The sequence below is a fragment of the Dendrobates tinctorius genome, unplaced genomic scaffold (assembly GCF_039654945.1).
Source record: "Dendrobates tinctorius isolate UK_male_01 unplaced genomic scaffold, ASM3965494v1 ptg000145l, whole genome shotgun sequence".
NCBI classification, from domain to species: Eukaryota; Metazoa; Chordata; class Amphibia; order Anura; family Dendrobatidae; genus Dendrobates; species Dendrobates tinctorius.
Genome location: NW_027361812.1, coordinates 4,472,812 through 4,544,900, shown reverse-complemented (window position 1 = coordinate 4,544,900; position 72,089 = coordinate 4,472,812).

Sequence of the window (72,089 nt, the reverse complement as noted above, 5' to 3'; positions counted from 1 at the left end):
CCCAATATACACTATGATGTCCACCTCAGCCCCCAATATACAGTATGATGTCCAGGGCAGCCCTCTATACAATGATGTCATCCACATATTCTATATAGTATGATGTTCCCACAGCTCAGGTATTATATCTCCCACAGCTCCCAGTATAATGTTCCCTACAGTCTCCGATATAATACGATGTCCCCCACAGCCTCTCTTGTGACAGTCAGTCCCTTATGTCCCCCCATAGCCAGCCACATCTTATGTCCCCCTTGTCCCCCATAGCCAGCCCCTTGTATGTCCCCCATAGCCAGCCTCTCTTATTTCCCCACATATCCAGCCCCTCTTATGTTCCACATAGCCAGACTCCCTTATATCCCCCATAGCCATCAACTTTTATGTCCCAAATATGTCCCCCATAGCCAGCACCACATACTGTATGTCCCACATAGCCAGCTCCACACATGTCCCCATTGGCCAGACCCTCATATGTCCCCTATAGCCAGCCAGATGTCCACCAATAGCCAGCCCCACAAATGTCCCCCAATAGCCAGCTCCATACATGTCCCCCACAAGCAGCTCCTCATATGTCCTCCATAGCCTGCCCCTCTTAAGTCCCACATTCAATAGCAAAATATAAAAAACCTCTTATACTCACCAAATCCCGGCTCCCTGTACACCGTCTCCTCTCGTTTCCTGTTCATTGTGCCATTCAACATCTGATGACAGCTCCTCTGCTCCTGTCCAAGGCAATGCAAACAGCAATTGTATTCGCATCTAGGGGTGAGAGAGACAGCCGGGGCACTGCTCACCTCTGTGCCTTCTCCCCGTGAGTCACTGTGCTGAATGTCTGCGACTGTAGTCTCTGTGCTGAAAGTCTGCGTCTGTAGCAAGATGCAGGGTTGCCTCAGACATTAAATCATGACACTTTTTTTTTCCCTAAGTGCAGCCCCCTCGGGAAGTAGGAGGCAGCACCCTAGTCGGGTCGCTACCCATTCTATCCCTTGTCCAGGTCCTGAACTAATGTCAGCCAACCTCCGCTAATATCGATGGGTTTGGTTGACAGGCTAATATTTATTTATTTTACTCATTTATATAGCGCTATTAATTCCACAGCGCTTTACAGAAATTATTGGCACTGTCCCCGATGGGGCTCACAATCTAAATTCCCCATCAGTAGTGGAAAGAAACTGGAGTACCTGAAGGAAACGCACGCAAACACGGGGAGAACATACAAACTCCTTGTAGATGTTGTCCTTGGTGGGATTTGAACCCAGAACCCCAGCGCTGCAATGCTAATTGACCTTACGTATCAATTATGGCAATACTGTAGAATCACATTGTACCCTACAGTGATCACTTCCATTAAAAAAACAAAAAGATTGAGCTTGACTTGAGTTGGTAAATATGCAGAACATAAATGCATGTTCACATTGGCCACAAAACATATAAAACCTACCAGAGAAAAAGTGAGCAAAAACCCTGCTGTAACGAAGTAAATAAAAAGCAAAAAGTGCATTTAAATAACACAGTTTTTAGTAATCCTTTTTTTAAATAAAATAATAGCATAAAAGCCATCCCACCATGACAATATAACTCTAATTGGGACAGTCCTACACTGTCTAATATTAAAAACCTTACCATGTGTCAATGTTGATGTCAGTGTGTGAATAAGGGCAGACAAAAGGACTGGGCCCAACTAGTGAAAAAACAGTCTGGGGAAGCCTTATATACAATTTCCAGCTCAGGAGAGGGAGGCAACACCCTGGCTGGCACAGAATGCAATAATACAAAGAAAAAAAACACAAAGATTGAGCTTGACTTGAGATGGTGTAAGGTGGTGAGATAGAATTACTGCCTTGCTCCCCTCCCTCCCATTGTTCTAAAATGTGGTATTAGTTATTATGTCCTTTATCAGTATTGGGTGGTACTGCTGCATAGCAGAATGTATTACCAAAAAAATGTCCACAGGACCAGGGAAGAAATATCAAAAGTGCAATCATATAATCCCTTTAAAAATATGAAACTTTAATAAATTGAGGTAAAAAACACCCCTCTAGCGCAATAACACAATTAACAAACTATACAATAATAACCTGCGATAGCCCTACACTAGCCTGCTATTCCCTTCCTGACAGTGGAGGTTGGCACCCTAAAGGATACAATTTGGCGCCCCCACTCCGCGGCGGCTGTCCCAGACTCGCCCTGACCCTTATAAACTACAGGTGGGAAAACAATAAGCAAATAAAAGAGATGAAAGATAGTGCTTAATATAATGCACAGGCTATTAATGTACAATATATAAAAGTCAGGCTATTACATGTAAAGATAAAGAAATCTCTTGTATAACGGATAGATAGTAGCAAGTCTTGTCTTTTTGGGTATTAATAGACCACAGAAAATATAGATTCCATAAGCTACCAGTAGATAGTGGCAATCTTGTCTTTTTGGGTATTAATAGACTACAGAAAACATAGATTCCATATGCATTATCAAATAAAGCCAAAAAAAAAAACCTCTCTGCAGTAAAATCAGACAAGCACAGACAAGAGGTAAAAAATAGCGTGGTTCAATAAAGGAAGATCAGAATTATATCCATATTGGTTCCCATAGAAGGCAATGGTTGATACCTATTGCCAAAAAAAAAAAAATTATAGAAACAGCTGGGGGTTAACCCAAAATTAGCTTCCAGCCTTGATGCGTTTTTTACCTCAATTTATTAAAGTTTCATATTTCAGAATGTATTACTACCCACATTTATGATACTGCCATATTTGTATGTGTTACCATTCCTTGTATACCTTTGTAAATGATGTTGCATTTAAGCACGTGTTATCATTGTATGTCCTGTGATGTAATGTCGCGTATTGTATTTGTGTTCATTAGGTAGGGAAAGTCTGTTGCACTCTTCAGACAATAGAGGGGTCATTATAGTGTTTGCAGTTCTTTATAACTAAAGGTAACTGAAGTATTTGCAGGAACCACTAGATGGGGGCATACTAGTGTGCACTGTTGGTGTAGTTTATAGTAAGGTTTTTTGGGGTTAATGTAGGAGGGGCTGCCGGGTGGAAAGCTGCAAGTCTTAGGGAAGTTTAATGAGACGGGGCCAGGGTGCCCGAAGAGTCCACATGGGCTATAGGCCTGGACGGCTCAGAAGCCACGCAATGTAAAATAGCTGCATCCCATGTTATCCACGACCACTGGGAATCATTGCAGTGGGTCAGTACAGGAGAAGAAAGATGTGGCGACTCATAGCCTGGGCTGATGCCTTTAGGGAGGGAGTCGGTTGTTGTGAGGAATTGAAGAAAGTAGGAGCTTCGACGAGAATGGTACAGACGGACCGGATGCTTTTCTAGAGGCAAACAAACTGGGTGGCTGATGATTTTGAGTGTGGGGCGAAACAGGCAGAAGGAATTGTCATTGTCATGTCCCATGATTTAGAATCATACAGACAGTACTGCATTTAATTATATATTTGTTTCTATTGCTGTGTATAGATCTGTCCCTTTTAGAGGCTGTCTCCTCCCCCTCGCATGTGACTCTCATTTATGTAACCCCTCCCTTCTTCTCCATCTTTGAGTCTTTCTCCATCTTGGACACACACATTTATACTGCTCTGTACAAGGAAAGTGTCTTTTTACCTACTGTAACTGTGCATTATGCAAGGATTCAGCTGAGAATAAACTTTCTACTGGACTCCTCAAACGTGCTCTTTTTCAATCGAGTTTAAGCTACCTGTGGACATCACTAAACGTGAGTAATGGTAAACAGACGCCATGGGATGGCAGTCTGAGCGCCCAACACTTACAGTGTGGCCATGAGGCAGAATAGTCATCATGGCAAGGTTAGGCCAGGAAGGATCTGGGGAGCAGTCTAAGATGGTCCGGTCCAGATGTGTGCCGCACAGAAGCGTCAGCGAAGTAGGGAAGGATGAGGAAACAAGTGAATTTCCGCAAAACTGGAAGTGACGGTGCACCGCAAAAAAACCTTCCATTTGTTTTTGTGACCCCATTGATTTTCAGTGGGTGCTTTGACCATATGCTGTGAAAAAGATCAATAGGCTTGATCTTTTTTCACGGCCGCAAATACGGCCCTCACAGCCATACGGCACATGGTGCACTGTGGAATTTTTGCGGGCCAATTTTGCGGATCCCATAGAAATCTATGGGGCCGCAAAAACGGCCAGCAAAAGCACAGTATGTGTAAAAGAAGCCTTAGGGAGAGAGCAGGGTGCTCTACCTTCTAATACATAAAGATCAGCAACATGAACTGCATGGCAAAGTCTGCACTGCAAGTCATTTAGAGAAATGATCATTGGGCAAACCCTTGATGATAATAATATGCTGTGAAAGAGAAGGACTTTATAAGAAATAGTTGAATGTTTCTTCACTGAATGTGAAAACTCTTACTGCATTTTGTGTACCACAAGGTTACAGCTAAGGAGGGTGAAGAGCAAGAACCAATCTTCTGAGCAAAAAAACTTGTACAACTTTTAAGAATCAGACAGATGATGACAACTCAAGGACTTAAATTTGCAAGTTCTTTTTCAATACTTTGAAGCAAAAATCTCTAAAAGACTAAACACCACAAAACTAAACTGCTTACAATCCATCATTGTACATACCTGTCAATTTGTTGTTCTAGAACGGGTAAAATGTATAACTTTTAGAGAATTAAAGGTCCCTGAGATATGCATGATTGAGCATACAGACATGTGCATAGTGGTGAGAAGAGTAGCAGATATGGAGCAGGAGATAGATTCTCGGGGTGTACGTGCCTTCTCTACTTTTATTTTTTTTCTCACTATTAAGTTCAAAAAATATAGAGGGAAAACCCATTTAACTATTGCACATGTGCAAAACTAAGCTTAGAGGGGTTGTCCAGGATTTAAAAAGTTTTCTTAAAGCAAAAAAAAAGTAAACAATATTAACCTGTTAATTCACCCACTGTTCCAGCACCATCACTGCTTGTCTTAGTTTTTTTTTTTTGGTGCAGCGTTCAACAGATGCTGTACATCCATATGTTCAATCCAACCATTTATTAATCTCAGAAGTCTTGTGCTGCTGAGGCCAGTGAAAGAGAGTCACAGTCATATGGACATATGACACTTGATTGCTGCAGTATAGTATACAGAAAGTGACCACTGAAGATGCAGAGTAATTAACAGGTGATTATATTACTTCTTTTTGATATTACCTTATTTTCTACTGTTAGGGAATAAAATCCTGAGCAATCCTTTTAGTAAGAAAGTGTTAATAGCAGAATATATCGGATCTTTTGACATTCAAATTTATTAACATTTCAAAAAATTAATTTTCACGAAATGCAAATCATATAACTAAAAACCCTCTAATTAGATGTAAAATATATGTTCCTCTTGTAGTTTATCGAACCCAATTTGCATTCTGCAATGCAAACACAGCCTTTTTAATGTCAAAGTGACTTTAACCTATCTGGTAGGAGAAAACAGATGGTAAGTTGTGGTTACCAGCGGCCTGTGTAACAACACACAGCAGTTTTAGACTTTGTAGGATACTTATTTTGTATAAAAGGTCCAAATACGATCCTTTTTGTGGGAAAATGTTTGTCTTGCTGTTGCTTATACACATGTAGTACAAATGAAAAAGCTGTGGCATTTTCACACACTTGGATGCAAAAATTATCCATGTTTGGGGAGTATCAAGAGCTTATCACCTTGCTAAATGAAAATACAATAGTTTTTCCACAAACTGTCAAAAAATTATCCCATTAATTAGGAGACGAAAACAAGTGGATTACTTTAAATGTGAAGAATAGAGTTGAGCGAAACGGGTCGAAAAATTTCAAAAGTCGCCGACTTTAGGCAAAGTCGGGTTTCATGAAACGAAACCCGACCCTAGGATGAGGTCGGCCATGAGGTCGGCGACTTACGCGCCAAAGTCGCGTTTCAAAAGTTTGTTTTGCGCTCTTTTTCAGCCAATCAGGATCCACGGACACTGTGGGCAACGTGATGACATAGGCAGGGGTCACCACCATCTTTCAGAAGGGCATGCAAGTGATTGGCTTGCTTTGGTGGGCGTCACATGGGTTATAAAAGGGCGTGCACGCCGACCGCCATCTTACTTCTGCCGATCTTAGCATAGGGAGAGGTTGCTGCTGCTGATTCTGTAGGGAGAGCGTTAGGCAGGGAAGAAGAAAAAAAAACTGCTTCTGCTGCTAGCGATTTTGCCTGTACAACACACCAGTCACTGTGTGTGCAGTGGAAGGGGAGGCTATATTGTGGTGGATCAGCGGTGTTGGTTGTTAGGCTGACTTCTAAGACTTCCTGACAGCTGCATTGCTGTTTACCCACTGCTCTGCAAACTGCTTTTTTAAAAGCAATCCCAATTTTTTTTTTGTCCTGCTGAGGTACTGAGCGTGCATTTTTTCACACCATACAGCGGTGTACGCTCCTCACACAGTACCGTGTAACGGCAGTTATCACAGCCACAGTGAAGCTATCTGTGTGTCACTCTGTGAGAATAAGTCAAGGACATGTTCCGTTCTTACAGACCTGCACCTACTAGTTTTGTCTAGCTTTCAAACAGTTAAATATATTTGCTGTTTGATCACATTCAAAACTATAGAGAGACAGCGTGTGTCAGTCCGTATACTTAAAAAACACGGAGCTTGACAATTTTACGTACACCGGACAGCCGTGTACGTGCACGCTCCTCTCAGTACCGTGTAACGGCTGTTATCACGGCCACAGTGAAGCTATCTGTGTGTCAGTGTGGAAGGATAAATGGAGGACTTGTTCCGTTCTTACAGACCTACACTCTAGGGAGATTCCTATTCTGCCCAATTCTACATACACCTTGTAGTTTGTGATACACTAGCCAATTTCTGCCTGTGACATAGCGCTCTGATATTCAGTGGGCCTCACACAATCCAAAAGTGTCCAGTGTCCACTAGTGTGTGCAGAAATTCAAAATCTCCCTTATCCTGTAGTCACTTTTTTCACACCTGTGCCATCGAGCCTGTGACATAGCGCTCTGATATTCAGTGGGCCTCACACAATCCATAAGTGTCCAGTGTCCACAAGTGTGTGCAGAAATTCAAAATCTCTGTGATCCTGTAGTCACTTTTTTCACACCTGTGCCATCAAGCCTGTGACATAGCGCTCTGATATTCAGTGGGCCTCACACAATCCAAAAGTGTCCAGTGTCCACTAGTGTGTGCAAAAATTCAAAACCTCCCTTATCCTGTAGTCACTTTTTTCACACCTGTGCCATCGAGCCTGTGACATAGCGCTCTGATATTCAGTGGGCCTCACACAATCCATAAGTGTCCAGTGTCCACAAGTGTGTGCAGAAATTCAAAATCTCTGTGATCCTGTAGTCACTTTTTTCACACCTGTGCCATCGAGCCTGTGACATAGCGCTCTGATATTCAGTGGGCCTCACACAATCCAAAAGTGTCCAGTGTCCACTAGTGTGTGCAGAAATTCAAAATCTCCCTTATCCTGTAGTCACTTTTTTCTCACCTGTGCCATCGAGCCTGTGACATAGCGCTCTGATATTCAGTGGGCCTCACACAATCCAAAAGTGTCCAGTGTCCACTAGTGTGTGCAGAAATTCAAAATCTCCCTTATCCTGTAGTCACTTTTTCACACCTGTGCCATCGAGCCTGTGACATAGCGCTCTGATATTCAGTGGGCCTCACACAATCCAAAAGTGTCCAGTGTCCACTAGTGTGTGCAGAAATTCAAAATCTCCCTTATCCTGTAGTCACTTTTTTCACACCTGTGCCATTGAGCCTGTGACATAGCGCTCTGATATTCAGTGGGCCTCACACAATCCAAAAGTGTCCAGTGTCCACTAGTGTGTGCAGAAATTCAAAATCTCCCTTATCCTGTAGTCACTTTTTTCACACCTGTGCCATCGAGCCTGTGACATAGCGCTCTGATATTCAGTGGGCCTCACACAATCCAAAAGTGTCCAGTGTCCACTAGTGTGTGCAGAAATTCAAAATCTCCCCTGTCCTATAGACACCTTGTACCTTGTTTTACATTACTATATAGTTTGTTGGATTTTGTCTACATTTCTACAAAAAATGAGGAAAATGAGGAAGGCTGGTGGAAGAGGCTGTAGAATTGGGCGGGGGTTGGCAGCTGGTAATGATGGTGTTGGTGGTGGATCTGATGGTAGTGGCAAAAGCAAAATAGGACCGAATGCAGGAGGTGTTGAGCCTGCGTCATCGTCTGGCTCCATAAGGCTTCGAAGGCTTAGTTTTCTATGAGTTGGCAAACCGCTTTTAAAGCCAGAGCATCAGGAAAAAGTTTTGTCTTACATTGCTGACTCAGCCTCCAGCTCTATCGCCTCCTCTTCTGAAGTTGTAAAAAGTAAAAGCACTGAGTCGTCATTGGAGGCTCATGTTCATGAACCACACCTTTCCTTGTGTCCTTCACCCCAACCAAGATTGAAGGATGACGCAGGCCATACTACTGATTACTCCATGGAGCTGTTTTCAAATACCATGCCTGGATTATCAAGTGAAATGGTGAATTACCCATGCCAAGATGAATCTGACATGGAGTGCACTGTTGCACAGCCGCTGATAGATGATTCTGCTGGTACATTCACTCAGAGCACTACATTGTCCTCGCAGTGTACAGAGCCAGATTCTGACCCTGATGAGACTCAGGTGCCCCTTCCCGCACACTATACCACCATACATGGTGACACAGAGGAAGGTGCACATGACATTGAAGAGGAGGTGATGGATGACCCAGTTGTTGACCCAGATTGGCATCCATTGGGGGAAGAGGGTGCTGCTTCCAATAGCTCAGATGAGGAGCATCCACAGCAGACATCGACATCGCAACAGCTGTTATCTGGCAGGCCCGGAGCACTCCAAAGACAGGTTCCAAAAATCAAAAGAGTTGCTGGACAGCTTGTCCAGAGGGTCAAAACATCACAGCGTGCTAGGCCGCAAAATGTCTGCCAAAGTAGGAAGAGTGCAGTGTGGCACTTTTTTGAACAAAATCCTCATGTTCAGGCCAAGGTTATCTGTAAGAAGTGTCCCCTGACGAAGGACGAGCATCCGAAACGCGCGTCGGGGCAGACGCGCGGACCCCCCAGGACTCTCTATACCACTGTCACACTTTGGTAAGATGCCACCTTATCGACCCCCTGGCATTATCCTGCCCGTTTTGGGTTAAGATGGTTATACATATCGCAATAGCGATATTGTAATGTAATATATTCAGGACTGGTACATTAGCCAGAGTTCACTTTTTGCCGATGGTGGTATGATAAAGATGACGGCGGCACTTATATTCTTGTTATAGTTTCCCTTGGATGGCAGATATTTGATCTTTATAGTATAGTGATTTATTTGCGCACTGGGATGTTATGATATGCCTGCAGGGTTTATTAGACCAGCTATTAATGCGGTTTACAATAAGTATCAGGAATTTAGGTGCCTAGATAAGTATTGTATATGTATATATTCATATTCTATCTGACTTGTAATACTAAATCATGAGTTCTTGGGTAGGGTCTGCCACGTTTTCCATGCTACGTGGTTATTCTATGTGTATTACCACACTGTTTTTGTCTTGTTCTGCATACCTGTCTAATAAAGATACTCTATTTTTATACTGGATCTGTGGTCGTATATTAGTGGTTCTTTTTCCACCCCCTCTTTTTTCATAGTGCTTTTACGATGGATCTTTATTGGGGTCCCTTTCAACTAATGGTTACATACAGGTTGAGCACCTAATATGCATATAATGTGTTATTTCAGCCTGTTTGTGTTTATGAGTATTTCTTTTGTTTTAAAGAAGGAAGAGTGCAGTGTGGCACTTTTTTGAACAAAATCCTCATTATCAGGCCAAGGTTATCTGTAAGAAGTCCTCAAAGATCTTTAGCCGAGGGAAAAATCTGAAAAATTTGAATACCAGTTGCATGCTTAGACATTTAACCAGCATGCACTTGCAAGCGTGGACACAACACCAAACCTCAAGTGCCACATGTGCAACTGATCACAAAGAAGGTAGTCAGCAACGCTACATTGTTTCCCCCACTGTAAGCACACCGGTTAGCACAGCAGCAAATGTTGAGGTGTCGTTGCAAGGCCACAGCAGTCAGGGAATCCCACTGTTATATCAACGAAATACTGAATCTAGGCCATCAGAAAGAACACCAACTCCATCACCATCATCAACCCTCTCTCAGTCCGCCCTGTCCACCGCTACTTCCACCATATGCAGCTCTCAAGTCCAGCTCACCCTCCCAGACACTATGAGTAGGTCAAGAAAGTCTCTCATCCGCGTACACTGGGTTTGAACGCCCACATTGCCAAACTAATCTCGTTTGAGATGATGCCCTATCGGTTGGTGGAAAGCGCAGATTTCCACGAACTCATGGCCTATGCAGTACCACGCTATGACCTACCCAGTCACCACTTCTTCTCTCGCAAACCCATCCCAGCCCTCCACCATCATGTAAAAGACCGCATTGTCCATGCACTCAAGCAGTCAGTGAGTGGAAAGGTGCACCTCACAACTGATGCATGGTCCAGTCGGCATGGCCAGGGCCGTTACGTGTCCATCACTGCACACTGGGTTAATGTGGTGGATGCAGGGTCCACAGGGGACAGCGGTGGTAGGACAGTGCTGCCTAGCCCACGGTATAGGAAACAGTTGGCTGTAGGCGTTCGACCCTCCTCCTCCTCCAGAAGCGAAAGCTCGTCCACAGAGCGCAGTCGTACGAGCACTCCATCTGCAGCTGCCACTGTTGCAAACGAGGTGTCCCCCTATCGAGCAGATGATGTGTCCCCCCCTGTGTTGCAGATGATGTGTTTGGGCGACAGACACACCGCCGAGGTGCTGGCCGAGTACTTGAAGCGACAAACTGAGTCATGGCTGGGCAGTGTACATCTTGAGGCAGGCAAGGTAGTTAGTGATAACGGCCGTAATTTTGTGGCAGCCATAGCCCTTTCAAAACTCAGCCACATACCTTGCTTGGCTCACACCTTGAACCTGGTGGTGCAGTGCTTCCTCAAAAATTATCCGGAGTTAACAGCCCTGCTCCAGAAGGTGCGAAGACTGTGCGCGCACATCCGCCGGTAGCCTGTACACTCCGTTCGTATGCAGAAGCTGCAGCGATTGCTCCACCTTCCCAACCACCGCCTCATTATCGACATTGCAACAAGGTGGAACTCCACCCTGCACATGGTGGAGCGGCTGTGCGAGCAGAGGCAGGCCATAATGCATTTGTGGGAGGATACACGGCCAGGCACTTTGAGAGCAGACATAGAGTTGACAGGTGTGCAGTGGTCGAAGCTGAAAGACCTCTGTAAAGTCCTTCAGTGTTTTGAGGAATGCACACGGCTGGTAAGCGCAGACGACGCCATCCTAAGCATGAGCATCCCACTTATGCGTCTGCTCATGCAAACTTTGACGCACCTTAAGGAGCAGGCGTCTGCAGCCAATGTTGATGAGGAGGAAGAGGAGGAGGGAATCCTTGATGACATTCAGCCATTGTCTGCTCAGGGACCTCTCCTGGACGAGGTGGAGGAAGAAGGGGAGGAGGAGGATGATGATGGGGATGATTACTTAGGGGAGGAGGATGCATCTCGTGGGGCAAGTGAAAATGTTGGCGTGGCAAGGTCTGGTACAGGGTTTGTGCGTGACTGGAGGGATGTGGATTTGCCAGAAAGTGCTCCTCCACCCAGCACTCGCAGCGCATCATTGACACCGGGAACATTGGCCCACATGTCAGATTATGCCTTGCAGATCCTAAAAAGGGACCCCCGCATTGCCAAAATGATGAACAATGACGACTACTGGTTGGCCAACATCCTGGATCCACGCTATAAAGGCAAATTACAAAACATCATTCCACAGGAGAACCTTGACCTAATATTGGCTAATAAACAAGCAACTCTGGTAAATCGGTTGCTTGAGGCATTCCCAGCACACAGCAGCGGTGATGGTTCTCATACGAGCCATACGGGCCGGGGGCAGCTTGGCAGAGGTGTTCATGGTGCACACAGCAGAAGTGGCGTTGGAGACAGGGGTTTCATGACAATGTTGTGGACTGATTTTTCAAGTACCGCTCACATAACTGGTAATACTGCATCGATGGAAAGTGACAGGAGACCGCAGTTGTCAACTATGGTTACAAACTACTTTTCCTCCCATATCGATGTTCTCCCACACAGGTCATTCCCCTTTGACTATTGGGCCGCTAAACTGGACACCTGGCCTGAATTGGCACAATATGCCTTACAGGAGCTCGCTTGCCCAGCTGCAAGTGTGCTATTGGAAAGAGTCTTCAGTGCAGCTGGATCAATCCTGACAGAAAAAAGGACCCGTCTGTCAACCCAAAATGTGGATGATCTAACCTTCATTAAAATGAACCATGCATGGGTTTCCAAGGATTTTGTCCCACCTTCCCCTGATGACACATAGGGTGACAGAAAAATGGCTTGCTTTGGTCCACCTCTTCCTGGGACTTGACCTATTTCGCCTTTTGCATCAGCTGAATGTCCAACATCAACATATGCCACTTTCTAAAACTCCCTAACTGTGCTGCCTCCCCCCCCATGGCCAGGTTCACCACCTAGCGCACACCACCGTGCGAGTGCCGTTGCCCTGGACAGGTGGGTAGGCCGACTCTTGGGCACGGGCACTGGCACAGGGTCCCTCATAGTGCAATCAAGTGTCTCTGACGGTGGTGCACACCCGCCGTCAGACACACCGCCGTACTATGAGGGGCCCAGTGCCAGTACCGACGCCCACGAGTGGGCCCCCCTTGCTTGGGCAGGGCCCCAGCATTTGCAATCTTTACCTCTCCCTGCTCCTCCGCTGTGTAGTCTGGGCCGTCAAATCCATACTGGGCCTGACACCGTCTGAGCCTGCCTCCTGATGTATAGATATATATTTAAAATGTGTACGCTATCCATACATGTTATCCGGGGATACGGTACCCTTTCTCACCTTTGTGCAATCACGTGCAATCCATACTGGGCCTAACACCGTCTGAGCCTGCCTCCTGATGTATAGACATATATTTTGAATGTGTACGCTATCCATACATGTTATCCGGGGATACGGTACCCTTTCTCACCTTTGTGCAATCACGTGCAACCCATACTGGGCCTAACACCATCTGAGCCTGCCTCCTGATGTATAGACATATATTTTGAATGTGTACGCTATCCATACATGTTATCCGGGGATACGGTACCCTTTCTCACCTTTGTGCAATCACGTGCAAGCCATACTGAGCCTAACACCGTCTGAGCCTGCCTCCTGATTTATAGACATATATTTTGAATGTGTACGCTATCCATTCATGTTATCCGGGGATACGGTACCCTTTCTCACCTTTGTGCAATCACATGCAAGCCATACTGGGCCTAACACCGTCTGAGCCTGCCTCCTGATGTATAGACATATATTTTGAATGTGTACGCTATCCATGCATGTTATCCGGGGATACGGTACCCTTTCTCACCTTTGTGCAATCACATGCAAGCCATACTGGGCCTAACACCATCTGAGCCTGCCTCCTGATGTACTGACATATATTTTGAATGTGTACGCTATCCATACATGTTATCCGGGGATACGGTACCCTTTCTCACCTTTGTGCAATCACGTGTAATCCATACTGGGCGTGAGAACGGCTGGCGAGCTGTTAAGCAAGCTACAGCACCTGTGGTTTGCACACGTAAGTTTTTCATTTTTTCAGGAATGACGGTTAGGCCTAATTCCGGAACTGCGGTTGACCTGCACTTACTGGGAAATCATCGTTCGCGGGTAATAATTGTAATCAGTGATCCCCATCACTAACATTGTTCAGCGAGTTATCTGCACCTGTAAGCGACAAACGTTGGCCTTTTCAGTGTAGCGCACATGCAGCCACGGACATGTAAGGGCATGACACACCAGTTATTGGCCAATCTCATGTGCCAGAGCCTCACGTGTCCCTCTAGTAAGCCGGACTCGGACCGCGGGGCATGACGGAGTCTCGTTCGTTAACGGAATTAAGCTTGCAATGTGTGCATCTTTTCTGTAGCTGGCATGGTTGAGGTTTCCCAGGTGGAGTCGAATTTAACCGTAGGCTCCACTCCTGGTGGTGCCCTTCTGGACATTCCTTTAAGGTTCAGCTTTGCAACCATACTGCCCACGTAAAACAAACACTTTGCCTTCATGAACGCTGTTTGGAGGGTCATGACTCGTGGGAATAACGCCACCCAATCAGTTAACCTGCTAGAGAGATCGTTCGTTGCTCCCAAGCATGACATCACACTCCCTAGGAAGAAGGTAATGCCACTGTGGCGACCGTACTCCTGGGGGCGACACAAGTGCACTGATGCCCAGCCACTGCTCGATGAATCTGCTGGTACATTGACCCAGACCACTACATTCCCCTCGCACGCTACACGGCCTGAATCTGACCCTGATGAAACTCAGGTTACCCTTCCCATATACAGTTCCATCTTACACGGTGACAAAGAGGAAGCTGCAGATGAAAGTGCAGGTTCGGCCCACCCGCCATCAGACACACCACCGTACTATCAGGGGCCCTGTGCCAGTGCCGTCGCCAACGAGTGGGCCCCCCTGCTTGCTCAGGATCACAGCACTTGCAAGGTTGAAATACTGTGCAGTGAGATGGAAGATGGGGACGACGAGGAGTCCAGACTAGTACAGGGATTCCCTAGCGAGGAGACTTATTTGATTGTTTTCAATGTTGGGACAGCAATTTTTGGGGAGCACTATACTCTGGAGAATGATAGATGGGGCCCACCATACACTGGAACATTCCAAAGGTGGACATCAGACACTGGAGCAGCATTTACAGGGCCCATTATACACTAGAGCATTAGAAATGGGGCCCATTATGTTTGGAGCATTATTTGGGCCCATAAGACAGTGGAGCTTCATCCATGGGGACCAACATACACTGTAGCATTATGTGGAGCTCATCATATACTGTTTCAAGCATTATATGGGACCAATGATTCTGTATGGAGAAATAGATGGGCCTCGTCATGAGATGTAAAAAGTGAAGTATTTTTCATTGTACTATACTGCTATTTCTCTGCCGTATCGGAGCATGATGAGTTGTGGTATGTGTTAAAGGGGCGCTCTTTCGCCCAGGGCACATGAAAACCTGGAGCCAGCCCTACCCCCCCACAACTTTAGCCAAATAACCCCCATTTTTCAGTGCGTAACTTGTATTATGAAGTTAATTAAGGTTGACAAGCTTAAGTAAGAAGAATTGATGCTTTTGGCATTCAAATGAGCACTGTAGGTGTGTTTCCTGTCCTCCTCTCACTGCCGACTTTTATTCCCCATTGACTTACATTGTGTTTCGTGTTTCGGGACGACCCCGACTTTTCCCTATAATCGGCCGATCTTGCTCGACCCGACTTTTGGAAAAGTCGGGTTTCACGAAACGAAACTCGACCCTAAAAAACCAAAAGTCGCTCAACTCTAGTGAAGAAGATATTATTTCTCTGTTAGGATTAAAAAAGTATTCTTTTTTGGAGTCTACAACTGGTTTGCCAATAATAAAATGAAAAGGCAATTACAAAGGCTTTTTCACAACCTGTTCAAAAATTATCCCCCTTTTTCTTGAGATAAAACAGGTGTACTATTTTCAAAGTAAAGAAGCTATTTCTAGTTGTTGTCAAGCCTTTTCAAAAACAACTCCTATTATGGGAGCCAATTCCAGTTTGTGCATCCTCACTGCTGGAAGCCTCTCCCCACTCACTGAAATGAAGCGTCAGTGGCACTCCTTTCAGGGGCTGGGCTAGTCCCTACATGATGTACACTGTGTAATGTGATGGCTCAGATCAGTAGTACTGAGTCGAACCAGAGCAGAGTGCAAGACTACCTGCAGAGACCAAAAACACAACCATAGCCATCAGGATATTTTTGCTCGTTCTCCTCAGAGCAAGGAACCCCTTCCTTCTGGCACCTCAAGTTCTCTTTTAACCTTTGAACCTGTCACAAAAGAAAATACATGGTTCCTCACTGAACCATCTGTACAAATGATGCTATTCACTCACATTTCTTCCAGGCCCTCTCCATGGCTGTCACTGCACACCAAACTAAAATATTTAACCTCTCTCTTTCTTCTAGTCTCTTTCCCTTATCATTCAAACATGGCATCATACTGCAACCTCTTTAAAACACCACTTCAGTGGGTGATTTTTCAGTGTTGCAGTGGCATTTTAAATATAAGTGCCCTGCCACCGGTCATATACTAACCCTCTTCACTGTTTTTTCAGCACCGCTCTTGTCCTGTGGAGCCATCTTGTGCGTGCAGCTTCTGACTGGCTAGACTTATATGAAAAACAGACCTCTGCGCAGCTCCCTTAAACACCAGAGTTCCTGGCAGGTCAATTTTTACCGGAGATGGGGAGTGATGCTGGAAAATGATCATGGCTGCAGAAGCTGAGTATGAGACCGGTCTCAGTGAAATTGCATTTAAAGCACCACTCCAGCGGTGCAATAAAACCTCCCGATGGAATAGTGCTTTAATAAAAAAAAAACTGATCCCTCAACCTGAATTTGCGGTGCTAACTACAGACCTGTCTCTAATCGCCCCTTCATCTCTAAACTCCTGCAACACTTGGTCCACTCTTGTCTAATTCACTATTTGCTAACGCTCAGATAACGCTCTTCTTGACCTTTTAGAGTCCGATTTCTGTTCTTTATACTCTAGAGAAACTGCCGTTACTAAAGTCTCTAATGATTTAATAGGAGCTAAATAGAGTAGCCTTTTATTCATTGTTGATTCTCTTGGATCTTTCTGCAGCATTCGACACCAGTTCCTCCTCACTATGCTCCATTCTTTTTGACTCAAGGATACTGCTCTTTAATAGTTCTCCTCCTACCTCTCTAACTGCTTTCTCACTGTATTATTTGCCAGCTCTTCTTACTATGCTTTTCCCCTTAATGATAGGGTTCCTCAAGGTTCTCCCTTCTCTTCTCTTTATGCACTTCCCCTATTGGACAAACCATCAGCACCCAATTATAGACCTTTTCTCCTGACATCACCCCTAACCTTAATACAAAATACTAGGAATTGTTTGTCTGCTGCCTCTAGCATCATGTCCTCATTGTATCTGAAACTAAATCTCTCCAAAACTGAACTTCTCGTGTTTCCTCCCTCTACTAACCTACCTATACCTGATATTGCAATTGCCTTGGGTGGTTCAACCATAACTTCAAGCACCACACTTGCTATCTTGCGGTCATATTTGACTTAAAACTTTCCTTTACTGTCTATATACAGTACAATCACTCATTCATGTCACCTGCATTTTAAAAACCTCTCGAGAATCCTGCATTTTCTAACCTTTAAAACTGCAAAAAATTCTACTGTCACTATTATTGATTCTCATCTGGACTAATGCAACTGTCTCCTGATAAGCAAACTTTCTTCACTCCAATCTGTCCTGAATGCGGCAGCAAGGGTCAAATTTCAGGCCATCCGCTTCACCAATGCCTCAAACTTGTGCCAGTCATTGCACTGGATACACGTTTCTTAAAAAGTACAATATAAACTTGCCTCTCACCCACAAAGTTCTTCTCAGTTCTGCACCACCCTTTATCTCTATGACCTTACCCATGCTCTGCATTCTGTTAACTGATCAAAGACTAAAGGTACTGTCACACTTAGCGATGCACCAGCGATCCCGACCAGCGATATGACGCGGTCAGGATTGCTGGTGCATCGCTAAGTGGTCGCTAGTGAGCTGCCACACAGGCAGATCTCACCAGCGACATAGCAGCGGTCAGGGGCCGCTACTTACCTGTCAGACGAGGCGATCCTGACGTCCTCCCGCCCACGTCCACGCGTCGCTCGTCTCCACAGCAGGAAGCCCAGCAGGAAGCTGACGACGAGAAATGGTCCAGGACGTTCTCGCGCAATCAGCGATAACCAGCGGGGGAGCGGTCGGAGGTAAGTATCAGACATAGCGATATCACCAGCAATATCGCCATAACGTCACAAAAACCAGTGACGTTATAGCGATATTGCTAGCGATATCGCTTAGTGTGACAGGCCCGTAACATCCTCCATATCAGAAACTCCCACTTCCAGACTTATCTCATGCTGCAGCAGTCTTCTGGAATTCACTACCCTGAACGATCCGATTAATACCTAGCCCTCAAGTCTTTATCACGTTACTTCACTAATTTAATTCTTTCCCTCTTTCTAAAATTTCCTCAGAATCTGGTCTCTCCTTTTCATCTGTCTCCCTATTCTCCATGCACCTAACAGCACTTGATAACTGTACTTAAACAGATACTGGCTGATGAGCGGATCATGCAGCATTATTTAATGAGCAATTCAGCCTATTGTGACCACCCTATTTCCAAATAGAGTGTAAGCTTGTGAGAAGGGCCCTCATTCTTCCTGTAACTGTTGAACTATGTTGTCACGGGGATACCGCAATGGAGTGGGGTCAGACTATCGTAGGATCCGGTGACACAAACGCCTGCGGTAGTTAGAACGGATTTACCGTCTTATTAGTAGTTCTGGCTTTTATGCTCTGATGCTGCAAGGGTTAAACTGCTTAGTTGGAGTCCCTGAGTTCTCTGTGTTTATTGTATCAGCTGTTTTGAGTTGGTTACTCCCTGCAGGTTTATGAATCCACCTCATGGCTTCCTTCTTTGCCAGTAATAGTTTTCCACTCCTTGGTTCGGATTGGGAGAGAAGTTCAGTGTTTGTAACAGGCATTTGGAGTGATTTTCAGGAGATTTCTGCTTGAAGATGATTTGTGCATTTTTGTCCCTATCATCTCCCATTTGGTTTTTCCTAACTACACCTCCCCTGTTACCCACTCGGTAGTTTTATGAGTGTATTTGTATGATTGTAGTTTTCTTTTATCCCTGTCTGTTTACCCCTGTCTGTCTGTTTTGTGTTATCCTATAAACTTCCGTCGCATACTGTGATGGTTCCCAAGGGTGAACCCACTGGACCGCGGTAAGCGAACCTCCCCCGGGCGAGCGGACGAGGTGGACCACCCCCTATACAGGGAGCGTTAGGGACAGGCCCAGGGGAAACTACTCACCACGGCAGCTGGTACCCGAGGAGGACGGAGGGGACACAACAGATGAAATAGGCAGGCAGACGAATGTGCAGGACCGGAACCAAGGCAAACAATGGAGGCGGAGACACGGGCTGGCAGGACTGGAACCTAGGAATGGAGGCTGGAGGATTCAGGCAGGCAAGGCAGGAACGATGAGACACGGGCAAGACGAAACACAGGCTGGAAGCGGGCACGAGATGGCAGGCACTGGGAGGAACACAAGGATCTGGTTAAACAGGGTGAATGAGGAAAGGAAAGGAGTAACGTAGCAGGAAGACGACAGGCAGACTGAGGGCCAGAGTCACAGTAAGAAACACAAATGACGATCAGTCAGTGATTTAGAGGAAGAGGCTGCCTCTTATAGAGACAGGAGTTCTGGGTCAGGTCAGCAAGGTCAAGGAGGCGGGGAGATGGCCTGGCTTAGCCTGTACTGAGGTCTGGGGCGCAAGGTGCGCATGCGCCCCGGGTAGAGCACCGGGACTGAGCGCAGGGCAGAGGGCAGGAGTGCAGGCGGGCGCGCGCCTGCTGCAGGAGCACGCCGAAGGCGGCAGGCACTCCCGGAGGCCACGGGCAATGCGGAGCCTGATAGGGAAGCGGCAGCAGGAGCCCAGCGCGAGGTGGGGGCGGTGAGCGTGGAGCCAGCGGAGGCGGTAAGCGTGACACATACCTACCTGTGTGGAGGAAGAAACAGATACATGTTATTATAGGAGCATAGCAAGGTACGAGACCCCGGCATCTCCATCACCTTGTCTAGATCAACTATGGATCCTGTGGCTGCTCTGGGAAAGCAGTTACAAAACTTTGTTTGGAGGGGGCAGACCTCGGTTCAGTTGCTTTGCTATCTTAGACTCAAGGTTTAGGGTTTGCTGCTCTTGGGCAATACCTGTCTGAGCTTAGACTAGCCTTTTTGGATAGGTTCTCTGGAGGTTGGGAGAAGTTTGTGGTGTTTAGGGAGGCTTTCAAACTGTACTTTAGGCTACATCCATATTCCTTGAGTACTGAATAGCTGCTTGTGGGGATAGACATCACTCTGCTCCATGGGGACCCACAAACCTGGGAATTTTCCCATCCATCTGGTTCTCAGTTGCTCCAGGCGGTCCTGGATTTTTTTAGTGCGTTGGGTCTTATTTTTGATTATCCTGACCTTGTCTCCCTGGCTGTGTTATTATTATTATCTAGTATATAAAGCTCAAGTGTGTGTATGTATGTATGTACAGTATGTGTGTATGTCCAGGATTGGCATCAGCACCGTCGCACCTACAGCCACAAAATTTGGCACAGTCACACCTCTGGACCCCGAGAGCGTCATAGGCTATGTTGTGAGGCGAAATTTTAACTCCACGCGTTCCAATTCACCAAACAATTTTGCCTCTATCTACATAATGGGGAAAAAGTGTGTGTGTATCAAGCCCCGCCCCTCATTATGATGTCATAATGGTTGCCATGGCGACGCTGATGTCAACATAGTTTGCAAGCCCCGCCGCTCATTATGATGTCATAATGACTGACTATGGGATGGAGGATGTGTGATAGGTATATGGGCACTAGACTATGGGATGGAGGATATGTATGACGGGTATATGGGCACTGGACTATGGGATGGAGGATGTGTGATGGGTATATGGGCACTGGACTATGGGATGGAGGATATGTATGACGGGTATATGGGCACAGGACTATGGGATGGCGGATATGTATGATGGGTATATGGGCATGGGACTATGGGATGGAGGATATGTATGATGGGTATATGGGCATGGGACTATGAGATGAAGGATGTGTGATGGGTATATGGGCACTCGACTATGGGATGGAGGATATGTATGATGGGTATATGGGCACGGGACTATGGGATGGAGGATAATTATAATTTGCTATAACTAACCACAGTTAGTTACTATGCCCGGGCAGTGCCGGGCTCTTCAGCTAGTTTATTCATATAGCACCATTAATTCCATGGTGCTGTACATGAGACGGGTTTACATCAAAATACAAATATTACTTACAGTAAACAAACTAACAATGACAGACTGGTACAGAGGGAAGAGGACCCTGCCCTTGTGGGCTTACATTCTACAGGATTATGGGGAAGGAGACAGTAAGTCGGGGGTTGCAGTAGCTCCAATGGTGTTGAGTTCGCTGTGTGGTATTACAGGTTGTAAGCTTTTTTGAAGAGATGGGTTTTCAGGTTCTTTCTGAAGGATCCAAATGTGGTGGATTGGATAACCAGACGCGCTGGGGCACAGAATTATTGAGGATGAGGGTTTATTTAAGAGAATTCTTGGCGCCGATTGGGTGAGGAGCGAATAAGTGTGAAGGAGAGAAAGAGGTCTTGGGAGGACCAGAGATTACGTGAGGGAAGATATTGAGAGATTAGTTTGGAAATATACAGAGGAGAAAGGTTATGGATGGCTTTGTAGGTCATTGTTAGTAGTTTAAACTGGATACGCTGGGAAATTGGGAGTCAGTGATGGGATTTGAAAAGAGGGGAAGCAGGAGTGTAACGAGGAGAGATATTAATTAGTCAGGCAGCAGAGTTAAGGATTAACTGGAGAGTGTTATAAGGTAGGCCACAGAGAAGGATATTGCAGTAGTTGAGGCTGGAGATGATTAGGGCATGCACAAGCATTTTGGTAGAGAGTGGGTTGAGGAAAGGAAGGATTCTGGAAATTTGTTTTGAGCTGGAGGCGACAGGAGGTGGTGAGAGCTTGGATGTGCGGTTTGAAGGACAGGGCAGAGTCAAGGGTTACTCTGAGACAGTGGATTTCTGGGACAGGGGAAAGTGTGATTTTATTTATTGTGATAGCTAGATCAAGTAGGGAAGGTATGCGAGATGAAGGAAAGATAATTAGCTCAGATTTGTCCACATTGAGCTTGAGGAAGTGAGACGAGAAGAAGGAGGATATGGCTGATAGACACTGTATCTCAATTACGTCATCTTCAACAGGGAGACCGGCCAGTGGAGGAATTTTGCTCTGCATTCTGTAGATGGTCCATGGACACTTGGTGCAATGATCCCTCACTCACACAGTCAGTTTTGTCGAGGGCTTTTTGAGAAGGTAAAATATGCCTTTGTATTGTATGAGACCACTGTTTCACTGGAGGCTGCCATGTCTTTAGCGATCCGTGCAAGGTAGGCGCCCATTGTCTCTGGCAATTAACGTGACATACTGTATGTGTTACTTTGTCTTTATGTCTGTACATGTCCCTATGTAATTAGAATATGTTGGTGCTAAAGAAATAAAATTATTATTATACTATTACTTCACCCTCCAACCTGGACACACTGCAATTTACTTTGAACAAAGAACTGCTTTGATCTATATGTTCTTTCTCTACCTTATGCTTTCAAAGCATCCTAATGTCATTTCTTCCCCAGTTAGCATGTTGAAAGACATCCTGATTATTCTTCAGTAGCACACTGTATTTACATCACACAGGTTATGGCCAGGTGGTATTGCTCCCTAATGGTTGTGCTACAATTGGAAATGTCTTTTGCGCTCAGGAGCCTTTGTACGTTAGGAAACTGCAAATATTCATATGAGTATTCTGATTACCAATTTTAAGGCCATTATAGAAATTGAACAAAGGCCTTATTTTTAGCTACAAAAACTGAATGCAAATTGTCTATACAAATATTCTGATATGTTATACAGTGGGGGAAATAAGTATTTGATCCCTTGCTGATTTTGTAAGTTTGCCCACTGACAAAGACATGAACAGTCTATAATTTTAAGGGTGGGTTAATTTTGACATTGAGAGATAGAGTATCAAAAATAAAATCCAGAAAATCACATTGTATATATTATATAAATGTACTTGCATTTTGCAGTGAGAAATAAGTATTTGATCCCTCTGACAAACCAGACTTAATACTTGGTGGCAAAACCCTTGTTGGCAAGCACAGCAGTCAGACGTTTTTTGTAGTGGATGATGAGTAGAGTTGAGCGAAACAGGTCGGCCAGATTCATAAGTAGCCGACTTATGGCAAAGTCGGGTTTCGCCGACCGAAACCCGACCACAGCGTGAAGTCTGCCATGTGGTCGGCAAAACGAGCGCCAAAGTCAGATTTCTCAGAATGCTTGCACGTGACTTTTTTCAGCCACTGAGCAAGGACGTACACTGTGGGCAATGAGATGACATGTGCAGCGTCTGGGGAGAGAGAGAGATTTCGCACACTTTTAAAAAAGCAGTCCGGCATGTAGGTGTGTTTATTGTCCTCCACTCCCTGCCGACTTTGCTTCCCCATTGACTTGCATTGGGTTTCGTGTTTCAGTCGGACCTTCGACTTTTCCCGATAGTTGGCCGATTTTGTTCAACTCGACTTTTGAGAAAGTCTGGTTTCATGAAACCCGACTCGACCCTAAAAAAGGCAAAGTCGCTCATCTCTAATGATGAGGTTTGCGCACATGTCAGGAGGAATTTTGGTCCACTCTTCTTTGCAGATAATCTCTAAATCATTAAGATTTTGAGGCTATTGCGTGGCAACTCAGAGCTTCAACTCCCTCCATAAGTTTTCTATGGGATTAAGGTCTGGAGACTGGCTAGGCCACTTCATGACCTTAATGTGCTTCTTTTTGAGCCATTCCTTTGTTGCCTAGTCTGCTGTAGAGGAGCAAGTGGCTTCTTCTTATTTATTGTTGCAGCATATAACACAGCATTGCCCATTAATGAGTATATCTGAAATTATGATGGGAGATTTTCCAGTATCAACCTGTTGTATATGGGTTGCCCCTCACCCAGGGCTGTGGGGTACTCGGTACCGGAGTGGTGTCAGTGGGATGTGTCACAGCAGCGGTGACCCGGTCCGTGGCCCTGGGCGCCCAAGTAATGGTGGAATGTGATGTAGTTTAAGTGGTATAGTTCATGACGCCACCTGTGGTGTTCGGCAAGGGAGGTGTTAAGCCGACGCTGCATGCAGATCCACTGGGACCAATGGTGTGGTGCAGCAGGGATGGTATAGCCCTCCACAGGCAGGGCTGATGTCCCAGGGCAGTGTATAGGTGCAGGTAGTGTAAAGGATGATACCCAGATGTAGCGGTGCTGATGGTGTTGGCGCACAATGACTGGAGGACACCAGGGCTTGTAGTTCCAAAGCTTTACTCACAGTTCGTGGTACACACTGGTGCCTGCCTCCGTGCCATGTCCTCCGAGGCAGAGACTCAATCAACCTCCCAGGCAAGTCAGGGTTCTCCTCTCCAACACTCCGCCAACATGTGCCTTTCCTGAGCGACTCCTCTATTGCGCCTTTTAGTGTGAAGAGCTCCAGTACCGTGGTACTCTGAAGTTCTTCCTGTCAGATGTTCCTAACAACTCTTCTTTGTACGGCAGACAGCTGTAGCCTACTTCGGGGACTCCCTTTATCCTGAGTCCCGGCTCTCTATACAGATGCTGTTGTGCCCCAAGTCTTGGATGGGAGTAATGCATTTACAGCCAACTACTCCACCGGTGTCTGCTGCAGAACCATAAGTGTCCATTCAACCTCGGGGACCGGGCCCCAGCCTTGCGCTGAGAACCTATAGGCAGGGTTCCTCTTCCAACCCACAACTCCTATCTGTTCTCCTACTTCTTCGTTCTGCGCTGTTCCTTCTCTCTCTTATGAAAGCTTAGGTTGCAGTTCTACGTCTTTCTCCTTACTCTCCGTTCCCGTGCCAGCTGGCTCAGATCACTGAGGCAGCTGCAGCACTCCTTCCTCCATCCCCTCTTCCAGGGATCCCCACTCCTCTTGGAGTGTCCTACTACTCCGCCGACCTTCTATCAGACTCAACTCAGACTGACCTGTAATTCTAAACCTTCCCACTCTTTTATATGGATCTCCACTCCACCCACCTCCCAGCACATCTCGTGTTGCGAAGCAAGGACCCACAAAAGGTGCTCTGCTACCCTCTAAGCATGAAGCCGCAATGTGATCAGTGCTGAACTATCCTGTGTGTGGGATGCAGGTGTTGGAGTGTGGAAAGGAGTTCCCAACTTACCTAGTTGGTGGGGCACTACACCTTAGGAGAAGGTGCAGTACCTCTGTGGCGACTGAGCTTCAGGGGTGCCACATGTACCTTGGCAGTAAACTCTAACATATGTACATAAAAATCAGTTATTTGTTTTTTTCTTTTTAGTGGGTTCTTGAAGTTACCTATAATTTGGTCAGTAGGGGTAACCATCTCAGGTATGGACCCCTGGTTTGGAGGGGTGTCCTTCACAGCATGACACCTGGTATGGAGGGGTAACCATATTGGGTATGGCCCCCTGGTGTGAAGGAGTGACCATCACAGGTATGGCCTCCTCGTGTTGAGCCAGTGGGAGCAACTAAGGGTAAAGTAATCAAGTGTATTAACATGTAGGGCAATATGCCTATCCCTGATGCCCTTGAGCTAGTTGGAGCTGTAAACAGTAAATGTGATCAAGTGCCTGAAAAACAATTAACAATGGCATGGCAGGGTTATTAATAATACCTTCGTAGACTTTTTTTGCTATAGGTTTATTTCTTTAATTACCATGTCCAAATATTATGAAAGTTTCTAGTGGTTGGTTATATTGTTGATGTTAAAATTGAGTATAGCTTTTAAGTACTCCCTATTTATAATCTCTTTCTCTTTATATACGTTTACTCATTACTTTTCGGGTAGTAGTAAGTGGGTTTAAGAAATTACTGCACAGCACAGCTACTGTACATAATGGTGGTTTCTATAGCCAAAAACTGTGAATTGGTGAATTATTAAATCTGGCTACAATACATGCAGCATAATAGTTTTTGAGGCATGACAGATGTCATTATGCAGGTGTTCAGACTGTGACTACCCCCTTAATTGTGGTTTACTTTCCACATTCCCCATTATGGGATCCTCATTGCAGGATGTTTAGCGACTGCTATTTCGCTTTAGTTACCGTACTATCGATCACAATTTGGTAGAGTTGCATTGATAAAATTATTCTCTCGGAGCTCTGGAATTTTGTTCCTTGTAGGCACAGTCTTTCCATAGCAAGTAGAACTGGTTGATGGCTTTGTTAGGCATGGTTGATGGTTATCGAGTTCATTTAAGGTGTCAAATGGCCTTTTAGTGGCGGTTTAGGAGTCAGGTGGAAGTTGCAGACAAGTTAAGGTGAACTCATTTTAACTAATAGAGGATGTAAAACCTTATGGTGGTGAACAGGCTCGGCTTTGGTGGCCAGCCTCAAGGACGTTGAAATGGTAACATCAATCAGGGGCACAGTGGTTAAGCACAGGAGTGAGGATAATAGGGTCATTGGTGCCCTGAAAGTTTACTGGCTCTGCTTGAATGGCAAGCCACTGCGTGCTGCCTCTTTATGGCCGTCTGTCCTGGTGCTGTATGTCAGACAGCTGGGGGTATCACAGTACTTCTGAATCCCAATGTACAAGCACTTCACCTGACTCCTACTGTGGTTGCTTTATTCCTGTGATTTAAATAAAGCTGTGGGCATTTTGACAACCAAAATAACGTGCTTTGTGTATTTATTCCAGTGTTTAGGTTTACTGTAGTTATGGATGTTTTAAGATACATAAATAACGTTATGTATAACTCGTAACTCATTAACTTATGTATAAGGCATGTATATATTTATACCTATGTATATGTCTATACAGTATATGTATAACTTATGTATAACTCATAACTCATTAACAATAACTACATAACGTTAATGAGTCAAATATGGAGGACTCACTAGGCTCTATATAGTGAAGAGCTCCTTGTAATCTTTAGACATTTTGCCAGGCTGCAAGCCAAAGATTAAATGCTTTTGTATTTTGTCACGTAGATAACTACTGGCAGGATCCTCATCATCTCCTAGCAGTTAAAAAAGATTTATTACTGTAAACTCTTCACAATCAAACATAAAAGGTTTTAAGATTTCTCAAAACATATGCATATATTCCAGCATTTATGCTCTTCTGCTTTTGTCTGCTCTTATATGGTTTCTACTAGTGATAAGTGAGCATACGCGCTAATGCTCATTACTCTCCCTAGCATCGCTGTACTCGCGGTGCTCAGCGAGCGCCAAGCATTTCCAGGTTTGATCAGCGGGAGTTTGGGTCCCCGACATGCATGTTTAGTGCTCTTTAGATCTCCAATCAACATGCAAGGATTGTCTGCCACGCAATATAATGCCGCAGCCATGTTGGTTGTGGCATTACAGTGATTGGCTGGCCGCACAGTCTCATCAGGTCTATATGAGACCTGCCGCCATCCTACTCATCACAGTCACCTCCGGAATCAGACAGTGTAGGGAGAGTTGCTGCCGAGATAGGGTCTGATTAGGGGGTTTATATGTTAGTTTGGGTATACCATAATAGAATACACCAATCCAGCTTAATCAACTGTCCTTCGAAGGACTAATTATGGGGTATATAGATTGCAGTGATAGGTAGGCAGGGAGTGTCTGTGGGTATAAAGATATCAGTAGCAGACAGGCATTGTATGTGGTATACTTCATTGAATACTTCAAGAGGGTCCTTTCCATTACTGTCTGCTGCTGCCTATTACATATATTGACCGTTCTTGAATCAGAAGAGCATATTCAGCAGCCGTCTAATCCTACTAAGGTGCAAGAAGGAGAATTTCAGGAAATAGTTTGTGCCTACTGCTATGGGGATGTATAACAAGTCACTAAGGGTGAAAGATGGCTACGACCTACGGCTGGCGCACTAATGGAAATGATCAGAGACTGGTGTACCTTGTTTGTTGCGTATTGGGGTTAGTCATGTGCAAGATCTGTGTCTAGTAATTACTCTATGTAATGCTGTTTGTAATGTAGTAATGCTGTTCGCAATGTTTTGTTTGTAATGCTGTTGTAACGCTCCTGTGATACCATAATTTCCCTTGGGATCAATAAAGTGTATCGTATCATATATACATAGCCCATAGCCCCAGGAATCAGTGGCCAGGAATATATTTTTTGCATCTTGATCCTCATTATTTTATTCCAAAGCAATTCAGAGCCCTCTTTTTTTTCGCCATTTGCTTGTTAACACTGCAAAATACAGCCAGATCCTTTTCATAGTACAGTACCCAGATCCTTTTCATAGTACAGCGTGAAAATCCAGCTATTTTAAATGGGTTTGCCCATCTCAGCCATCAAATCTGAGAGCGCAGAAAATTCTGTCATTTTTGAGGTACTGTAAAAAAATTTTGGAGTGTCTTATATAATTTTTTAACACCATTTTGCTGGCCAAAAAAATGTAGCTGCCAAAAAAATATTTAGCTACAGGGCAGATATTTTACACTGGGTTTTGTCTGCCACACGGATCACATATCATTGCGCTCAAAATTGTGCCATTTCAGGCCTCCATAGAATTTTTTGTTGTGTCTTAGCCTACATATTGACTCAATTTAGCTGGGCAAAAAAAAATACAGGTCAGATATTTGAAAGTTGTCTATCTCCATCAGACGTCTCATCTATCTGTGGGCTACAAAATGTGTCTTTTCAGGCCTCCATTCAACTGTTGAGATCGAATGTTGCGATGCCCAAATATTTGAGCAGCCATGGTCACACGAAGGCGAGGGTGGGAAGTGTCACAAGGGGTGGACGATGATGAGACACAATTGCCAGAAAGTCAGGAGGAAGACCAGGGTGCGGAAGTGGAAGACGAGGTGGTGGATGACATAGTAACTGACCCAACCTGGCAGAAGGACATGCAGAGGTAGGACAGCAGCACACAGGGGGAGGGAGTCATAGCACTCCAACAGGCAGGAAGAAGCAGTGTGGTGGCTGCAGACAGAAAGAGGGCAACCGTCCCCCTTAACACCAACACGACTGTTGTGAGTTCATTTTCCCCTTCACTACTGAGGCCCGAGGAACTCCCTCTTCTGGTAAAGAAAGGTAGTGAGCCTGATTATCAAACACCTGAGTCTGATGATGATGACTGGCTGAGTGGAGTTACTGACTGGATATAAGGCTGCCGACGCCCTTCTGCCCTGCGGGTGATTTCTCTGTGGGATCCTTGCAGACCAGTCTGAATTCCTGCTCCTCTAAAGCTAAGTTTTCTGCTCGGCCTTTTGCATTTGTGCTTAGACTTTGTTTTTCTGGATTTCTGCCATTCCCTGCTGGGGTGTGCTGAATTCCTTTAGCTCTGTCTTCTGAAAATACCTGAGTGCTGATTTAGTTTTTGAAGCCTAGCTGCTTCAGGGTCTTTTTCATATCAGCTTGTTGGCTTATGTCTTTGATAGGGTTTTGGCAGATTGCAGACAGCAACCTTCCTTTCCTGTTCTGTTTAGCTAGCTTGGGCCCCATCGTTTGCTCAGCCTATCTTTCTATCTGTGTGAGTGTTTTTTCATCTTGCTTCACCGTCATTATATGTTGGGGGCTGCCTTTTACTTTGGGGTCTGCTCTGGGGCAGTTTAGATTTCCTTTTCTGTCTTTAGGCTATTTAGCGCTCCGGCTGTGATCGAGGGGTCTAGGGCATCGTAGGAACCCCCCCACGGCTACTGCTAGTTGTGTTGATAGGTTCAGGGGTCTGCAATCTGATAGTTGCCAACTTCTCTGGTTTTCTGGTTTTTTTGTGTCTGCCTCCTACGGTGACTCAATCATAACAGAATCACCCGCCATACCGCAGATCCTAGGGTACTCAATAGCAGGAAAGAATTGTAAAAAAAAAAAAAAGTGTCTATTTTTTCCTCTATATCTCTGAGGCCGTAGGGGGAATTTTTTTTTCTCTCAATGGAGATAAAGCAATTGTGTCATCGTGTGGAGCAGCTCGCTGCGGAAGTGCGGGGAATTTCCGCCTACCTTGCTCATTCACATGCTGCTGAACCAAAGATTCCTACACCTGATGTATTTTTTGGGGATCGGTCTAAATTTTTGAATTTCAAAAATAATTGTAAATTATTTTTTGCCTTGAAGCCTAACTCGTCAGGGAGCTCCGCGCAGCGGGTTAAAATTGTCATCCCTTTGCTGCGTGGCGATCGCCAGGATTGGGCGTTTTCTTTGAAACCAGATGATCCTATTCTGACTAATGTGAACGCATTTTTTCAGGCCTTGGGGTTGTTGTATGACGAACCTAATGCCATTGATCAGGCTGAAAAGACCCTGCTGGCATTGAACCAGGGTCGTGATTCTGCAGAATTGTACTGTCAAAAATTCCGAAAGTGGGCAGTACTTACTACCTGGAATGATAATGCCTTGGCTGCTCTCTTTTGGAAGGGGTTGTCAGAAGCCGTAAAAGATACTATGGTGGGATTTCCTGTTCCCTCTGGTCTTGACGATTCTATGTCATTAGCCATTCAGGTTGATCGGCGTTTGCGCGAACGCAAAGCTGCACGAGAGGTGTTGCCACCTGTTGAACAAATGTCTGAACCTATGCAATGTGATAGAGTTTTTTCCAGAGAGCAGCGTCAGGAGTTCAGAAGGCGTAATAAGTTGTGTTTTTTCTGTGGAGATGCCTCGCATATTATTTCTGTCTGTCCTAAATGAGAGAAACGCTTTGCACACATGTTTTCTGTTGGTGGTGTTCAACCTAATTTTCTTCTGGCTATTACTCTGATCTGCTCCCTGTCCACATTTTCCGCCAAGGCTTTTGTGGATTCGGGAGCAGCCCTAAACCTAATGGACTTGGATTTTACTAAACGTTGTGGATTTCCGATGACACCTCTGCAAACGCCTATCCCTTTGAGGGGGATTGATGCTACTCCTTTGGCTAAAAATAAACCTCAGTTTTGGACCCAGGTGGTAATGCGGGTCGCCCCAGACCATCAAGAAAATTGCAGACTTTTGGTGTTGCATAATCTGCATGATACTATTGTTCTGGGGTTTCCCTGGTTACAAATTCATAATCCAGTTTTGGATTGGAAATCTGTGTCTGTGGTGAGTTGGGGTTGTCGGTGTGCCTTTAGTGAGGCTCCGGTGTTTTCCACCTCTCCTCAGTCGCATGATATTCCTGATTATTTGGTGGACTTTTATGATGTATTTAGTGAGAATGAGTCTGCGTCTCTGCCTCCTCATAGGAGTTATGATTGTGCAATTGAACTGAGCCCGGGGTGTAAATTTCCCAAGGGTCGGCTCTTCAATCTATCTGTACCTGAGCACGAGGCTATGCGATCCTATATTAAGGAGGCGTTGGAGAAGGGTCATATTAGACCATCCTCGTCACCCTTAGGTGCCGTTTTTTTTTTTGTAGCCAAAAAGGATGGATCATTAAGACCTTGTATTGATTATCGTGCCCTCAACAAAATTACTGTTAAATATCAGTATCCGTTACCCCTGATTTCTGATCTATTCTCGAGTTAAAGGTGCTTGCTGGTTTAACAAGCTTGACCTCAGGGGGGCGTATAATCTTATTCGCATTAAGCATGGGGATGAATGGAAGACGGCGTTTAATACTCCGGAGGGACATTTTGAGTACCTGGTGATGCCTTTTGGGCTCACTAATGCCCCTTCTGTCTTCCAGTGCTTTATGAACGATATTTTCCGAGATTTTGTCGATAAATTTTTGATTATCTATCTGGATGATATTTTGATCTTCTCCAAGGATTGGGATTCTCATGTGGAACATATTCGGACTGTGTTCCGGATCTTGAGGGAGAATTCCCTGTATGTCAAAGGATCTAAATGCCTTTTTGGAGTACAGAGGATTTCTTTTATGGGATTTATTTTGTCCCCGTCAACTATTGAAATGGACCCGGCCAAGGTACAGGCCATTTACGATTGGGTTCAGCCCACTTCTTTGAAGGCCCTCCAGAAGTTTTTGGGTTTTGCTAATTTTTATCGGAAATTTATAGCAAAATTTTCTAGTATTGCCAAGCCATTGACTGATTTGACTAAGAAGGGTGCAGATGTGTTAAATTGGTCTCCGGAGGCTGTTTCTTCCTTTCAGGAGCTGAAGCGAAGATTCACCTCCGCCCCGGTTTTGCGGCAACCTGATGTCTCACTTCCGTTCCAGGTAGAGGTGGATGCTTCTGAGATTGGTGCAGGAGCTGTTTTGTCCCAAAAGGATCCTGTAACATCTAAAATTAATCCCTGTGCTTTATTTTCCCGAAAGTTCTCTCCATCTGAACGTAACTATGATGTGGGGAATCGGGAACTGTTGGCCATGAAATGGGCATTTGAGGAGTGGAGACATTGGTTGGAGGGAGCTAAGCATCAAGTCGTGGTCCTCACTGACCACAAGAATTTGATTTACCTAGAGTCGGCTAAGCGCTTGAACCCTAGACAGGCTAGGTGGGCCTTGTTTTTTACACGTTTTGATTTTGTGGTTTCTTTTCTTCCTGGAACTAAGAATGTCAAGGCAGACGCCCTCTCTAGGAGCTTCTTTGCTGATTCTCCTGTGGTGACCAAGCCTGCTACCATCTTAGGCGAAGGGGTAGTTCTTTCTGCCATCTCGCCCAATTTGAGACGTGCTCTGGAAGAGTTCCAGGAGGACAAACCTGAGCGTTGTCCCAGTGGAAAGTTGTATGTTCCGGACCAGTGGAAGAAGAGAGTGATGTCTGAAGTTCATTGCTCTGCTTTGGCTGGTCATCCAGGTATTTTTGGTACTAGAGATCTGGTGAGTCGGTCTTTTTGGTGGCCCTCCTTGTCTCGTGATGTCAGGAATTTTGTGCAGTCCTGTGGGACGTGCTCCCGGTCTAAATCGTGTTCTCGCTCTAGTGGGTTGTTGATGCCTTTGCCTGTCCCCAAGAGGCCATGGACCCATATTTCAATGGATTTCATCTCTGATATGCCTGTCTCTCAAAGGATGACTGTTATTTGGGTGATTTGTGATAGGTTCTCTAAGATGGTTCATCTTGTACCACTCCCTAAGTTGCCGTCTTCCTCTGAGTTGGTGCCCCTGTTTTTACAACAGGTGGTTCGCTTGCATGGGATTCCTGAGAACATTGTATCTGACAGAGGAGTCCAGTTTGTGTCTAGATTTTGGAGAATTTTCTGTTCCAAGCTGGGAATTCAGTTGTCCTTCTCCTCTGCTTTTCACCCTCAGACCAATGGGCAGACAGAGAGAACAAACCAGACCTTGGAGTCATATTTGAGATGTTTTATTTCTGCTGATCAGGATGATTGGGTTTCATTTTTGCCCTTGGCCGAATTTGCTTTAAATAATAGAGCTAGTTCTGCCTCTTTGATATCACCTTTTTTTTGTAACTTTGGGTTTCATCCTCGATTTTCTTCAGGGCAGGTGGAGCCCTCTGCCTGCCCAGGTGTTGACACTGTGGTGGAGAGAATGCACCAGATCTGGGACCAAGTGGTGGATAAGTTATCTCTCTCCCAGGAAAAGGCCCAGCAGTTTTCCAACCGACATAGGACCATTGGTCCCCAGTTTAAGGTTGGTGATATGGTGTGGTTATAATCAAAAAATATTGCTATGAAGGTGGCTTCTCCTAAGTTTAAGCCTAGATTTATTGGACCTTACAAGATTTTGGAGATTATTAATCCGGTCTCTTTTCGTTTGGCTCTTCCTATCACATTTAAAATCCATAATGTGTTCCATAAATCTTTGTTGAAGAGGTTTGTTGAACCTGTTGTTCCGGGGGTGGCACCTCCAGACCCTGTATTGGTTGAAGGTAACATGGAATATGAGGTAGAGAAAGTACTGGATTCCCGTCTGGCTAGACGGAGACTCCAGTATTTGGTTAAGTGGAAGGGTTATGGTCAGGAGGATAATTCCTGGGTCTCTGCCTCTGATATTCATGCCAAAAGATTGGTGCGTGCCTTTCATCGGGCTCACCCTGATCGCCCTGGTGGTGTGGTTGAGGGTTCGATGACCCCTCCTCAAGGGGGAGGTACTGTTGTGCGTTCATTTTCCCCTTCACTACTGAGGCCCGAGGAACTCCCTCTTCTGGTAAAGAAAGGTAGTGAGCCTGATTATCAAACACCTGAGTCTGATGATGATGACTGGCTGAGTGGAGTTACTGACTGGATATAAGGCAGCCGACGCCCTTCTGCCCTGCGGGTGATTTCTCTGTGGGATCCTTGGAGACCAGTCTGAATTCCTGCTCCTCTAAAGCTAAGTTTTCTGCTCGGCCTTTTGCATTTGTGCTTAGACTTTGTTTTGCTTTGTTTTTCTGGATTTCTGCCATTCCCTGCTGGGGTGTGCTGAATTCCTTTAGCTCTGTCTTCTGAAAATACCTGAGTGCTGATTTAGTTTTTGAAGCCTAGCTGCTTCAGGGTCTTTTTCATATCAGCTTGTTGGCTTATGTCTTTGATAGGGTTTTGGCAGATTGCAGACAGCAACCTTCCTTTCCTGTTCTGTTTAGCTAGCTTGGGCCCCATCGTTTGCTCAGCCTATCTTTCTATCTGTGTGAGCGTTTTTTCATCTTGCTTCACCGTCATTATATGTTGGGGGCTGCCTTTTACTTTGGGGTCTGCTCTGGGGCAGTTTAGATTTCCTTTTCTGTCTTTAGGCTATTTAGCGCTCCGGCTGTGATCGAGGGGTCTAGGGCATCGTAGGAACCCCCCACGGCTACTGCTAGTTGTGTTGATAGGTTCAGGGGTCTGCAATCTGATAGTTGCCAACTTCTCTGGTTTTCTGGACGTAGCTTCTATTTTTGTGTCTGCCTCCTACGGTGACTCAATCATAACACACGACCAAGTTGCCAGTCTAACTGTTAGGTCTTCCTGAGTCTGGTTATTTTTTAAAGACTCTTCCAATCTTCCCAAAAAGGCCATTTGCAGGCCAGCATCAGCAGGGGTAGCAAAACTACCAGCCTGACCACCACCAGCAAGATCAGGCACATGGCAGCAAAGCACCCGACTTTGTGGGCCGAACCCCAGGGTTCAGGAAGAGTGTCTGCAGGTGACACCAATGCTTCATCCTCTGTTGTGTGTGCAAGCCAATTCCCTGTCCATGGTGCATACGAAGATGTCTCCTGCCCTGCCCCTGACGTTGCACACACTCAACTAGCACCATCAGCATGCACTTCCATGTCCTTGTCCTAGCACAGCATTCAGTTGTCCACGCCCCAGTCCTTGGAACGCGAGCGCAAATACGTAGCCAATGCCCCACAGGTCACACTACTAAATTCCCACATTTCGCGACTGCTTGCTCTCGAAATTTTGCCATTTAGGCTCGTGAAGATGGACACTTTCCGCAACCTGATGGCGATGGCCGTCCCTTGGTACTCAGTCCCCAGTCGCCACTATTTCTCCCGGTGTCCTGTCCTCGCATTACACAAGCACGTGTCCCGCAACATTAGACGTGTCCCGCAACATTAGCCATGCCCTCAACAATGCAGTTACTGGGAAAGTCCACCTAACCACAGACACGTCGACAAGTGCTTGAGAGCAGGGATGGTACATCTCGCACACTGGGTTAACATAGTGGAAGCCAGGATCCAGTCAGACCTTGGGATGGAACATGTCTTCCTGATGCCAAGGATTGTGGGCCCTACGTCAGTCAAGGTTGACCCCACAGTCTACAGCTCCTGCACCGCCTCCTCCTCCTCAGCCTCCATGTCTGAAATGACCACATCAGTCACAAGCTGGAAGGACTGCAGCACTGCCTCAGCCAAGCGGCAATAATCTGTGCTGAAGCTAATATGCTTAAATGACAAAACGCAGAATGCTGAAGAGTTGTGGACAGCTCTGAAAGAGCAGACAGATCTGTGGCTGACACCGCTGAACCTACAGCCAGGCATGGTCATGTGTGACAATGGTCGGAACCTGGTGGTCGCTCAGAGATGAGGCGAGCTCACACACGTACCATGCCTGGCCCATGTGCTTAAACTCGTGGTTCAGTGATTTCTCAAAACCTACGCCTAGCTGCAGGATCTGCTTGTCAAAGTACATGGCCTGTGTGCCCATTTTAGAAAGTCAGCTACAGCTTCCGCTGCCCTTCCCGTGCTTCTGCAGCGTTTGTAACTTCTGGCTCACCGACTGGTGTGTGATGTCCCCACGCGTTGGAACTCTACACTGCAGATGTTGGAAAGGATTTGTGAGCAGAAGAGGGCAGTTGTCGACTACCAGCATCAACAAGGCTGTCAGTATTCAGTTCAGACTTCACACATAAGACCTCAGGAGTGGATATGGATGTCAGACATATGTACCATCCTCCAAAACTTTGAGGACTCCACCAAGAGGGTGAGCGACGATGATGCCATAATTAGCATCACCATCCCGCTTCTCTGTGTTCTGAAATGCTCTCTGCTCACAATCAAAGAGGATGCATTGCAGGCGGAGCACGATAAGATGGAGCAAGAAACCATACAGGGTGATTACACATAGCCCAGCCTCATCTCATCCTAAAATTGATTGGGTGACAATGAGGAAGAGGAGGAGATGAGGAGGAAGAACAGGCACTAATTTCATATGCTATAGATGGTACTACAAGCACAACTGTCATACTGTCTGTTCAGCATGGATGACCTGAGAACAGGGAGGAGGAGGAAGAGAACATGGTCAGTCATCCTCTTGGTGAGGGCATGGAAGTCTTGTCTGTTAGAAGTCTGGCACACATGGCTGAGTTTGTTACGATGCCTTTCCTGTGACCCTCGCTTTCTCAAAAATGCCACCGAATGATAGCAGCGTAATACAAACTCAAATTCAGTGTCTTTTTTCAGAGGTATACACTTCCTGATTTTGGCTATTTGCTGTTGTCCTCCTCCTTCTCCTCATCCTCATCCTCCATCACCGTATCACCAGGGTGACTGTGGTCCGTGATGCAAAACCACATAATTTTTTAATTGTTTATGATGCCCCCCAAAAAGTTTGTTATACAGAATGTTCATGTATACCCCCAGGGGTAAATGTTTGTCAGCTCATACACTTAGTGCATGGGCATGACAAGTATAGGAGACCCACTCCTTTCTAATGGGAACATTTTTTATGAGGCTCTCCTCCATTTCTCTCCCAAGGGGTATTGGAGTGCCTCCAAATTTTTTCAGCCCTTGCTGTTGTGAACTCATTTTCTGGTCTGCCTCTGGTTTCTGGTGAGTGAACTGTTTGTGCTGACTAGGAATTGTGAGTTCTCTTTCCGAGCTCCCTCTAGTGGTGGCAGGAGGTAATGAAGCTGATCTAACAGAGACCTGCCACCTGATAATGAGGACGACAATTGGACATCTGGAGTCTCAGACTGGATTTAAGACAGCCGACTCCCTATTCCCTTGCTGGTGATTTTTTTCCTGCCTCCTGAGGTTTTGGTTTCCAGCTCAGTTCCTGTCTTCTCAAGCTAAGTTTTCTCTGCTAATGTTCACATTTGATTTGGTTTTGTCTATTCAGTTTTTGTGTGGTCAGCCAGCCCCGGCTGGGGCTGTGCTGAATTTCCACTCTTATGTTACTGTATGTGCCAGTTTGCTTTTTGTCCCTTATTAGATTGGCCTCTTTTTGCTCTGTTCTCAGAATATGCCAGGGTGCTGATATAGTGGGTGAAGTCTAGTGACTTCAGGGTTTCTTTTGCTATCAGAAGTGTTGGACATTTTTTGCAGGGTTTTTTGGCGTGATTGCAGACAGTATCTCTCCTTTCCTGTCCTTTCTAGTTAGTGTGGGCCCCATCGTTTGCTCAGCCTATTTTCCTACCTGTGTTTGTGCTTTCATCTTGTTTCACCGACAATACATGTGTGGGGGCTGTCTATTCCTTTGGGATCTGCTCTGGGGCAGTTTAGATTTCCCCTTTTCTTGCTTTAGGCTTATTTAGTCCTCCGGCTGTGACGAGGCATCTAGAATCATCGTAGGTATGCTCCACGGCTGCTGCTAGTTGTGTGGTTAGGATCAGGGGTCTGCAATCCGTGAAGTTACCAACCTCTCTGGTTTTCTGTGACTTAGCTTGATTTTGTTTTCTTCCTCGGTGACCCAGTCATAACACCTTGCATACACTGCATTGGTAAACACTATGGGATACCCACTTCCTAATAATGGGAACATTGTTGTCATGAGGCCCTCCTGTATGTCTCTTCAAAGGGGCATTGGAGTGCCTCCAAATTTTTTGCTGCCCTTGCATTTACTGCATAGGTAAACAGTGTGGGAGACCCACTTACTAATAATGGGAACATTTTTTTCATGTGGCCTCCTCTATGTCTCTTCAAAGAGGCATTGGCGTGCCTCCAAATTTTTGGCTGCCCTTGCATTCACTGCATAGACAAACAATAGGGGAGACCCACTTCCTTTTCATAGGAACAATGTTGTCAGGAGGCCCTCCTTTATAACTCTTCAAAGGGGTATTGGGGTGCATCCAAATTTAGGGCAGCCCTGCCACTCACTGCATACGCACTAACAGTATAGGAGATCCACTGTTTAATAATGGGAACAATAAAGCATAGCGCTGATGGATTTCTAAGAATAGTGAGGGCCGACTGCTGGTCCTCTAAGAATAGTAAAGGCCGCCTGATGGTCCTATAAAAATAGACTTTGTGACGTGTCCCTACTTCATAAATGAAACATGATGTGTCTGATGATGTATCACACACCACATGGCCAGATAAGGTTGTAAAATATTAAAATGACATTTCCCAGTGAATGCATTTGTCTTGGCTGAAAGCAATGCTAAAGCTCAAAAATGCATCAAAAACGCTACGTGTGAACAAAGCCCAAGTGGTGGAGGAACATTTTTGTTTTGGGTTATTTATTTTGCCTGATATACAAGTCATTACTAGAGTTGAGCGATACCGTCCGATACTTCAAAGTATCGTATCGGATGGTATCGGCCGATCTTTAAAAAAAGTATCGGTATCGCCGATTCCGATACCGGAAGTCCCATTCAAGTCTATGGGACTTCCGGTATCGGAATAAGAAAAACCCTTTCCTGCCCTTGTACAGCCTCTCTGGGGTCTGTACGGGCCTTTCGGGGGGCTGTGCCGGCCTGCCAGGGGGTCTGTGCAGGCTCCGGTGGTCTGTGCCGGCCTGCCGGTAGTCTGTGCAGGCTCCGGGGGGCTGTGCCGGCCTGCCGGGGGGCTGTGCCGGCCTGCCGGGGGGCTGTGCAGGCTCCGGGGGGCTGTGCAGGCCTGCCGGGGGGCTGTGCCGGCCTGCCGGGGGGCTGTGCCGGCCTGCCGGTGGTCTGTGCAGGCTCCGGGGGTCTGTGCAGGCATCGTCCGATGGGACTACAAGTCCCATCGGGCGATGCCTGCTACCATGACAGTGATTGACACATTAGCCAATGATGGGACAGTAGTAGTCCCATCATCCGGCTAATGTGTTAAATGTAAAAAAAAAAAAAAATTACATGCTACATACATACAACATGCATACTACATACATGCTACATTCATACTACATACTACATACATGCTACATTCATACTACATGCAACATACATACTACATATATACTACATGCATGCAACATACATACTGCATGCTACATACATACTACATATATACTACATACATACTACATGCATGCTACATACATAACACATATATACTACATGCATGCTACATACATACTACATGCTACATACTACATATATACTACATGCATGCTACATACTACATGCTACATACATACTACATATATACTACATGCATGCTACATACATACTGCATGCTACATGCATGCTACATACATACTACATACATACTACATACATACTACATGCATGCTACATGCATACCACATACATAACACATATATACTACATGCATGCTACATACATACCACATACATAACACATATATACTACATGCATGCTACATACATACTACATACATACCATATACATACTACATGCATGCTACATACATACTACATGCTACATACATACTACATGCTACATACATACTACATATATACTACATGCATGCTACATACATACTACATGCTACATACATACTACATGCTACATACATACTACATATATACTACATGCATGCAACATACATACTACATGCTACATACATACTACATATATACTACATGCATGCTACATACATACTACATGCTACATACATACTACATATATACTACATGCATGCTACATACATACTGCATGCTACATGCATACTACATACATACTACATGCTACATACATACCACATATATACTACATACATACAATACATTCATACAATACATACATAGACATACAGTACATATAACATAGAGTAACATACTTACCAATACTTGTCACATTGTTCCCCGAAGCCATTGTCTTTCCGGAATAAATATTAACATAACAAACCACAAAAATACTCACCCACGATCCGAAGCAGTCCACGAGTGTGTCCCACGACGATCTTGGGTAGAGAACGGCAGCATGAGATGATGCTGCCGTTCTCTACGGGCTGCAGGAATCCAATGACGGAAGGTAGGTATCCTTCCGCACTGTATTCCTCCGCCACTTAAAAAAAAAAAAAAGTCCCTAGTCTCACTTTATGCCATTGCTGTGTGGGAAATTCCCACGCAGCAATGGCATAAAGTGAGACTAGGGACTTTTTTTTTTTTTAAGTGGCGGAGGAATACAGTGCGGAAGGATACCTACCTTCCGTCATTGGATTCCTGCAGCCCGTAGAGAACGGCAGCATCATCTCATGCTGCCGTTCTCTACCCAAGATCGTCGTGGGACACACTCGTGGACTGCTTCGGATCGTGGGTGAGTATTTTTGTGGTTTGTTATGTTAATATTTATTCCGGAAAGACAATGGCTTCGGGGAACAATGTGACAAGTATTGGTAAGTATGTTACTCTATGTTATATGTACTGTATGTCTATGTATGTATTGTATGAATGTATTGTATGTAGCATGCATGTAGTATGTAGTATGTATGTAGCATGTCGTATGTATGTAGTATGTATGTAGCATGCATGTAGTATGTATGTAGCATGCATGTAGTATATATGTAGTATGTATGTAGCATGTAGTATGTATGTAGCATGCATGTAGTATGTATGTAGCATGCATGTAGTATATATGTAGTATGTATGTAGCATGTAGTATGTATGTAGCATGCATGTAGTATGTATGTAGCATGCATGTAGTATGTATGTAGTATGTATGTAGTATGTATGTAGCATGCAGTATGTATGTAGTATGTATGTAGTATATATGTAGTATGTATGTAGCATGCATGTAGTATGTAGCATGCATGTAGCATGCATGTAGTATGTATGTAGTATGTATGTAGCATGCAGTATGTATGTAGCATGTATGTAGCATGCATGTAGTATATATGTAGTATGTATGTAGCATTTAGTATGTATGTAGCATGCATGTAGTATATATGTAGTATGTATGTAGCATGCATGTAGTATGTATGTAGTATGTATGTAGTATGTATGTAGCATGCAGTATGTATGTAGCATGTATGTAGTATGTATGTAGTATATATGTAGTATGTATGTAGCATGCATGTAGTATGTATGTAGCATGTAGTATGTATGTAGCATGCATGTAGTATGTATGTAGCATGTATGTAGTATGTATGTAGTATATATGTAGTATGTATGTAGCATGTAGTATGTATGTAGCATGCATATAGTATGTATGTAGTATTTTTTTTTTTTAACATTTAACACATTAGCCGGATGATGGGACTACTACTGTCCCATCATTGGCTAATGTGTCAATCACTGTCATGGTAGCAGGCATCGCCCGATGGGACTTGTAGTCCCATCGGACGATGCTTGCACAGACCCCCGGACATCAGCACAGCCCCCCGGCAGGCCGGCACAGCCCCCCGGCAGGCCGGTACAGACCCCCACAGGGTGCACAGACCACCGGCAGGCCGGCACAGCCCCCCGGCAGGCTGGCAGAGACCCCGGGCAGTCCACACAGCCCCCCGGCAGGCCGGCACAGCCCCCCGGCAGGCCGGCAGAGACCCCCGGAAGGCCCGAAATGACGGCGCATCATGATGCGCACACACCGCGCATCATGATGACGTCAGGCCGTCAATCAACTGAACTTCCGATTCCGATGCCGAATTCCGATATTGAAAAAAATATCGGAAGTCGGTATCGGAATTCCGATACAGCAAGTATCGGCTGATACCCGATACTTGCGGTATCGGAATGCTCAACACTAGTCATTACCCTAGAAAGGATGTTCCTTAACATATTTCACATGAAAATCCATATTGGTTTGTATATTTTGTATGTATTGTGAGTCTGTAAAAGTGGCATAAGACTCTGACAACATTGTTCACAGCACTGACCTGGGAGTCAGAAATGCTTCCAGGGGGTCTTCCCCATGCTGTTCCCATGTGATTTGAGCACTGTTTCCATCGATTTCCACAATTTCTAGTCCCTATGTAGACCGCCGAGGAGGGGCTGCCGGAAAAATGCTCCCCATAGACTTACATTGGGCTCGTTGCTCAGGTCGCGCACCCAAGCATGTCAATTTGTTCAACTCGAACAATGAGCACCCGAGCATTTTGGTGCTCGCCCATCACTAGTGATGACTAGAGTTGAGCGACTTTTGCTTTTTTAGGGTCGCGTTTCGTTTCGTGAAACCCGACTTTTCCAAAAGTCGGGTCGAGCAAGATCGTCCGATTATAGGGAAAAGTCGGGGTCGTCCCGAAACACGAAACCCAATGTAAGTCAATGGGGAATAAAAGTCGGCAGTGAGAGGAGGACAGGAAACACACCTACAGTGCCCATTTGAATGCCAAAAGCATCAATTCTTCTTACTTAAGCTTGTCAACCTTAATTAACTTCATAATACAAGTTACGCACTGAAAAATGGGGGTTATTTGGCTAAATTTGTGGGGGGGGAGGGCTGGCTGCAGGTTTTCATGTGCCCTGGGCGAAAGAGCGCCCCTTTAACACATACCACAACTCATCATGCTCCGATACGGCAGAGAAATAGCGGTATAGTACAATGAAAAATACCTCACTTTTTAAATCTCATGACGAGGCCCATCTATTTCTCCATACAAAATCATTGGTCCCATATAATGTTTGAAACAGTATATGATGAGCTCCACATAATGCTACAGTATATGTTGGTTCCCATGGATGAAGCTCCACTGTCTTATGGGCCCAAATAATGCTCCAAACATAATGGGCCCCATTTCTACTGCTCTAGTGTATAATGGGCCCTGTAAATGCTGCTCCAGTGTCTGATGTTCACCTTTGAAATGTTCCAGTGTATAGTGGGCCCCATCTATCATTCTCCAGAGTATAGTGCTCCCCAAAAATTGCTGTCCCAACATAGAAAACAATCAAATAAGTCTCCTCGCTAGGGAATCCCTGTACTTGTCTGGACAGGTGCTGTAGCTTGCTTAACAGCTCGCCAGCCGTTCTCACGCCCAGTATGGATTGCACGTGATTGCACAAAGGTTAGAAGGGGTACCGTATCCCCGGATAACATGTATGGATAGCGTACACATTCAAAATATATGTCTATACAGCATGAGGCAGGCTCAGAGGGTGTTAGGCCCAGTATGGATTGCACGTCATTGCACAAAGGTTAGAAGGGGTACCGTATCCCCGGATAACATGTATGGATAGCGTACACATTCAAAATATATGTCTATACAGCATGAGGCAGGCTCAGACGGTGTTAGGCCCAGTATGGATTGCACGTCATTGCACAAAGGTTAGAAGGGGTACCGTATCCCCGGATAACATGTATGGATAGCGTACACATTCAAAATATATGTCTATACAGCATGAGGCAGGCTCAGACGGTGTTAGGCCCAGTATGGATTGCACGTCATTGCACAAAGGTTAGAAGGGGTACCGTATCCCCGGATAACATGTATGGATAGCGTACACATTCAAAATATATGTCTATACAGCATGAGGCAGGCTCAGACGGTGTTAGGCCCAGTATGGATTGCACGTCATTGCACAAAGGTTAGAAGGGGTACCGTATCCCCGGAAAACATGTATGGATAGCGTACACATTCAAAATATATGTCTATACAGCATGAGGCAGGCTCAGACGGTGTTAGGCCCAGTATGGATTGCACGTCATTGCACAAAGGTTAGAAGGGGTACCGTATCCCCGGATAACATGTATGGATAGCGTACACATTCAAAATATATGTCTATACAGCATGAGGCAGGCTCAGACGGTGTTAGGCCCAGTATGGATTGCACGTCATTGCACAAAGGTTAGAAGGGGTACCGTATCCCCGGATAACATATATGGATAGCGTACACATTCAAAATATATGTCTATACAGCATGAGGCAGGCTCAGACGGTGTTAGGCCCAGTATGGATTGCACGTCATTGCACAAAGGTTAGAAGGGGTACCGTATCCCCGGATAACATGTATGGATAGCGTACACATTCAAAATATATGTCTATACAGCATGAGGCAGGCTCAGACGGTGTTAGGCCCAGTATGGATTGCACGTCATTGCACAAAGGTTAGAAGGGGTACCGTATCCCCGGATAACATGTATGGATAGCGTACACATTCAAAATATATGTCTATACAGCATGAGGCAGGCTCAGACGGTGTTAGGCCCAGTATGGATTGCACGTCATTGCACAAAGGTTAGAAGGGGTACCGTATCCCCGGATAACATGTATGGATAGCGTACACATTTAAAATATATGTCTATACAGCATGAGGCAGGCTCAGACGGTGTTAGGCCCAGTATGGATTGCACGTCATTGCACAAAGGTTAGAAGGGGTACCGTATCCCCGGATAACATGTATGGATAGCGTACACATTCAAAATATATGTCTATACAGCATGAGGCAGGCTCAGACGGTGTTAGGCCGAGTATGGATTGCACGTCATTGCACAAAGGTTAGAAGGGGTACCGTATCCCCGGATAACATGTATGGATAGCGTACACATTCAAAATATATGTCTATACAGCATGAGGCAGGCTCAGACGGTGTTAGGCCCAGTATGGATTGCACGTCTTTGCACAAAGGTTAGAAAGGGTACCGTATCCCTGGATAACATGTATGGATAGCGTACACATTCAAAATATATGTCTATACAGCATGAGGCAGGCTCAGACGGTGTTAGGCCCAGTATGGATTGCACGTCATTGCACAAAGGTTAGAAAGGGTACCGTATCCCTGGATAACATGTATGGATAGCGTACACATTCAAAATATATGTCTATACAGCATGAGACAGGCACAGACGGTGTTAGGCCCAGTATGGATTGCACGTCATTGCACAAAGGTTAGAAAGGGTACCGTATCCCTGGATAACATGTATGGATAGCGTACACATTCAAAATATATGTCTATACAGCATGAGGCAGGCTCAGACGGTGTTAAACCCAGTATGGATTGCACGTCATTGCACAAAGGTTAGAAGGGGTACCGTATCCCCGGATAACATGTATGGATAGCGTACACATTCAAAATATATGTCTATACAGCATGAGGCAGGCTCAGACGGTGTTAGGCCCAGTATGGATTGCACGTCATTGCACAAAGGTTAGAAGGGGTACCGTATCCCCGGATAACATGTATGGATAGCGTACACATTCAAAATATATGTCTATACAGCATGAGGCAGGCTCAGACGGTGTTAAACCCAGTATGGATTGCACGTCATTGCACAAAGGTTAGAAGGGGTACCGTATCCCCGGATAACATGTATGGATAGCGTACACATTCAAAATATATGTCTATACAGCATGAGGCAGGCTCAGACGGTGTTAGGCCCAGTATGGATTGCACGTCATTGCACAAAGGTTAGAAGGGGTACCGTATCCCCGGATAACATGTATGGATAGCGTACACATTCAAAATATACAGTATGTCTATACAGCATGAGGCAGGCTCAGACGGTGTTAGGCCCAGTATGGATTGCACGTCATTGCACAAAGGTTAGAAGGGGTACCGTATCCCCGGATAACATGTATGGATAGCGTACACATTCAAAATATATGTCTATACAGCATGAGGCAGGCTCAGACGGTGTTAAACCCAGTATGGATTGCACGTCATTGCACAAAGGTTAGAAGGGGTACCGTATCCCCGGATAACATGTATGGATAGCGTACACATTCAAAATATATGTCTATACAGCATGAGGCAGGCTCAGACGGTGTTAGGCCCAGTATGGATTGCACGTCATTGCACAAAGGTTAGAAAGGGTACCGTATCCCTGGATAACATGTATGGATAGCGTACACATTCAAAATATATGTCTATACAGCATGAGGCAGGCTCAGACGGTGTTAGGCCCAGTATGGATTGCACGTCATTGCACAAAGGTTAGAAGGGGTACCGTATCCCCGGATAACATGTATGGATAGCGTACACATTCAAAATATATGTCTATACAGCATGAGGCAGGCTCAGACGGTGTTAGGCCCAGTATGGATTGCACGTCATTGCACAAAGGTTAGAAGGGGTACCGTATCCCCGGATAACATGTATGGATAGCGTACACATTCAAAATATATGTCTATACAGCATGAGGCAGGCTCAGACGGTGTTAGGCCCAGTATGGATTGCACGTCATTGCACAAAGGTTAGAAGGGGTACCGTATCCCCGGATAACATGTATGGATAGTGTACACATTCAAAATATATGTCTATACAGCATGAGGCAGGCTCAGACGGTGTTAGGCCCAGTATGGATTGCACGTCATTGCACAAAGGTTAGAAGGGGTACCGTATCCCCGGATAACATGTATGGATAGCGTACACATTCAAAATATATGTCTATACAGCATGAGGCAGGCTCAGACGGTGTTAGGCCCAGTATGGATTGCACGTCATTGCACAAAGGTTAGAAGGGGTACCGTATCCCCGGATAACATGTATGGATAACGTACACATTCAAAATATATGTCTATACAGCATGAGGCAGGCTCAGACGGTGTTAGGCCGAGTATGGATTGCACGTCATTGCACAAAGGTTAGAAGGGGTACCGTATCCCCGGATAACATGTATGGATAGCATACACATTCAAAATATATGTCTATACAGCATGAGGCAGGCTCAGACGGTGTTAGGCCCAGTATGGATTGCACGTCTTTGCACAAAGGTTAGAAAGGGTACCGTATCCCTGGATAACATGTATGGATAGCGTACACATTCAAAATATATGTCTATACAGCATGAGGCAGGCTCAGACGGTGTTAGGCCCAGTATGGATTGCACGTCATTGCACAAAGGTTAGAAAGGGTACCGTATCCCTGGATAACATGTATGGATAGCGTACACATTCAAAATATATGTCTATACAGCATGAGACAGGCACAGACGGTGTTAGGCCCAGTATGGATTGCACGTCATTGCACAAAGGTTAGAAAGGGTACCGTATCCCTGGATAACATGTATGGATAGCGTACACATTCAAAATATATGTCTATACAGCATGAGGCAGGCTCAGACGGTGTTAAACCCAGTATGGATTGCACGTCATTGCACAAAGGTTAGAAGGGGTACCGCATCCCCGGATAACATGTATGGATAGCGTACACATTCAAAATATATGTCTATACAGCATGAGGCAGGCTCAGACTGTGTTAGGCCCAGTATGGATTGCACGTCTTTGCACAAAGGTTAGAAAGGGTACCGTATCCCCGGATAACATGTATGGATAGCGTACACATTCAAAATATATGTCTCAGGAGGCAGGCTCAGACGGTGTCAGGCACAGTATGGATTTGACGGCCCAGATTACACAGCGGAGGAGCAGGGAGAGGTAAAGATTGCAAATGCTGGGGCCCTGGCCAAGCAAGGGGGGCCCACTCGTGGGCGTCGGTACTGGCACTGGGCCCCTCATAGTACAGCGGTGTGTCTGACGGCGGGTGTGCACCACCACCGTCAGAGACACTTGATTGCACTATGAGGGACCCTGTGCCAGTGCCCGCGCCCAAGAGTCGGCCTACCCACCTGTCCAGGGCAACGGCACTCGCACGGTGTCATGCGCTAGGTGGTGACCCCGGCCATGGGGGGGGAGGCAGCACAGTTAGGGAGTTTTAGAAAGTGGCATATGTTGATGTTGGACATTCAGCTGATGCAAAAGGCGAAATAGGTCAAGTCCCAGGAAGAGGTGGACCAAAGCAAGCCATTTTTCTGTCACCCTATGTGTCATCAGGGGAAGGTGGGACAAAATCCTTGGAAACCCATGCGTGGTTCATTTTAATGAAGGTTAGATCATCCACATTTTGGGTTGACAGACGGGTCCTTTTTTCTGTCAGGATTGATCCAGCTGCACTGAAGACTCTTTCCGATAGCACACTTGCAGCTGGGCAAGCGAGCTCCTGTAAGGCATATTGGGCCAATTCAGGCCAGGTGTCCAGTTTAGCGGCCCAATAGTCAAAGGGGAATGACCTGTGTGGGAGAACATCGATATGGGAGGAAAAGTAGTTTGTAACCATAGTTGACAACTGCTGTCTCCTGTCACTTTCCATCGATGCAGTATTACCAGTTGTGTGAGCGGTATTTGAAAAATCAGTCCACAACATTGTCATGAAACCCCTGTCTCCAACGCCACTTCTGCTGTGTGCACCACGAACACCTCTGCCAAGCTGCCCCCGGCCCGTACGGCTCGTGTGAGAACCATCACCGCTGCTGTGTGCTGGGAATGCCTCAAGCAACCGATTTACCAGAGTTGCTTGTTTATTAGCCAATATTAGGTCAAGGTTCTCCTGTGGCATGATGTTTTGTAATTTGCCTTTATAGCGTGGATCCAGGATGCTGGCCAACCAGTAGTCATCATCGTTCATCATTTTGGCAATGCGGGGGTCCCTTTTTAGGATCCGCAAGGCATAATCTGACATGTGGGCCAATGTTCCCGGTGTCAATGATGCACTGCGAGTGCTGGGTGGAGGAGCACTTTCTGGCAAATCCACACCCCTCCAGTCACGCACAAACCCTGTACCAGACCTTGCCACGCCAACATTTTCACTTGCCCCACGAGATGCATCCTCCTCCCCTAAGTAATCATCCCCATCATCCTCCTTCTCCTCCTCCTCCTCTTCTTCCTCCACCTCGTCCAGGAGAGGTCCCTGAGCAGACAATGGCTGAATGTCATCAAGGATTCCCTCCTCCTCTTCCTCCTCATCAACATTGGCTGCAGACGCCTGCTCCTTAAGGTGCGTCAAAGTTTGCATGAGCAGACGCATAAGTGGGATGCTCATGCTTAGGATGGCGTCGTCTGCGCTTACCAGCCGTGTGCATTCCTCAAAACACTGAAGGACTTTACAAAGGTCTTTCAGCTTCGACCACTGCACGCCTGTCAACTCCATGTCTGCTCTCAAAGTGCCTGGCCGTGTATCCTCCCACAAATGCATTATGGCCTGCCTCTGCTCGCACAGCCGCTCCACCATGTGCAGGGTGGAGTTCCACCTTGTTGCAATGTCGATAATGAGGCGGTGGTTGGGAAGGTGGAGCAATCGCTGCAGCTTCTGCATACGAACGGAGTGTACAGGCGACCGGCGGATGTGCGCGCACAGTCTTCGCACCTTCTGGAGCAGGGCTGTTAACTCCGGATAATTTTTGAGGAAGCACTGCACCACCAGGTTCAAGGTGTGAGCCAAGCAAGGTATGTGGCTGAGTTTTGAAAGGGCTATGGCTGCCACAAAATTACGGCCGTTATCACGAACTACCTTGCCTGCCTCAAGATGTACACTGCCCAGCCATGACTCAGTTTGTCGCTTCAAGTACTCGGCCAGCACCTCGGCGGTGTGTCTGTCGCCCAAACACATCATCTGCAACACAGCCTGCTGACGCTTTCCACTAGCTGCTCGATAGGGGGACACATCGTGTGCAACAGTGGCAGCTGCAGATGGAGTGCTCGTACGACTGCGCTCTGTGGACGAGCTGTCGCTTCTGGAGGAGGAGGAGGAGGGTCGAATGCCTACAGCCAACTGTTTCCTATACCGTGGGCTAGGCAGCACTGTCCCACCACCGCTGTCCCCTGTGGACCCTGCATCCACCACATTAACCCAGTGCGCAGTGATGGACACGTAACGGCCCTGGCCATGCCGACTGGACCATGCATCAGTTGTGAGGTGCACCTTTCCGCTCACTGACTGCTTGAGTGCATGGACAATGCGGTCTTTCACATGATGGTGGAGGGCTGGGATGGCTTTGCGAGAGAAGAAGTGGCGACTGGGTAGGTCATAGCGTGGTACTGCATAGGCCATGAGTTCGCGGAAAGCTGTGCTTTCCACCAACCGAAAGGGCATCATCTCAAACGAGATTAGTTTGGCAATGTGGGCGTTCAAACCCAGTGTACGCGGATGAGAGACTGAGTACTTTCTTGACCTACTCATAGTGTCTGGGAGGGTGAGCTGGACTTGAGAGCTGCATATGGTGGAAGTAGCGGTGGACAGGGCGGACTGAGAGAGGGTTGATGATGGTGATGGAGTTGGTGTTCTTTCTGATGGCCTAGAATCAGTCTTTCGTTGATATAACAGTGGGATTCCCTGACTGCTGTGGCCTTGCAACGACACCTCAACATTTGCTGCTGTGCTAACCGGTGGGCTTACAGTGGGGGAAACAATGTAGCGTTGCTGACTACCTTCGTTGTGATCAGTTGCACATGTGGCACTTGAGGTTTGGTGTTGTGTCCACGCTTGCAAGTGCATGCTGGTTAAATGTCTAAGCATGCAACTGGTATTCAAATTTTTCAGATTTTTCCCTCGGCTAAAGGTCTTTGCGCACTTCTTACAGATAACCTTGGCCTGATCATGAGGATTTTGGTCAAAAAAGTGCCACACTGCACTCTTCCTACTTTGGCAGACATTTTGCGGCCTAGCACGCTGTGATCTTTTGACCCTCTGGACAAGCTGTCCAGCAACTCTTTTGATGTTTGGAACCTGTCTTTGGAGTGCTCCGGGCCTGCCAGATAACAGCTGTTGCGATGTCGATGTCTGCTGTGGATGCTCCTCATCTGAGCTATTGGAAGCAGCACCCTCTTCCCCCAATGGATGCCAATCTGGGTCAACAACTGGGTCATCCATCACCTCCTCTTCTATGTCATGTGCACCTTTCTCTGTGTCACCGTGTATGGTGGTATAGTGTGCGGGAAGGGGCACCTGAGTCTCATCAGGGTCAAAATCTGGCTCTGTACACTGCGAGGACAATGTAGTGCTCTGAGTGAATGTACCAGCAGAATCATCCATCAGCGGCTGTGCATCAGTGCACTCCATGTCAGATTCATCTCGGCCTGGGTAATTCACCATTTGACTTGATAATCCAGGCATGGTATGTGAAAACAGCTCCATGAAGTAATCAGTAGTATGGCCTGCGTCATCCTTCAATCTTGGTTGGGGTGAAGGACACAAGGAAAGGTGTGGTTCATGAACATGAGCCTCCAATGACGACTCAGTGCTTTTACTTTTTACAACTGAAGAAGAGGAGGCGATAGAGCTGGAGGCTGAGTCAGCAATGTAAGACAAAACTTTTTCCTGATGCTCTGGCTTTAAAAGCGGTTTGCCAACTCCTAGAAAACTAAGCGTTCGAGGCCTTATGTAGCCAGACGATGACGCAGGGTCAGCACCTCCTGCATTCGGTCCTATTTTGCTCTTGCCACTACCATCAGATCCACCACCAACACCATCATTACCAGCTGCCAACCCCCGCCCAATTCCACGGCCTCTTCCACCAGCCTTCCTCATTTTTGGTAGAAATGTAGACAAAATCCAACAAACTATATAGTAATGTAAAACAAGGTACAAGGTGTCTATAGGACAGGGGAGTTTTAGAATTTCTGCACACACTTGTGGACAGTGGACACTTGTGGATTGTGTGCGGCCCACTGATATCTGAGCGCTATGTGACACGCTCGATGGCACAGCTGCCTGTGACCAAAGTGACGAGAGGATAATGAAGATTTTGAATCTCTGCGTACACTTGTGGACAGTGGACACTTGTGGATTGTGTGCGGCCCACTGATATCTGAGCGCTATGTGACACGCTCGATGGCACAGCTGCCTGTGACCAAAGTGACGAGAGGATAATGGAGATTTTGAATCTCTGCGTACACTTTTGGACAGTGGACACTTGTGGATTGTGTGCGGCCCACTGATATCTGAGCGCTATGTGACACGCTCGATGGCACAGCTGCCTGTGACCAAAGTGACGAGAGGATAATGGAGATTTTGAATCTCTGCGTACACTTGTGGACAGTGGACACTTGTGGATTGTGTGCGGCCCACTGATATCTGAGCGCTATGTGACACACTCGATGGCACAGCTGCCTGTGACCAAAGTGACGAGAGGATAATGGAGATTTTGAATCTCTGCGTACACTTTTGGACACTGGACACTTGTGGATTGTGTGCGGCCCACTGATATCTGAGCGCTATGTGACACGCTCGATGGCACAGCTGCCTGTGACCAAAGTGACGAGAGGATAATGGAGATTTTGAATCTCTGCGTACACTTTTGGACACTGGACACTTGTGGATTGTGTGCGGCCCACTGATATCTGAGCGCTATGTGACACGCTCGATGGCACAGCTGCCTGTGACCAAAGTGACGAGAGGATAATGGAGATTTTGAATCTCTGCGTACACTTTTGGACACTGGACACTTGTGGATTGTGTGCGGCCCACTGATATCTGAGCGCTATGTGACACGCTCGATGGCACAGCTGCCTGTGACCAAAGTGACGAGAGGATAATGGAGATTTTGAATCTCTGCGTACACTTTTGGACACTGGACACTTGTGGATTGTGTGCGGCCCACTGATATCTGAGCGCTATGTGACACGCTCGATGGCACAGCTGCCTGTGACCAAAGTGACTAGAGGATAATGAAGATTTTGAATCTCTGCGTACACTTTTGGACACTGGACACTTGTGGATTGTGTGCGGCCCACTGATATCTGAGCGCTATGTGACACGCTCGATGGCACAGCTGCCTGTGACCAAAGTGACGAGAGGATAAGGGAGATTGGATTGCTTTTAAAAAAGCAGTTTGCGGAGCAGTGGGTAAACAGCAATGCCAGCGTGTCAGGAAGCCTTAAAAGGCAGCCCAACAACCAACACCACTGATACACCACAATATAGCCTCCCCTTGCACTGCACACACAGTGACTTGTGTGTTGTGCAGGCCAAATCGCTAGCAGCAGAAGCAGTTTTTTTTGTCTTCTTCCCTGCCTAACGCTCTCCCTACAGAATCAGCAGCAACCTCTCCCTATACTAAGATCGGCAGAAGTAAGATGGCGGTCGGCGTGCACCCCCTGTGACGCCCACCAAAGCAAGCCAATCACTTGCATGCCCTTCTGAAAGATGGTGGTGACCCGTGCCTATGTCATCACGTTGCCCACAGTGTCCGTGGATCCTGATTGGCTGAAAAAGAGCGCAAAACAAACTTTTGAAACGCGACTTTGGCGCGTAAGTCGCCGACCTCGTGGCCGACCTCATCCTAGGGTCGGGTTTCGTTTCATGAAACCCGACTTTGCCAAAAGTCGGCGACTTTTGAATTTTTTCGACCCGTTTCGCTCAACTCTAGTGATGACTCTAGGATGCTTCAAAATATCACCGTGATTTTTAGACTTTTTTTCGTGACGCATGGCACTTTATGATAATGGTAAAGGTAGATATGTTTTGCATCTATTTCTAAAAATTGCAGAAATATTACAAACATTTTTATAAAAAAATTTGGAATTTTCTAGCCTTTGAATGATTCTCTTTAATCCAGATAGTCATACCACAGAAAAACATTAATAAATAACATTTCCCACATGTCTACTTTACATCAGCACCATTTGTAAAATGTTGTTTTATTTTGTTCATATTTTAAAAGGTTTAACACTGTAGCCATAATTTTTCATTTTTTCAAAAAAATTAACTAAACTTATTTTTTTAGGCACCTGTTCAGTTTTGAAATGACTTTGGGGGTCCTTTATATTGGAAACCCCCAAAAGTGATACCATTTAAAAACCGTACCCCTCAATGTATTCAAAATTTATTTTTGGTAGTTTATTTACTCTTCAGGTGAATTAGTGCAAAATGACATAATAGAAATGAAGAAATGTATTTTTACCATCTAATGCTGATAACGTCTGATCAGGCCACTGTATCCGGCAGATTCTAAGGGTGCGTGCAGACGCTGCGGAATCCGCTGCGGATTAATCCGCACGGATTTTGCAAAAACTACAAATAAACCGCAGGTCAAAAGACCTGCGGATTATCTGCGGTTTTGCCTGCGGTTTGGTCCTGCGGATTCACCATCTCCACAATGGTGGAGATAGGAACCCGCTGCAGATTCCCAGAAAGAATTGACATGTCACTTCTTTCTGCGGTTTCAAAACCGCAGCAAATCCGCGCGGATTTTTCCGCAACGTCTACACAGCGTTTTTTTTTTACCATTCATTTGAATGGTACTGTACACCGCAGCTAAAACTGCTGCGGGTCCGCAGCGGCCAAAAACGCTGCGGAAACGCAGCGGAATCCGCAGCGTGTGCACATACCCTAAGGCCGCTATTTGTCCATGAATTGCCATAGCAAACATCAGGACCACACAGCCATGATCTCAGGGAGCAGATGGGGTTAAAGAGGGAGCCCCCACACTCTGTTAACCATCAACATGCTGTAGTCATTGACAGCAGCATTTAAGGGGTTAAATGCCTATAGTCTCTACCAACACTGATAGTGGGTGATGCAGCAATTTGTCAGCTATAGTGCGCAGCTGATAGCTGCTGGATTGTCATCAATTGGGGGGCTGCTAGTCTCTTATATTGCAGGTCAGTAAAAAGACATATTGGTGGTTATTGAGGGGTTAACTTTCTTGATGGGGCCTCCTGCCCCCATGGGCCCCTGAACTGCTGCAGATGCAGGATGCTCACCCTTGAACCTGAGCTGTGCCAAACACTACTCACCTGTGTCTGTCTGGGGCAGGAGCAGTCACCCGGCAGTGCCCATGTCTGTGAGGAGATTCCACGCACGCACATTGTAGTGAGGCAAATGCTTCCCACCCAGCAGTATGTACGCTGCTACAGCGTCCCGCTCATATCATGCGGGACGCACATTGCAGCAACGTACACTAAGATGTGTAATTTAAGGGCCGGGACATGAAATTAGGGCCCACGGTCCACTATTTGCCTTAGAGTTGCAGCCCACCTGGAATTTGCCCGATGGGACAGATTGCCAGTCCCGGCTTGGTTCCAGACATTTCTACTTCAAAAATGTATCTCTTGTCAGAAAAATGCTGCATAAAAAAATCAAGTGTGTGCCTCATTTTTGCTTGTATTTTTGATACATTTTAATGCATTTTTCCCATACATGTGTTTGAGATTTCACAAATCTCATTCACTTTGCTGGGACAGTAAAATGCTGTGTTTTTCATGTCAAAAAAATATGGGGAAATCACAACAAAAACATAACATGCAAACATACCATTACAGTTATTACTCTCTGAGCTTTCCGAGAATCCGTCATTCTGCAGCCATCAATTGACAGTGAAACACAAATGCTACAGAAGGTAAATGATGGAATTTGTTTTATAAAATCCAATAAAAAATGTTTATTTAGCTCAAAAAGCATGCATTTAAGTAAAAGAAATATGCCCCTGATGGTATCTTTTAAGCATTATGCTGACTCATAAGCCTCATCATCATAATGGATATGTGTGGCCAGTTATGGACAGAGGAGCAGAGGACAGAAGTCGTAGCTGTCAAATTGTTTTTCCACATCTTAAGTTTAAATTACTTTTCCATCAGAGAAACTTCATTCTTTTCATCTAAAATGTGTACTTTCTATTGGAGTAAACTTTTATACCAAGAAACACCTCATAAATTTTCTTCTGTTAATGGAGGAAGAAACCATTTTTGGCCTCATTGATTCTGACCTCTGTGGGTGCACCTCAGATAGCAAACATATTTGTTTTCTAGCTCTGTAGCAGTGAACAAAACATTTTAAAAAGAAAGATTAAAGGTGTTCTTCTGGAGCGTTACATCTATTTTTACAACAAAAACGCTTTCAACTGCAGGGATTTGATTAATGGGGATTTCTGGAAATGCAAAGAAAAAGTTGATTTTTTTCATAATCTAAAAATAACAGGCTTTCCACATTCATACCCTACCAACACTTCTCTGGTCCCTTCTCCAACTTTATGTTCTTCTACATTGTGTGCAAAATTATTAGGCAATGTGAATTTTGATGATTCATTTTAATTGATTCATTTATTCATTCAGGTTAAAGGGAACGTGTCACCAGGTTTTTCCCATATGAAGTACTGTCAGAACCTGTAAGCCTTCTAGAATGCTGTATGTATGTCCCCAATGTGCTGTACGTAACACAAGAGACCTTTTATTGTACTCACCTATGCTCCGGTCCGTTCCAAGGGACTCTCTGGTCTTGATCCGGCACCTCCCCTCTTCTTGCGATCTCTGCCCTCCTTCCTGCATCCAGTGTGTTGTAAGAAGGATATCCAGTGTGCAGGGAAATTAAAAAAACAGCGCTGTCCCTGCAAGTGACATTACTGAGTTGACATGGAGGTTTGTGCCCATCCATCTGGCCCATCAAGTTACTCTCATCTTATCTGTCCATGATAACTTTGATCAATCTGCCTTTGGATATTTCAGACATTTCTTAACCAAATCTTGATCTTCGACCTTGTCTTTCTTCCTCAGTGGTGGTTGGGTTTCAGCCTTCCTTACCATGGCCATGTTGCTGAGCACTGAACTCCTTGTACTTGTGTGTCTTGTTTAGTGGTGGTCGGGTTTCAGCCTTCCTTACCTCGGCCATGTCTCTGAGCACTAAACACCTTGTACGTCTGTGTCTTCTTCAGTGGTGCCTGGGTTTCAGCCTCTCTTACCACAGTCATGTCTCTGAGCTCTGAACACCTTATACCAGTGGGGGAAATAAGTATTTGATCCATTGCTGATTTTGTAAATTTGCCCACTGACAAAGACATGAACAGTTTATAATTTTAAGGGTAGGTTAATTTTAACATTGAGAGATAGAATATCAAAAATAAAATCACATTGTATAAATTATATAAATTTATTTGCATTTTGCAGAGATAAATAATTATTTGATCCCCTACCAACCAATTAAGAGTTCTGGCTCCGACAGACCAGTTAGACGCTCCTTATCAACTCGTTACCTGCATTAAAGACCGCTGTCTTACATAGTCACCTTTATAAAAGACTCCTGTCCACAGACTCAATTTATAAGTCAGACTCTAAACTATACAACATGGGCAAGACCAAAGAGCTTTATAAGGATGTCAGGTACAAGATCATAGACCTGCAAAAAGCTGGAATGGGCTACAAAACCATACATAAGACGCTAGGTGAGAAGGAGACAATTGTTGGTGCAATAGTAAGAAAATGGGGCACCATGTAAAATCTCACCTCGTGGAGTATCCTTGGTCACGAGGAAGGTGAGAGATCAGCCTAAAACTACACGGGGGGAACTTGTTAATGATCTCAAAGTAGCTGGGACCACAGTCACCATGAAAACCATTGGTAACACATTACTCTGTAAAGGTGTAAAATCCTGCCATGCCCGCAAGGTCCTCTTGCTCAAGAAGTCAAATGTGCAGGCCTGTCTGAAAATTGCCAATGAACACCTGGATGATTCTGTGAGTGATTGGGAGAAGGGGCTGTGGTCAGATGAGACAAAAATTGAGCTCTTTGGCATTAACTCAACTCACCATGTTTGAAGGAAGAAAAACGCTGCCTATGACCGAAAGAACACCGTCCCCACTATCAAGCATGGAGGTAGAAACATTATGTTTTGGGACTGTTTCTCTGCTAAGTGCACAGGACTAATTCACTGCATCAATGGGAGAATGGATGGAGTTAAGTACCATAAAATCCTGAGTGACAATCTCCTTCCCTACACCAAGACATAAAAAATGGGTCGTGGCTGGGTCTTCCAGCAAGACAATGACCCAAAACTTTCAGCCAAGGCAACAAAGGAGTGCCTTAAAAAGAAGCACATTAAGGTCATGGAGTGGCTTAGCCAATCTCCAGACTTTAAACCAATAGAACACTTATGGAGGGAATTGAAAATATGCGAAACACACAAAAGGGTGTAGCACCAAGCAGCATTTCATAATCTGATCAGATATTTGTTTACTAGTTGGTACATTGTACGTATTTAGCCAACAATAAAAAACATATTTCCTATGATTTTAATAGTGTAGTTGTAATGATACTGCAGTGCAGTATATGTTAGGGACTGCGGAACGCACCAAATAATATAAAAGGAGATATGAGATGTGTTTGCAGCCTGGGGTCCACCGTGCAGAGATGGAACCTGCTGCTGAGTAATGGTGGAACAAGATGGTGGCTAAATGCTTGCTTACACGTGGGTTAACTTCACCCAGTGTGAATAGAGGCGAACTCTGTTACTCACAGAGCCGCTGAAACAAATGCCGGAGCCTGTTGAACTCACAGAGCTCGGCTGAGTGAGCGCTAAGTAGAGTCACAGAGCCCTGTCCTAGAGACACGCACTGCAGCTGCAGTGCCAGCAAAAGGTAGTACTATATTTAGTCGCACCAAGTGCACACAGTGCTGCTTCGGCGGATGCCACTAACCACCCAGGATGGGGAGGAAAGCGCTAGAGGTGCGCACGGCATCACATGGCGGTCACAGCTACCTGGTGCGGTACGACAGTGCCTGTAGCAGGGAGGCACAGTTGGACGCTAGTGTGAAAAGACTACTGGGAGCACAGTGGCTTGAGCATAGCCACCCATTGGCACTGACTCTCACTCTGAATCCCTAACCAACTTCCGTATCAAAGGGAGGGGAGTCTTAATGAGTCAGCCACCAGATACATGCATCCATCATCATACACACAAAACAGCATCAGAGTCTATACCAGTGCATGGCCGGGTGGCCATGCGGCTCTTTTATAGCAGCATCCTTCCGTGACCTTCCTGACCTTCCAGATGGTCCAATCCGAGCTGGAGAAGGACCTGAGTATGTGACCTCCGATCTCCAATGAGAGATCATCCCACGGGCATGCTCAGTGGACCAAAAGGAGGACTTAGTCCCTGAAGTATTTCGCTGCCGACCAACATGCGTTTCCATAGCTGGGCCAGAGGTGGCAGCAGCAACCAAACCCACAGAACTAGTCTGAGCAGAACGCCTGGATCGACGAGTCTGCTGAGCAGCCTCTCCTGCGGCCGGAGAGGCATGGGAGACTGCCGAATGCAAGGCTCGGGATCTCTGCTGTGCAGCTACAGAAACCCGACGCCTAACATTACCCCCCCTCATAGGGCCCCCTCCTCTCTGAACCTCGCTATGCTGAAATGCCGCAATGAGAAGCGGAGCGTGGATGTTCTCCACTGGCTCCCAGGTCCAAGCCTCTGGACCATGACCCTTCCATTCTACCAAATAAAACTTTTTACCACGCACCAGCCTGCATCCCACGATGGCATTGACCTCAAACTCGTCCGAAGACAGGTCTGATGTCCAGGCAGATGACTCGGAGAACCGGGACATGTGAACAGGCTTAAGGAGGGACACGTGGAAGGTGTCAGAGATAGCCAGGTGTGGTGGAAGGGCCAGACGATAGACCACAGGATTGATCTGCTCAAGAACCTTGAAGGAGCCAATGTAGCGAGGAGCGAACTTAGTGGACTCAACCCGCAGCCTGATATTACGGGTAGAGAGCCACACTAAGTCGCCAGGAGCAAAGGTTGGAGCAGGGAGCCAAAGCGTGTCGGCGGAAGCCCTCATTCTCCTTAGAGGCCCGGATGGCATCCTGAATGAGGTCCCAATTGTCACGAGCCTCCACCGCCCAGTCTGCCACCCTGAAATCGGTGGACGACACGGGCATAGGGAAAGGGACGCACGGATGCTGTCCGTAGTTAAGGAGGAACGGCGTCTGGCCAGTGGAGTCGGCCACAGCGTTGTTCAACACAAACTCCGCCCATGGTAGCAAGGATTCCCAGTCATCCTGTCTGGCCGAGACAAAATGTCGTAGGTATGTGACCAGGGTCTGATTGGCTCTCTCAACCAACCCATTCGTCTCGGGGTGGTAGGCCGAGGAGAGATTTAGCTCAGTACTGAGCAGACTATAGAGCTCTCTCCAGAATCGAGATGCAAACTGGGGACCCCTGTAACTGACTATCTTGTCCGGCATACCATGCAGGAGAAAGACGTGTTTTATGAACAGGGCTGCCAGGCCTCATGCAGAAGGTAGCCGCGAGAGTGGTACCAGGTGCACCATCTTAGAAAAATGATCAGGGACAACCCAGATGATTGAGCTGCCACTGGACTTGGGCAGGCCGACCACAAAGTCCATGCCGACCATCTCCCAAGGTCTGTCCACCACCGGCAGGGGTAAAGTAGCCCGGCAGGCCTCTGACATGAAGACCTGTTCTGGGCGCAGGAAACACATGCCCGAATATAATCTCCCACGTCTCGTGCCATGTGCGGCCACCAATATGTCCTCACCAAGAGTTCGGTGGTCCACTTCGTCCCAAGGTGACCTCCCACCCTGGATGCGTGGGCCCAAGAGAGAACCTCTGGCCACAGATGGGCGGGGACAAAGGTCTTGCCTGGGGGCACTGATTCTAGAGCGACCGGGGCCACAGTCCTCAAGCTCTCAGATGGGACGATAAGCTGAGGCTCAGTCTCCTCCTCCAGTGATACCACAGAGCGAGAGAGAGCATCGGCCCGGACATTCCTCTCACCGGACAGATAGTGACGGGTGAAACAGAATCGGGAGAAGAACTGCGACCATCGGGCCTGGCGGGAATTCAGCCACTGGGCCATTTGTAGATATACAAGGTGTTTATGGTTGGTGTACACCTGGAAGGGGAACCGCGCACCCTCCAGGTGGTGTCTCCACTCAAAAAAGGCCAACTTCATGGCCAACAACTCCCTGTCCCCGATGGGATAGTTCCTCTCTGCCGGTGAAAAGGTCTTAGAGAAAAAGAAGCAGGGATGCTTCCAACCTTGAGCGTCCTTCTGATAAAGGACCGCTCCGGCACTGACGGACGAGGCATCTACCTCCAGGATAAATGGTTTATCCACATCGAGATGGTGGAGGATGGGAGCACCAGCAAAATGTGTCTTGATGGCGGAAAAGGCCTCGGAGACCTGTTCAGACCATACTTTAGGATTGGCTCCCTTGGTGAGGGCGACCAAAGGAGCCACCAAGGTGGAGAAATGGGGAATGAACTGGCGATAATAGTTAACGAACCCCAAAAAATGCTGCACCGCCTTAAGTGAGTGGGGCTCTTGCCAGTCCTTTACTGCCTGCAATTTGGCCGGATCCATAGCCAAACCCTGGGCCGAGATGATGTAGCCCAGAAAAGACAAGGACTCTTGCTCAAACTGGCACTTCTCCAACTTGGCGTAGAGGGAGTGCGCTCGCAGGCGGTCGAAGACCTTGCAGACGTCTCTCCGGTGGGAAGCCAAATCTGGAGATAAGATAAGAACGTCATCCAGATAGACCACCACCGAGGTGGAGAGCATATCCCGGAAGCCGTCATTTAAGAAGTCTTTGAAGACGGCTGGGGCATTACACAGGCCGAAGGGCATGACCAGATACTCATAGTTGCCATACCTGGTGTTAAAGGCTGTCTTCTATTCGTCCCCCGCACGAATACGTATCAGATTATAGGCTCCCTGCAAATCCAACTTGGAAAATACCCTCGCTCCACGTAACCGATCGAACAGTTCCGATATCAAGGGCATAGGATACTTGTTCTTAACGGTTATGGCGTTAAGGCCCCTGTAATCGATGCAGGGGCGTAATTCTCCATTCTTCTTTTGGACAATGAAGAATCCCAATCCCGCCGGTGACACTGACTTCCTAATGAATCCTCTTGCCAGATTCTCCCTGATATACTGAGACATGGCCTCTGTCTCTGGGAGAGATAGGGGGTAGACTCGACCCTGAGGAGGCTCAGCACCGGGCAAGAGGTCAATAGGACAGTCGTAAGGGCAGTGCGGTGGAAGGGTCTCCGCAGCCTTCTTGGAGAAAACGTCTGCATACTGGCGATAGGGCTTGGGAAGCGAGGAGAGATCTGCGGGAACCTCAGAGGTAGCGACCTGTACACAGTCCCTCAGACACCTACCCTCGCAGGACTTGCTGCAATCGAGAATTTTCCCCAAGGACCACTCTATACGAGGAGAGTGAAATCGTAGCCAGGGAACCCCTAAAAGGTCCTGGTCAATACCTTCGGGCATAACAAGGAGAGATAACATCTCCTGATGAGAAGAAGACAGTGAGAGCCTCAGTGGAGCTGTCTGGTGGGTGACCTGGGACTGTAGTGTCACACCATTCACCACTCTGATAGTGACTGGTTGGGGTAGCAAGACAAGGGGGACTGCATGTTGTTGGGCGAAGGCAGATGACATGAAATTGCCCTCTGCCCCGGAGTCCATGCAAACCTCCATGATCAAAGTGGAAGAATTGAACTCCAGCGCCCCTTTAAACAAGAGCTTGGAGGAGAAAGGCGCTCTGTCTAGTAGACCCCCTCCGATAACCACTAGACGCGAGCATTTCCCGACCGCTGTGGGCACTGGTTGGCAAGGTGGCCAGTCTGCCGACAACAGAAACAGACTGGGGGTACCCGCACGGACTGGGACTTGGAACCCGTGCAGGACACTTCCATGGCCTCTGGAGCCTCGGACGCCTGACTGGGAGGTTCCAGCAGTCTAGCAAAAGTTAGAGCCAACCTATACCGTTGACTGGACTTGGAGCACTCCAGCCCTTGCTCCGTGAAATGAAGGTTAATTCGGGTGGAGACAGTAATGAGCGCCTCTAAAGTGGTGGGCACCTCTCTGGTGGCCAGGGCGTCTTTGACATGATCAGCCAGACCTCTCCAGAATATAGGCATGAGAACCTTATCTGGCCACTTCAGCTCTGAGGCCATAGTCCTGAAGAGGATGGCATACTGGCTGACCAGAGACGAACCCTGAGTTAGGGCCAGCAACTGAAGTGCAGTGTCGTGCGTGACCCGAGGCCCCAGAAAAACCTGTTTCAGAGTGACCAGAAAATGGGTGGCACTCTGTACCGGGGATCCCCACACTCCCACAGTGGGGTAGCCCACTCCAAGGCCCTGCCTGACAGGAGGGAGATGATGAATCCCACCTTAGCCCGCTCAGAGGGAAATCGTGTGGCCAGCAACTCTAGGTGAATGGAGCACTGACTCATGAAACCCCTGCATGATGCACTATCACCCGAAAACTTCTCGAGCAGCGGGAGGCGGGACAAAGTCGGAGCAGGGATGGCCGTGGAGACACGGGAGATAGCCTCTGTAGCTGCTTGAACAGTGACCGAGGTGACATCTGCAGCAGAGGTGGAACGCTCTTGCGCTGCCAACCTGCCCTCCAGCTGCTGGATGTACCTATGCTGTCGCTGCTCATCTGCCATTACTAGCCAGACCCTGGCACTAGTATAATGTTAGGGACTGCGGAACGCACCAAATAATATAAAGGAGATATGAGATGCGTTCGTAGCCTGGGGTCCACCGTGCAGAGATGGAACCTGCTGCTGAGTAATGGTGGAACAAGATGGTGGCTAAATGCTTGCTTACACGTGGGTTAACTTCATCCAGTGTAATTTAAATAGAGGCGAACTCTGTTACTCCACAGAGCCACTGAAACAAACGCCAGAGCCTGTTGAACTCACAGAGCTCGGCTGAGTGAGCGCTAATTAGGGTCACAGAGCCCTGTCCTAGAGACACCGGACTGGAGCTCCTCTAGACCATCAGCGCTCAGCGCCGCGGCTGCGGTGCAGCAAAAGGTAATACTATATTTATTCGCACCAAGTGCCCACAGTGCCACTTCAACGGACACCACTAACCACCCAGGACAGGGAGGATAGCGCTAGAGGTGTGCACGGTGTCGCACGGTGGTCACAGCTACCCGGTGCGGTACGACAGTGCCTGTAGCAGGGAGGCACAGTTGGACGCTAGTGTGCGTAGACTATTGGGAGCACAGTGGCTTGAGCATAGCCACCCATTGGTGCTGACTCTCACTCTGAATCCCTAACCAATATGCGTATCAAAGGGAGGGGAGTCTTAATGAGTCAGCCACCAGATACATGCATCCATCATCATACACACAAAACAACATCAGAGTCTATACTAGCGCTTGGCCGTGTGGCCATGCAGCTCTTTTATAGCGGCATCCTTCCGGGGACCTTCCTGACCTTCCAGATGGTCCAATCCGAGCAGGAGAAGGACCTGAGCATGCTCAGTGGACCGAAAGGAGGACTTAGTCCCTGGAGTAGCTCGCTGCCAACCAACATGCAGTGCCATAGCTGGGCCAGAGGTGGCAGCAGCAACCAAACCCACAGAGCTGGTCGGAGCAGAACGCCTGGATCGACGAGTCTGCTGAACAGCCTCCCCTGCGGCCGGAGAGGAGTGGGAGACTGCCCAATGCAAGGCTCGGTATCTCTGCTTTGCAGCTACAGAAACCCGACAACTAACAGTATAGCGCAACCTCCACCAGGGGGAGCTGGTGAGGGAGGAGAGGCTGCACTCACAGCGTAGCACCACAGTGCGGCAGCACAGGTGCCACTAGGTGGCGAGAGAGTGGTCAGACGAGCCGGGTGAGCAACAGTTAGGAAACACAGTACCAGAGGGAAACACAATACACATGGTCAAGTACAAGCCAGAGAAGTCAGAACCAGCTGGTAGCAGAGATACCAGAGACATAAGAGAGTAAGACAGGTCAGAGGGCAAGCCAGGTCACATACCAAGAAGTCAAAGCACGGGGAACAAACACTAAGTCAAGCAGGGAAGCAGGAGTAAACGGGCAGAGGACAAACAAGGGATGTAACAAGGTCAGCTGCTCAAGCCTGGGTGCAGGAACTATAACTGATGCTGCCTGCTGGCCGTAGCGGACAGAAATAGCAACACAGATCTCAAAGCAAGGCAGAGAGATTTAACCCTAGCATGACCAGACCGACGAGAGTAACAAGAGACAAACTCCGGCCTGGATCATAACAGTAGTATCATTCTTTAATATCCTCACCGTGTGTCTAGATACTGAAGTAGTTTAAAGTGCTGAGACTGTTGCAGAATAATATGTAAGACATTTTATTAGACTGACACTTATTAAACATGCTTCACTTTCGGTTCTGTTATTCCTACATTAACAATGTTTAAAGGACAACTTAAATTCTCAATCACGGTTTGAACATTCAAAGTTTGACATTAAATCATTTTGTTCATATTGACATTTTGGAACATAGTGACACCCCCCCACTCGCCCAATAACCCATGCCTTATCTGTTTGACATTTGCCATAAAATATGTTACCACGGCTGGTCGGGTGAGGATAATCTCCAGGAGTGGACCCTCTGGATCGTGGCACTGAGGGGCCCCGGGCGAGCTGCCAGGTGGAGCCGACCCCTATACAGGGATCATTAGGAGCAGGCCCAGGGGTTCGGGTACCACGATAGCCGGGTACCGAGAGGGGCAGCTCAGAATGGACTGGAGTAGGAGCAAGAGACTGTAGGAGATAGGACCAGAGTGGGGTTGTGGCACTGGAGTATAGACAGTAGGACAGAGCAGGAACACAGGAGGCAGGACCGGAGTAGGACTGCAGGGCTGGAGCTTAGATAGCAGGACGGAGCAGGAACACGGGAGGCAGGACTGGAGTTGGACTGCAGGGCTGGAGCATAGATAGCAGGACGGAGCAGGAACACGGGAGACAGGACTAGAGTAGGACTGCAGGGCTGGAGCATAGATAGCAGGACGAAGCAGGAACACGGGAGGTAGGACTGGAGTAGGATGCAGGGCTGGAGCATAGATAGCAGGATGAAGCAGGAACACGGGATTACAGGACTGTGAGACTGCGGCAGGAACCACGGAGTACAGGACTGAGAGATTGCGGCAGGAACACGAGGAAGCAGGACCTAGTGTGCTAGCAAACACAACGATCAGGCACCTCCCTCAAAGGAGGACGGCTTGATATGCCCCTGTCTGAACTGCCATTGGTCCAGTGGTGCTTCCGGGTCAGGGCATTGCCGGAGCATAAGTGACAGGAGGGAGGCGCGGCCGCGGCCTATGGCGCATGCGCATTGCATGCAGAGACGCCGTTGGCCGTGAACCTGTCAGAAGGGACCACCGTGGATGTCGGATGGCGGAGGGCTGCGGCGCGGGAGTGAAGGCCGGGTGAGTATACAGTGGCAGCGTGACAAAATATTACTGAACCAAATCAGAACATATCATTTTAATAATATAAAACACCCCCCAAAAATTTTCAGTTATAAAACAATACAAAAGTTTGCTAATATTGTTGCAACAGACAGGCAAAATTAAAAAGAAAAATGTTTTATGCTGCTTTGTAGCCACTATTACATTGTGTTTCCACTCAAAAATCAACCTTTTGGTGAAAGGTCCTCTTTAACCCTTTCAACTCCAAAGCCGGTTTTCACCTTCATGACCAGGCGAAATTTTACAATTCCACCAGTGTGATTTTATGTGATAATAACTCTGAAATACTTCAACAGAGCCAATTGATTCTGAGAATGTTTTTTCATGACATATCGAACTTCATGATTGTCAGTCAGCTAGTTCAGATACATAACATCCTGTGTGGCTGTGAAATCGACCTTCCAGCAGACCAATAGTTTTTGCTCATTGTATGTATAACCATGGCACATTTCAGCATATAAGGTTTTTGGGCTGCTAATATTGTGCTTGAGCCAGGAGTCCACATGTGAGAATCTAAATTGTTTGTTCTAATAGCATGCTCCAGAAAGCCGAGGACATTTCAGTATCTAATAATTTTGTGCTCATGTTTTTCCTCTGTCCATTAGTCCAGTTGAGAATCTAAATTGTTTGTGCTAATACTGTGGTCCTGAAACAAGGTTACATTTGTGCTGAAAAATATTTTGTGCTGGTAACATTTTGTGATATGCAGAAATCCACATATGAAAATATAAATTATTTGTGCTAATACCATGGTCCTGCCAGGAGTCCACATTTCTGCAGAAAAATATTTGGGGCAGGTAATATTTTGGGCTAGACAGAGTCCACATTTGTACCAAATATGCCAGAACCATGAGTAAGAACCATAGATCAAAGGGGAAGCTCCCAAAGACAATGGGGAATATGTCGGAGGACAGACTCAAACCTATGTACTCCAAAAAAAGTATAAAACTTACTTCTTATAAAAAGTATAAATTTTATTGAACATATTTAAAAATTGTAATAATAACACACAAGTAACACACTATAGATACCTCACACACAAGTATTGCACTCACTACAGATACCTCACACACACACACACACACACACACTAGAGATACCTACAGTCCTGCCCTGCTTACCAGATTGGATGGCTGATCATCCAATAGTTATTTCCTCTAAGGGGCGGACTCTTGGAGAGTGATGACTGATGTTTTCGTGAGAGCCATTGTCCACCACTTTAGATAACATTGCACGCATCTATGCACATGGACATATGTCCTCTAAGGGGCAGACTCTGCTGAGTAATAGCTAATGCTTTCGTGGGATCCATTGTACACCACTCTAGCTGGTTGGTGGATTTAGAGGCTAATGGTGGTGGCTAACTTTGCATGTATCTGTTCACATAGACATATCTCCTCTAAGGGAAGGACCCTGGGAAATGATGACTGATGTTTTTGTGCGAGTCATTGTACACCACTGTAGCTGATTGGAGGTTTTAGAGGGCATATGCGTGGAGACGTATATCTGTTTAATGATGGAGCAACTTTTGCCAAGGACCCCACCTACACGGTATTTTGTATTTATTAAAAAAGAAAAACTTAACAATTTGTTACCAGTTTTTCTAATTGTGATACCCAAGTGGTGCCACTATAACTACATTGGTTTTGTGGCTAGTGATTTGTAAAATTGCAGTCGATTTTGGTTCTTTAAATTCATTTCTATTGCACTGTTTTCCTGATTAAACAAGTGATGCTACAATAGCTGGTTTAGTTTTGCGGCGAGTGGTTTGTGTGATTAGTGGACTGGTCAAAGAAAGGTTCTGTCTTCCACCTGTCTACAGTTTTGTTAATCTTAATTGTGTATTAATGCACTCTTTTTCTACCTGCAATACAAAGATGGCAGTATAAGGGTGATGAACTGTTCTGCTGCGTTCCTACCACTTAAGACAACACTCTATGCGCTATGTATACAATGTCATGCTGTTTTAGGTGTGAATAGTATTGGAAATCTACAATGTGAATCGGGCATAGTGCAGTTGAAGCATAGGTTTAGACTTGGGATAGTATAAGTAATGTTCATAGCGTTAAGTGACTTAGCAACGGTATAGGACATAAGGTGAGGACAATAGGTTTAGCCTATAGGATAGGATATACAGTAGTTAAAGGATAGAACTAGCCCAGTGGATGGGGACTAGTATTAGTGAATTGTGATGACTTCCTGATAGTGGATCAGATAGGGAAGTACCGTGACAAGGTCAAGTTCAGGTGCAGTGGGCTGCAAGGGCCAGCCTGTGCCAATTGTTCGAGACAGTGGAAGGCCGTACTTGTATCACTTGTGGAAATTCCTGTAATGTCAGGAGACTAGGACTCAGTCCAGGTACTAGGAAGATTGTCTGGTGTTCTGACATACAGAGGTCCGTGGACATGGAATTGCGTGAAGTGCAGGTGGTTGGTCATGGCTGCACTGCTGAAGTGGACAGGAAATTCCTGGGGCTGATGGAGTTAGTGGGCTTATTGATAGAACTGACTAGTATGCGTTGGTGTCCCCTGAATTGTGTGCAGCTGCTCCTGAGGATGGAGCCCTGAAGACAGCAGAGGCCTGCGGATTACAAGGGAGTATGATGCACCCCACACGTGAGAGCACACTAGGGCTGGGACACTGTTTTCCTGGAAAGGACCAGAGCATAACCAGTGTGTAACGCCGCTGAGTTAGTAATCTGTTTACCCGGCATTACTCTGCATATCTCTGCTTTACCCTTCGTTCCTTTTCCTCTAGTGAGCTGGAATGCTGTTGTCAGTTACCTGTATGGATGCTGCTCAGTTCCCGGCTCCGCTGCGTAGCCAGATATGCATGAGTGTCTCCGCTGCGCTGCATGACCATCCACATGTGCGGTCCCTGGCTGCCACTGTGGAAGCTACCCACGGGTTGCTAGGTCCTCTGCAGTTGTGCATGACTTACCACGTGTATCTAGGCTTGCAGCCGCTGCCAGGTGTCTGTTTTTCACCTGCTCTGGGGACAGAGTACCCAGATCCGTTACTCTTCAGTCTGTTATCAGCTTTGGGACAGCTGATGTCTGAGTTCCTGGACTTGTCCTGTTTTTGTGTTGGTACCAAAGTCCTTGTTCTGATTCCTGCTGTGCTATGTTCCTGAAGTCCTTCTGTGTCTAGAACCCTGTACCCAGTGATTGTGACTCTTTGCCAACTGACTTTCTGTGATCTAACCTGGGTTCATCTTGGAAGGAGGAGTCCAGTGTGTCTGCTGAGTTTCTGCTACTCTGTGCTCAGCTTCTTATTCGGTTCAATCCCCGGCTGGCTCCAGTCCAGTCCGGCAATGCTTGCACAATGCCGCTTGAGCTCCTTTTTAGGTCACCGCCAGATGTCCGGAGCCTGACGACCGTGGCCTCTTGTCCGGAGCCTGATGACCACAGCCTGATGTCCGGTGTCTGACGACCACTTCCAGATGCCCGGTGCCAGATGTCCTCCGCCAGATGTCCGGATCCTATCCTTCGCTGCCTGATTCCCGGAGCCTGCCGATCGCTGCCAGATGTCCAGAGCCTGATGACTGCAGCCTCATGTCCAGAGCCTGATGTCCGCAGCCTGATGTCCAAAGCCTGTCGATCGCTGCCAGATGTCTGGAGTCTGATGCCAGTGTTCTGATGTTCTATCTGAGACCTGCTGTCCTGATGTCCGTCTGGAGTCCTGATATCCAGATGTCCTGCCTGAAAAGTGAGTGGAAGCATTATCCAGTATCCAACCAACAACCTTTTGACACTGCTCTGGTTTCAATATTGCTGTTCTGCGGTCCCCTATGAATTCGGACAGGAAGGTCATGCTTGAAGATATTGGTGTTTGTTGTGGCACAATTTCAGCTTGCCCATGGCCTCGGCCTCTGCATGTACCGTCACCATCACTTCCACTTCCCAATCCTTTGCCACGCACCTTGCCCATTTTAAATGCAGGACAATATTTTCCACATTCACTACAAATGGCAGAATTGGTAGCGAACTTGTATGTGATCTGTGTGCGGGAAAATCACACTTTAACCCCTTAACCCCCAAGGGTGGTTTGCACGCTCATGACCGGGCCAATTTTTACAATTCTGACCACTGTCCCTTTATGAGGTAATAACTCTGAAACGCTTCCATGGATCCTGGTGATTCTGACATTGTTTTCTCATGACATATTGTACTTTATGTTAGTGGTAAAAATTCATTCAAATAACTTGTGTTTATTTGTGAAAAAAATGGAAATTTGGTGAAAATTTCGCAATTTTCCAAATTTTAATTTTTATGCCCTTAAATCACAGAGATGCGGCACACAAAAAACTTAATAAGTTACATTTCCCACATGTTTACTTTACATCAGCACAATTCTGGAACCAAATTTTTTTTGTTAGGAAGTTATAAGGGTTAAAAGTTGACCAGCAATTTCTCATTTTTGAAACACCATTTTATTTTTACGGACCACATCACATTTGAAGCCACTTTGAGGGGTCTATATGATAGAAAATACCCAACACCATTCTAAAAACTGCACCTCTTAAGGTGCTCAAAACCACATTCAAGAAGTTTATTAACCCTTCAGACACTTCACAGGAATTTTTTTGAATATTTAAAAAAAAAAAAATGAACATTTAACTTTTCTTCTCAAAAAAAATACTTCAGGTTCAATTTTTTTATTTTACCAAGGGTAACAGGAGAAATTGGACTGCAAAAGTTATTGTGCAGTTTGTCCTGAGTACGTTGATATCTGATATGTGGGGGGAGCCACTGTTTCAGCGCATGGCAGAGCTCAGAAGGGAAGGAGCGCCGTTTGACTTTTTCAGTGCAAAATTGGCTGGAATTCAGATCGGACGCCATGTCACGTTTGGTGAGCCCCTGATGTACCTAAACAGTGGAAACCTCCCACAAGTGACCCCATTTTGGAAACTAGACCCCCCAAGGAACTTATCTAGATATGTGGTGAGAGCTTTGAACCCACAAGGGCTTCACAGAAGTTTATAACGTACAGCGGCACAATTAAAAAATCATATTTTTTCCATAAAAATGATCTTTTCACCCCCAATTTTTGTTTTCCCAAGGGTAACAGGACCCTAAAAGTTATTGTGCAATTTGTCCTGAGTACGCTGGTACCCCATATGTGGGTGTAAATGACTATTTGGGCGCATGGCAGAGCTCAGAAGGGAAGCAGCACCATTTGACTTTTTTGGCTGGAATTGAGATCGGACACCATGTTCACGATTGGAAAACCCCTGATGTACCAAAACAGTGGAAACCCCCCACAAATGACAACATTTTGGAAACTAGACCCCTCAAGGATCTTATCTAGATGTGTGGTGAGAACTTTAAACCCCCAAGGGCTTCACAGAAGTTTATAACATACAGCCGTACAATTAAAAAATCATATTTTTTCCACAAAAATTATCTTTTCACCCTCAATTCTTATTTTTCCAAGGGTAACAGGACCCTAAAAGTTATTGTGCAATTTGTCCTGAGTACGCTGATATCCCACATGTGGGGGTAAACCACTATTTGGGTGCATAGCAGAGCTCGGAAGGGAAGCAGCGCCATTTGACGTTTTTGGCTGGAATTGAGATCGGACACCATGTCGCGTTTGGAAAGCCCCTGATGTACCAAAACAGTGAAACCCCCCCACAAATGACACCATTTTGGAAACTAGACCCCCCCAAGGAACTTATCTAGATGTGTGGTGAGAACTTTGAATCCCCCAGTGCTTCACAAAAGTTTATAACGCCCAGGCATGAAAATAAAAAAATCGTATTTTTTCCACAAACATGATCTTTTAGTCACCAATTTTTTTATTTTCCCAAGGGTACCAGGAGAAATTGGACCCCAAAAGTTGTTTTTCAATTTGTCCTGAGTATGCTGATACCCCATATGTGGGAGAAAACTACTGTATGGGCACACGTTGGGGCTCGGTAGGGAAGTAGTGACGTTTTGGAAGGCAGATTTTGATGGAATGGTCTGCGGGTGTCATGTGCGTTTGGAGAGCCCCTGATGTACCTAAACTATTGAAACTCCCCACAAGTGACCCCATTTTGGAAACTAGACCCCCCATGAAACTTATCTAGATGTGTGGTGAGCACTTTGAACCCCCAAGTGCTTCACAGAAGTTTATAACGCCCGGGTGTGAAAATAAAAAAATCATTTTTTTCCACAAAAATGATATTTTTGCCCCAAATT